Below are 72,089 nucleotides of genomic sequence, written 5' to 3'. Positions count from 1 at the left end.
CTTGTGCTATCTTTAGCTAATTTAAGCATTTGATTCATATCTTCAAGAAAGTCTTTGGCCATTTGAACCTTCTCTTTTTTGAGTCCCATTGTCATTGGGGCTCATGATTGAAATCCATACATCATCATGAATGGACTAAAACCTGTAGCTGAATGTTTGTCACTATTATATGCAAATTCTAATATGGGCAGATATTGTTCCCAATTAGTTTGTAGTTTACTCACATATATTCTTGAAGCATATCCTCAATGATCTGATTGACCCTTTCAGTTTGACCATCACTCTGTGGATGATCCGTGGTGCTCATATTCAATGAGGTTTCCAACCTCTTAAACATAGCCCTCTGAAAATGGCTGTTAAATTTGCTATCCCGATCACTAACAATACTGACTGGTAGCCCATACAGTCTATAGATATGCTCCACAAATAGCCTAGCTAGTTTTGGAGTTTTAACATCTTCACTAACAGGAATAAAATGAGCCATCTTGGTCAACCGATCCACAATTACCCACACAGAGTTGTGCCCCCTCTGTGCCCTAGGTAATCCTACAATGAAATCCATGGAGATGCTTTCCCATTTGCCAGATGGAACCTCCAATGGGTGTAGGAGACCTCCTACCTTAAGGCATTCAACCTTATTGACCTGACATTTTTGGCACTTCAATACATAATCTTGGACGTCCTTACCTATTCTAGGCCAAAAGAATTGTCTTTTCAGAAGCACATATGTCTTATGAATTCCCGGGTGTCCATCACTCGGACTATCATGACATTCAAAAAGGATTTGGCACCTAATGTCATTATCATCCGAGACACATACTCTACCCTTGTAGAGTAGGTAGCCATCTTCAATAGTATATTTTTTCCACTTGAGTCCTTTATCACCAACCTGTGATGTGTCGCCATTTTTATGCGACTCCTCAGTGAAAGCCTCTCGATTAGTTGGATCCCTATTTTTAATTGCTTTCCATATTTTAGAGAAGTGAGGATCAAACTCACATTTCCCCTTTAAGGACTTTAGGAAATCATTTTGAAATTGAGTAAAACTCAATTCATTAACAATTGGCATTCGGCTAAGAGAGTCTGCTACCACATTGAACTTCCCTTTCCTATATGTCAATTGTATACCAAACTCTTGCATTAACTCAGCCCATCTAGCTTTTCTACCTTTAAGCTCTAGCTGAGTACAAATCCACTTAATGCTCTCTTGATGAAAGATGATCTCAAATTTTGCACCATATAAGTAGTGCCTCCACTTTTTTAAAGCTTAGGCTATAGCATATAGTTCCTTCTTATATGCCGAGTAATTCCATTGGGCATGATCTAACTTTTTGCTTTCAAAAGCCACTGGTTGACCTTTTTGTATAAGTACCACCCCAACAGCAAAATCCCTGGCATCTGTCTCAACCATGAATGGTTCATTGGGATCCACTACTTTTAAGATAGGAGCTGCTGCTATAGCTACCTTTAAGTTTTCAAAACTTCTCTTTTGAGGTTCATCCCACATGAAGTTGCTTCCCTTCCCCTTAAGCTGGTCTATTATCGAAATAGCAATCCTAGCATAATCTTGAATGAATCTCCTATAGAATCGTGACAAACCTAAGAATATCTGTAATTCTTCTAGATTTGTAGGATGTGGCCATTCCAATATGGCCTTTACTTTATCAGGGTCCATACGAACCCCTTCTTGGGATATTATATGTCCCAAGTATTTCACTTCTTTTGCAAAGAATCCACATTTGGATTCTTTAGCAAAGAGTGAATTATCTCTAAGCAGTTGGAATACTTTTCGCAACTGTTCCAAATGCTTTTGCCTAGTTTTACTATAAATAAGGATATCGTCTAAAAATACTACAGTAAATTTCCCTAGATATGGCCTTAAGACACTATTCATAAGTGTCATGAAAGTTGCTGGAGCATTTGTAATCCAAATGGCATTACTTTAAATTGATAATGTCCATACTTAGTACAAAATGATGTCTTAGGGACATCCTCTTCCCTAATTCGTACTTGGTGATATCTTGATCTTAAATCAATTTTAGTAAAATATTTTTCCCCTTGCAATTGAATAGTACCATCCTTTTTCTTTACCAGTAAAACTAGTGCATACCAAGGTGAGCTACTTGGTTGGATTTGGCCCTTCCTAAGATATTTCGTTAACTGTCTTTTGACCTCATGTTCGTCCATTTGACTAAGCCTATACGGGGGTCTACAAATAGGGGTAGATCTAGGAATTAAATCTATTTTATGATCTACTTCTCTCTCAGGAGGTAAACCATCAGGTAAATCAAACGGAAAAACATCTTTAAATTCAAACATTAAATCATTGAAAGAAGATTTATACTTTTTAACATTATAAAAAACAACATTACTTCTTTCCGATGCAGAAGACATAAAATCACCAATAAAAGTAAGTCCACAAAGATATACCTCAAATTTTTCTTCTTGGTGTAGTAGTCATTCCAATTCCATCAAACGAATAAGAGGAGAGTTAGGCACATCATGTTCTCCTTGAATCTGGAAGACTCTACCCTCTTTTTCAAACATAATGGAGTTATTAAGATAACTCCTCTATAAGCTATGCCCAAGACTATACAGCCATTCTCGACCAAGCACTACATCTATTCAGTTGAGATGCATGATTTGGAAATCCAAGGCATCCTAATAGCCTTGAATATCCACCTCTACACCATGTATCATGGTGTCCCAAACTTTTTTCTCACTGCCCTTTGCTAAGGAGACCACATATTTATGGGAACTATGACTCTCAGGCAATTTTAATTTCTTAACTAATGAGTAGTTTAAGAAATTATGTGTTGCACTATCATCGACCATCACTCTTACTCTTTGCCCCTTAATTTTTCCATGCATCCTCATTAAATCATGAGGACCAAAGGTGGGCTGCCACATTGTCGATGATAGACACCACATGTGGGTGCTATCCTCATGATAGACCTCTACCTCAATGTACTTTTCAATACCATTAAGTGGCAACACTTGCATCGCATGTACTTGTCTTTGTGGAGGTCTATTTGGGGCTTTAGCTCCCACTGGTTTACTTTTAGGGAAGTTCCAAGCAGCATGGTCTTTGCCCAAACATTTGAAGCAAACAAATTCTTGCCTGGACCTTTCATAATCCTCTTTCTTCAAGAGAGGATAATTTTGTGTTTGAGGTTTCTTAGGTGGTGCCTGAGGAATCTCCTTCTTAGAGTGCCTCTTCCTTTTCAAATTGGGTTTTTATTGAACTTTGGAACAAAACTTTTTTGCTATGAAGTTCCAACTTTGAATTTCCCCGTCGTATCATCGTATATTTGGACATACTTAATAGCTTCCTCGAAGGTTTTAGGAGAATTTCTTTTCACCTCAACCTTATAAGGGTCTTTGAGAACTCTCACAAAACCCCTTATCTTTTGGAATTCATCAATTCCCTTTAGCTTAAGGACTGCCTCCCTATAGTTCGCTATGTACTCGACTAGAGTGTTTTTACCCATAGTGCTATTGTCCCAAGCCTCCCATGCTCTTTCTAATTCATTTTCCAATAAAAACTCTTTTAGGAAGGCTTGTTCAAACTCAGCCAATACCTAGGAATTCTATCACTCTCCCTGAGGCTCATCCACCATTTACAGGCTTTATTTCCAAGGGAAAGACTTGCTTCCACGACTTGATTTTTAGGAGGTGTATTTTTGCAAGAACGTATTAATTGCATCTTTATTATGCTCCTTTTCTTCCCCATTGAAAATTGGTAGTTTTAAGTCCTTAAGGATGTTCGAGGTTTCTCTACGTCGAGAGGCAACCTCTCAACTTGATTAGGAGGAATCAGTGATTTTTCACTAATAGATACTGATTGAGAATCAACCATCTTAGTTATAGCTTCAGCTAGGGTTTTTAGTGTTTCATTGATAACTCCTAGCTATGTTTCTATATTTTGCATTCGAGTCTCAAGTTTAGTGAATTACGTATATGGAATTCCATATTCCCCGTAATCAATATCCTCCATTTCCACATTATCCTCTTGAGTTTCAATTTATACCTCCTCATGTGTTTCCTCTCCAACTATTACTTTTCCCTTTCAAGCCCTTTCCTCTGCCTCCCTAATCATACCATCCCTTTCTAGAGTTGTCATTTTAAAGATGTATATTTTCTAGAAATTATAAAGCAAAGCGCTTTATGTCAAAGAGAAAAATGTGATGCCCACTTCCCTGGTATTTGTTCGAGGTGTTGGATTTGTCTTCAAAGTCGTCTCGCTTTCTTTGATTCACGGACTTGCCTTTCAATTCCACTCTTTCCCTTTTTTGGATCTGGAACTCCTTGGTCTTTTACTTGAAATCGGTGAGGCTAAAGGTTGGAGAACCTTAGGATCTTGAAAGAGAGAAAGCGGTAAAAAGGTCCTTAGATCCTTTGGAAAAAGAGGGGAGGTCTTAAACTGTGAAGAGGGGTAAAAAAAGAGGGATGACATGGGTTTTTTTCTAAAGGTCAAAAGACCTTAGATGATGTGGTGTTCAATGAATCTCCAGCAGGTCGACGAACAAACAAAGGCACCGATTTGCTTTCAATTGTCTATCGAAATCCGTAAGCTGCCCCTAGAGTTTAGACCTCTAAGAGCCTTAGTCATCAAAGGCTGCAGGACATACACCCTCTTTGGTCTCGGTCCCGTAGTGATGACAATGATTGCACGTAGCCTTGGAAATTGAAAAGCTTCAGACCCATAGCCTTCACAGGCTTGCAACACTCCTGAGTCCTGCAGCACAACTATGTTTGACAGTAGGCTAGTACTAGTGGCCTACTAGTACTACATGACAATGTGCAAGCGGTAGTATGCACAGTTCTCCAAAGATCATCGCCCCAGGCTACTGTAGCGCTGCTGCGCCATTGAATTGCTACTGCCATTGAACTGTGCCATTTTGCGAATCTACAGTGTACATTATAGATATAAACAATGCGTGCACGGCTCCAAGCATGAAGGTCTTTTCTTGATGCTCGTAGCCTTGTATTTCTTGATGTCATTACTCTCGTCCCCTTCGCTTTCACCTTCCCAAAACTCCCCTTTGCTCTGATACCACTGTAACATGACCTGAAAGGGCTCTCTTAGATTCTCCACCTAGCCACGATTCCAGAGTCCTCCTTGCGGCCTACCTACGTAAACTCTTACCCTTAGTTCCTTCTCTTTTTGTGGAGCCTCCCTCTAGAATCTCCCTTGAACCCATTGCTTGCCACTTGGAGCCCAATTGAGTGACACTTGGTCCATAATGGACCTTAGAACCTTATTGCCCTTTAGGCCTTAATATTGCACTCCCTATTGATGCAAGCATTGTCGAGCCCTTTGGTTTCCCACTTCACTGTAACCACACTAGACAAAGCCGGGATTATGGCTGACGTAACACTCAGAACATATGGATATCTGCTAAAATGTTCAATGAAGGGTAAGGATTTCTCAATCATATCAATATATGCCCCCAACTATGCTATAGATAGAAAGTTAATGTGGGAATCTCTTGATGTTGTAGAAGGCAAATTTATTCCCCTTGGTGACTTTAATATGGTAGAAAGAAAAAGGGATAGATGGCTTGAAGAGGGGCTGAATTAGCTTCCTGGGAGGAGCTCAAAGATTTACTACAATTGGTTGACACTAATATTGATGGAGATTATTCTTGGTGCAATGGTCAAGTAGGTGACTATAGAAGGGAGGCTAGACTTGATAGATGTTATGTCACCGTCCTTGCAATTTTCCAATCTACCGAACAGCCTCACTCCTCAACCTCTACACAGCCTTCTACTTCACAATCCACTCCATTAGTCACTCCTACCCCAATTGACCCATCCTCCTCTCCACTCCCAAACACATTACAACACACCACCTCCACTCACACACAAGTAGGGTTAGTTGACATCCCAATTGGAGAAGCCTTAGATGATTGACCCACTAACTATGCTCCCAATCAGGTCCAAAGAATATTGAGGCTAGCCCATTTTGAGGACATACAATTCCCTTCAGAGCATCCCACCAACGAATTGGAAAATTTTCCAATTGGTGGGTATGATCATTCAACAGAAGTCCTTCTCTCAAATCCCCAATGGTACCAAATCATCAGCCATGTGTGGCCATTCAAAGATATTACCAAGTTAAGTCTTTGGAAGGGGAAACTACAAAGTTTTGACGTCAAGGATGTTGATTACGGAAGTCTAGCCAATCCATTCGTGGTGCCAAGCCAATCCATGCGAGACTAGAGGCAGCTATTGTTGGGATATCTCAAGGTGTATGCCTCAGGCACACCTTATGTTTCTATGTGTGAGTGCTAGAGGCACAGTTAGGTGCCCACAAGCACAGTTAGGTGGTGGAGAGCCACATAGGATGATTGAGAGAATCTAGGAGCAGATTGAGGAGATGATTGTGGAGCTCTGAAGTCATCAGTGATGTCAGTGAGCTTGTATGAGGTGCCTACTTAACGACCTCACTTTTCTTCATTCTATAAGCAAGTATTATGATTTTGTGTCCACTCTACTCTTTCCTTTCAGTATTCCAACATGGTATCAGAGCCCTTTGATCCCCCTTGAGCCCATTTCTGCCACATCATTATCTTCTTCTTCATCTTCTTCTTCTCCATTTTCCTCTTTCTTCCCAAAATCTTTGAGAGCTTGGTTCTCCATCTACAGACGGCCATTGCCCAAACCCTCTGAACTGGAAACTCCTCTAGTATGGGCAAACTTCCACCTGCAAGCAATTGAAGAAAAAACGTCTGTGGTGGCTGCCATTCTCCAAAAAGTGAATTTCTTTTGTTGCTCAATACTCCCTGCCTGCTTTGCCATTGCCTGAGCCCTCTTAGGAGTAGATGGGCGACCTCAAGACTTTGTAGATCTATTCAATAAATTTTCTATCAAGATTTGCAAGACAATGCTCTCTTTCTCTGCAAATGGTGCTAAAAGAATTCTTGACTTCTTGGATTATGGTTGGGACATGATAACATCCAACCAAGTATACTATGGGGCTGTGCGCAACTCCATTAAACTGAAGTACATGATTGCCACTCAAAATTTCATATTAACATTTTACTATAAACGCAATAGAATGATTGGGAACCAATTGGTTCCAATGGATCAAGATTTAAACTCTTTTGGTCCTGAGAATGAAGCATTGGATATCACCATTAACAAGAATGACAATTTATTTGGAATTATATCACTCAGACAATGATAAACTTCACGCACCTCTTCACTTCCTGCTACTTTCGAACTGACAACCAAAGATATTTATCATTGAGAATGGGACATTAGAAAGAAGCTTTTATGCCAAGATACCACACTAAACTTTCCTCCCTCAGATGAGAATGAAGATGGTAACATCCCAAGTGATGTTGTAATCAAGCATAGGGAGAAGGAAAGGATCAGCAGAGGCCATAATCTCAGTGAGCCGGTCTGCGACAAAGAGAAGAGTGATACGTTGTTGAAAGAAGATCTTGCGGCTTAACATGACATGAACTGATATATATCGAGGAGTTTGAAGGGGCTGATTAGGTCGGATGGGTAGATTCCGAGGAAACATTGCACCTCCTTCATAGACACCTTTACACTTAGCTCAAAACACTCTACAAACTGTCATTGGACACAGAGGCCTATAACTTTCAGTAGAGACATGATATCAGAGATTCAAGACACAAAGAGATGCACCTTGAGCTGAGCTTCACGCTGATATAAGTTTCATTGAAAACAGACAGACGGTTGAAGAGATATGGGCAATTTACTGGAAGGGGGTAAAAACTATCATGAAAACAGACTGTCAAACACAGAGACTCATAACTTTTTATAGCAGTATCTGATTCAAGATCTGATCACATACAAACATGTGCCTTGAAGAGAGCTTTGCGCTGATATAAATTTCATTACAATAGGACTACCGAGCATAAAGTTATGAGCAAAACACTAACAGGGGGTCAAACTGTCATGAAAACTACCCTCCACCTAGGCTAATTTCGCCTGAGCAGGATGCTCCCTCAAGACTCCACCTTCATCAACGATCCACCCCTCATAGATTTTGCCTAGAAGAGGGGACGAAGTTTGCATGGTGGCTCGGGAAACAGAGGGACCATGTGTGCACAGTGAGCAGCCAAATAGAAAGAACTTTTAAGGCTTTGAAAGAAAGAAAGAAAAGGGAAGAGACACTCAAGAGAGAGAGAACCTGAAGTGACCTTCATTACAAATAGAGTGAGAATCCACTCCAACACTATAAACACAAGGGAGAAAAAGAGGTTTCATACATACAAGAGGGAGCGGAAGCTGCAAGACTACTCATAGAGAGAGAATAAACTAGAGAGAGATGGACTCAAGAGTCTACATAAGAGAATATCTACAAGAGGGAGAGAAGGCTCATGAAAGAGGCTTGGGGAGACTAGAGCTACAGCAACATGAGGCCTAATGGTGGAAGAGATTGATGAACAAGGGAGAGGAGGGCGCAACTCCTACTTAAGCTGCATTTTCCTGGCTTGCGTATTTGTGCTGTACATTTTTGCCAAAGTATCCCATGCTTCCTTTGGCGTACTTGCATCCTGAATATGCATAATCATAGAATCCGAAATACTGATAGAAAGCCAGTACATGACTTTTATGGCTCTCTCATGCCATCCTTTAAATGCCTGCATTTCCTATTGATTGGGAACATTAGGAAGAACTGGTTCTTCTTCATTTCCTATAATGAACTCCCAATAGCCTTTTCCCATAAGGAAATTCGTCATTCTAAACTTCCATGCCTGGAAGTTGCTCTTGTCAAGCATTTCAGTGACAATCTGTGAAAGAGAATCAGATGCCATTACAGAACACTGCAAAATATTCTGTTATTGCAAAAAACACAGTTTTTGCCTCACACGGGCAGATCTGCAAAACTGACGAAAGTGGTATTTGACCACACAGTCACTTCCTAGTGATGATTTTGCATCAACAGGCAACAAGGATGATTCTGCAACTCCCAATATCTCTGCACACAGGCATACGATGCAATTTCTACGGCAACTTTTCACCGACCTGCAGAGCAGCCTTTTTCTGAGTGCCTGCGAAGAACTTCCGCCTTCAAAACGGGCCTCGAAATGGCCTCGAATTAGAAAAATAAAGTCACCGCAGGCTTCACCCTCGCCCGCAGCATATACTACCCTCTCGCCACACCGCGAAGGGCATCTCAATTTGAGACAGTGCACTCTTGCACTTCCGGCTGTGCTACCTGCAGAGATTTGCTCCCAAACTCGAAAAAGGAAAGCAACACTGGTCCTCTTACCAAGACACCGTGAACTTGGTTTGCTTTCTTGAGCTCCTTACCACGAACCAGGCTCTGATACCATGTGAAGATAGTGGGAGAGAGGGAAGGAGTCTCACTTGCGGCTTTCTCACATACACAATGGGGGAATACACACAAAGGTGGAGGCTGAAAACTGTTTTCCTCTTCTTAGTTGTGAAAGCCAAAAGAACTCTAGTACAAAGAAATAGAAGAACCCTATATGTGGGTCTCAAACCAAACTCAGCTAACTAAGGTGGCATACTAACTGAGCCACGAACTAGAGTACGTAAGGATAGCTGTCATCCAGCTATTATTTGTGGGCGATGTACCAACCGCATCTGTAGCTAACAAGTCGGTGACATAAATGCACAACGAGTGGAGCTCGATATCTCAACACTAGTGTCCTTTGACCCTTAGATCTTGATGATCTAATTTCTCAATAGATCCATAGGCAAAAGTCCTATTGTTTGGGAATAGGAACACACATAGAGGCATTGGAAATTATTGGAGGATATTCCATCCAAACTTTCTCCATTGTGTTCCTCGAGAGTATAAGTGCCATTGATTTAAATAATCTCTAACCCATCAAAATTGTTGCATTTGTTGCTAGCTTGTAGTCCCATTTCACATCTAGTCAACAATAGACCTTCATACATACATATCCCTTATCAAAGCTGGGCCCAACACAAAGTACCAAGTAAGCTATCCTCTGTAAAACTTTAAATTGACATTAATCCTAGAATGCTACAAAATACAAGCAAACAAAGCAAAGCAAGAAGAAATTTCCATATTACCTAATGGCTTTTATGACGTGGCAAAAAAAGCACATTGCTCGCATCTACAAGCAAATATGCGATAAGACTTGAGCAAGGGTAATCAAGTGGGAAATGAAAAAATGATGGAAAATGTAAGCTCATTATGTAAACATCACCTCCAACATAACATGGATTGAAAAAACTAATTAGATCCTTTTACTTATTATCCACAATTGTTGCTATGCTTGGGCAACCAACTCTCTTAAATGAATGACTAGAACCCATGTTATTTCCCTTTGTAAACATGTAGCTTTAATTTCCTATGCTCAATCATGCATTGCCACAAAGAACTAAGTATGATACCTGTATGTAAAATTAAATTATTAGGCCTTCTAAATAGTAAAAGGGACAACATTTTAAAAGGTTCAGACATTCGACCCATCCACATGGTGATAATTTGTGATTTGTAGCATGGATTGAGGAGCTATAAAAAGCAAAAGAGTGTCATCTTTTATGCTCTATCTAATGACATTAATGAATTTTAAGTATAATATATATAACATAAAAGTAAATTATTTTGATCCAGTAGAAATTTGCTTAGTTTTCTTCAGTCACCATTTTAGCCTTCCTCAATTTTGTTTGCTTTGCCTTTTGGTAATCCTCAATTTTGGGGGGAAGGGGTTTGAAATGGTAGAGGTTTAGCACTATTGAAGATGAGAAATAAACTTTGATGTTTGTAAAAATCCCAGCATAATATTTCTCTTGCTTGGAGATCTCCAAAAGCTTCCTTTAAAGGCCCATTTGTCAATGTCAAGGAAATATATATTTAAATCTCTCACCATGCTATGGTCCAAGCTTTTTATAGCTCCTTGATCCAAGCTATAGATCATAAGTTATGGCCATGGGAAGGGGCCAGATATGTGAAACACAAAACGTTTTAAAAAGCTATTCTAGTAGGTTAGACATGTGAAACACAAAACGTTTTAAAACACTACTCATGATAGGCCTTGTAAATAGTAAAAGGGATAACATTTTTAAAGTGATGTGTATTTCACACATTTGACCCCCTCCCATGGGGCCATAAATTCTAATCTGTAGCTTGGGTTGAGGAGTTGTAAAAGCAAAAGTGTGTCTTTTTTATGATCTCCAAATAGATCTACTTCATATTGGATTTATGAAACACTTAAATTTTAAAAACGAGGTCTCTTTTATTGTTTCTAAGGCCTAGATGGTAGGCTTGAAAAAATCCCCTTCCCATCGCAATAACTTGTGCTAGTGATTATAGCCTAGATCACTATAACAAGGCAAATTGTATCATTTTTTATGTTCTACCCAATGGGTCTATTTAATTTCAAAAAAAGTATTTAAATCCATATAAATATGTGTTCATATTACAATTTCCATCTACGAAGGTGTTTACTATCCTTATACAAATGATGTACTACTAAGTTGTCAACATAATGGTTATGAGGTGTATAAAAAATTATAGTCAAAATTTGTTTTCTTTAGAATCTAACCTCTCAATTTAACCATGTAGATGTAGGTATAAAATTATAAATTGGTTGTAAATTTAGGATGCCAATACAATTGCTAAAAGTATTAGTAGCTTGTGAATCCTCTTTTAGGACTCATAGAACTTATATATTGGGAGAAAGCTAGACATCATGATACAACAAAAGCATGCCAGTATCACTTCTCCCTAGCTAATGTAGACCTAGATACTTTTCTCCTTTATCAATAAAATAATGCTTTTTGTAGCATTATCATTAAAATATAATAAATTTTTTGATGATCTATTTCAAAAAGTTCTATCATTGCACAATTTTCTTCACTTGCTTTCCTAGCTTTCTTGGTTTTATTAACTTACCTTTTTTACTCCCTCCTAGATCCTGCTTACTCCCTCACTTCTATATAATTTTAATATTAAAATAAAACAAGTTTAAACCCGATAAGTTCACTAACAATTATGTAAGATAGCACATGCAATCAACAGAAAGGGTATTATTTTCTTTTGGAGTTACACAAAATATACAAAATGTAGGGGTTGTAAGGGGTATATAAATATACCTTGAGTGATCACACATGCTACTACATGGTGAGCCCCTCAAGGGGTTTTCCCCTAATGTATTAACTTGTTTTCCCCTTCCAAAAAAACCCTCATGTATACTCTGATGTTACCATATGCAAGTCATTGTGAATCCCTCAAGAATTTATTTAAAACACATTCTTTTTTAATGTGTCATGATTGCAAAAAATTACCATGATATCTTTGAATTTGATTGTCATGAGGGCACACATCTTATTAAGGCTGCCTTTCCATTATGATTTGGACTATGCCCTAAAGTGAATGGTTTTGAAATGCTACTTAAAGGCTTGTGTGTCTCTCACCCTCCATCTTGATTAGCTCATCCCTTCAATGATCTTGAGAATTTAAGTGCATGTGGACCCTCCCTGCAATGCACTCACTATTAGCACTATATGTCGATGTGTTGGAGACTCCCTTGCAACCTTGAGAAAATCCAAGTGTGAAAGGCATCCTTAACTACATCTAAAAGCCATGCATATAATGAAAGGTACGACATAAAGTCCTTGACAATTTAACTATAAATGTAGTGAGAGAGAGAGAGAGAGAGAGAGAGAGAGAGAGAGAGAGAGAGAGTTTCTACATTTCTTATTCACCTAACATTGTATGTGCATTCTTTGTTTCATTTGCAGAGAGTGCATACTCTATGTAGTTTCAATGAGGGTGGACATTTTCAATTATGGTATTATATTGTATGTAGTCTTAACGGTGATCAGCGTGTCATGGGGAAGTTCACCAATGTGCCAAGGGCACTCCCTCCTTCACTCTCATGGTAAGGAGCAATGTGAAGGCTCATCATCCACTTGTTCATGCAAGCAGCTTCTAGATTGTTATGGTGTGACTCCACGAGAGGAAGAGGGAGGGAGCGGCAATCACAAAGGCACTGTGACAGGCAACAAGAGAACACTCAAGACAACTCATGGAAGAGAAAGAGAGCTTGTATTCCCATATATGTGCATACAACAATGAAGACCAAAGTCAAACCTTTTGCCTTTTATACATTTCACCTTTTGAAGGGAGCGCCAACTCTATTCTTTCTTACCTCTCTCTCTTTTTCTTATCAAGGCATTTGGGTCCATATGCCTCCAAGGTGGATTTCTATTATTTTCCTTTCATCCTCTCCCTATTCTCTACACATATCATTTTTAACCATGTGGCACATGCCCCTCTTCCTATACATGATCCATCTCTGGATTGGAAGCGGTGCATAATGTTAGACTTGACGGCATTCTTCATTATCTTGTGGTGGTCGAAGAGTCTTTGGAAGCTGTGGAAAATGGATTAAGAGGCAGCCAAAAGTGTGTGTCATACATGTTTTCGAGGGTCTAGAATTGGTGACCATGAAGAATTTTGATACGTAAGTATAGTGCATAACTTGGGGGAATTGGGGGCTGGTGTTGAGGTCAAAGACTATTTTTAAATGGAGGCATTAAAGTTTTTATTCCTTTGTGCGCTCATTTTTAGGGATGGACCATAGTAGCAAAATGATCAGCAGCTGGAAAAAGTGCATGGTTGCCACGAGATGGCTAGCTCAAGCACTACAGCAAAAGCGGTATTGAACTCCTCCATCTATGTGACCAGAGTATAAGAGGTTGCCACCTTTGGAAAACTGGGGGAGGTTGTAGACAATTTTAGGATCCAAGGCCTTCAGGTAAGATAAGTCATTCCACATCTAGCATCTTTGAACAGGCATGTAAGCAGGGTTGACTCGTTGGTCATGCCCCGCCAAAGCAATACGTCCTCCAAAACACCTCGTGCTTAAAAAATGGGAGCCTCCATTAGGTTGGACCACCGCTTTGCTGTCTATAGTTGGCACCTTGCCAATATTCAGGATGATGTAGCCACCGTGTGTATCCTGAGGGTTGGAGCTGCACCATTTGTGGAGGCTTTTTGTAGGATTTTGGTGAGGATGGAGACTTCATTAAATCCTTCCTCTTGAGTTGGAAACTTTGCAGCTTTCCCTGCCAGCTAATGACATCGGAGATGTCTTTAAACACCTGGAAGGACGTGATTGCCTAGTACCAAGTGTTGTGGTCAGGTGGGGGTTCCTGTGTTAAGGTGTCATCTTCTTCTATTGGATTCTTGTTCACCTCCTTGGTATCTTCTTTGTCATCGGGACCCTTAACATCCATGAAGAGCATGGGCTTTAAGGTCTAGTACCATGCCGATGTGCCTAGATCTTCTAAATCATTTGAACCAATAGACTCTTGTAGCGTCATGCCTTATGAGTGTATTGATATGCAAACAATGGCCTTTGGAATGCTCCAAGAGGCATTTGTGCAGCAAAGAAAATGTGGGCCAGCTTCGCCATGCTGGGTTCTGGGCTCTTAATGACTTGAGGGCGGGTTTGAAGGGTGCCCAAGGCTGGGCACTCTTTTGGACCAATAGGAAGCTTGAGTTTTGGCTTAGGGCGGGCACCTCTTTACACATACGTGGAGTCCACATCTTGCCCTCTCCATGGGCAGCCAAGCTTGGCTACCCAACGATAATGCTGATCTTTTCCAGCAGAGCCAGGTCGCTCTTCATCGAATTGAGCCAAGCTCGAATCGATTGCCAGGGTTCGCAGGTGCTTCTTCTCGAATGGACGGTACACAACGTCTTGAGCAACCCTCTCAAATCCGCCCGGAACAGCCGTCTGGCAGGGATTTCATGAAAAGGGCTCAGTTGCCACTTTCACAGCGCGTTTCTCACGGAAATTAGGACACAAGTTCGCTTCCACACGCCGAAGTTTCCCCCCCAGACCTGAACAACGAAGAGGAACGTGAAGGTCCCGAGTCTCATAACGCTCGGCCTATGTCGTTGCAGAAAGACCTACCTTATCAGATTCCTGGTCCTGCAGTAGCAATTCAGAGGGCTTTAGCTAAAACAGCTCGTCACTCTCTGGTAATGAACAGTGATAGAGGAGAGCAGTCAGCACCAAGAGGAGCCGTCCCAGACGATGCTGACTTTCGGTGCGGGCCTTGGCTAAAAGCCATGGACTACGTTAAGAAGGTAGATCAAATTTACCAGTGTACTGTTGTATCTCGCCCCCTGGATGGGTAACCTTACTTAATGCGTGTCATGAATGTGGACCTGGCTCAGGAAATAGGTGTCTCTGAGTGCATTGAGATTAAAGACAAGTCTCTCGTTCTGTATAGGGCAGGCTTCTTTTTCAGTATCCAGTATAAGCGCGATAAAGACATCTAGGATTGATAACCGGATACCCAAGGTAACTTCGAAACGTCATTTTCTTTTTTACTTATGTAGATGGAATTTGTGGAGCATTAAAGATGGCCTCTTTTTTATCTTCTCTCTGAAGAATTTCTTATTTGTGTTTGTTTGTTTCATATAGCTTGTAGCTGTCATTAAAACCTGCACACCAAATGGTTGTGGAGACGTGTTCGTGAATCTAAAGGTTGGTTTTCGGGTTTATATTTAACCGACCTTCGCTAGCTATTCTCCAGTGACAGAAGAACTGTTAGCAGTTTGTATGTCTCATTAACACCGAAATGCTCTGTTAGAGTGACCAGTAGTTAGTTTGCCCTTACGGCCTTTTTTGGTATGTGCTTTTGCCACTGGGCTCGCTATTGCAGGATCATTCTGATGCGATTGGAGGTACCATAAATAGACGGGTGATGACAGAGACGGAGTTTGGAAGACATGTAGAACCTGGAGCTGTCATTTTGTTACACCAGGTAATTTTATTTTTCTGGGTCTGTATACTTCTAAGGGGAGTTTTTTTAGCTGAAGACTAATCTACAGAAATAGACTGGACCTATGTCATGGTCTGTGATATAGCCCTAAGCCACTGTCTCTCTTACTAAGCATTATGCTGGATTTCTGAATAATTTCAATGGTTTACTAACTATGTAGCAGATTAGTTCTCGGAACACTTGAAAATAAGTGGTTGTCTTCTTTAGATTGACTGCAAAATGCACATATTCAGCAGCTTTTGATCACTGTTAGCTGTGCAAGGGACTCCATAACAGGGCTTCCCTGTTGCAGTTTGGCTACAGTCTAATCCACATTCAGGGCATCAAGGTGCATGTGACATTGTGCATCAATTGATCATTTTAGTGAGCTGTGGGTGTGTCAAGGTTTTCAGAAAAAGAGACAGGGCCAACGAAGGCTGCAAGTTTGGCCTAAGAATAATGTGACATCAAAAGGTCCTGTTTGTTTAGGAATTTACAAGAATTTTGACATAGATCGCCCTCATGGAAATCCATGAAATCTGAACTATTTGTCGCTTGGCCTTGCATCGCTCAATCTATACTGAGGGCCTGCATTTACTCATGGTCCTCACCTTTTTAAGCTAAGCTACGATAAAGCATACAAATGTCAAACATGACTGGAAAAGATAGATATACACCATGTACATTTTGGGTCTCTGTAGACAGTTTGTCATCTTGTGATATGAAAGTATGATAATTGGGGTGGAGCCTTTCTTATCTAGGGCTGAGGTAACAGAGGCTGCAGGCTGCTGCAGAGGACCCCTAATGGTTGGCTTGGATGAGGTCTGTTGCTGCTCCACAAGGTGCTCCAAGGTGGGCTGGACTGCACAAGGAGCATGTCATAGTAGCTAGTCCCTACTATGTGTGATGGAGTTTATGGTTTTCAATCTTATGAGTGACTATTGTGAGATTGAAACTGCACTATGTTGTGTTTTAAGAGGATGAGTTTGGGAATGTTCCTGGATTCATCTAGGTATATGTCCATGTGACACATGGCACCATTCTGTAGCATAATCGACCTCCCTTCTAAGTTCAAAAGCCCACCTGCATGTGCTGTAATACCGGTGTTCTGAACCCAAGTAAAAAATGTATTGAAACCACAACAATCCATTAACAATTAAAAATCAGGACCCCTGTGTCTTGCAAATTTGAAGATGCTTGTTGCCCTGAAATTCTACATTTTCCGAATTCCATGCACCCAGTGGTCATAATGAAAGAGAGAGCAAATAATGACGTTTTATGGTTGCACTGATGGAGAGATGGCCAGCATTGGCTATAAATGTGCTTCCTTTAGAATGTTCTGCTTCAAAGGCCATAACCCTATGTATTTCATGAATCCTGTCAACTGGTTTGTGTCTAACGGCTCCCTCCTTGACATGCATGATGTTTTTGCTGAAGAAATCATAGTCATAGAGCGTGTTCTAGTGTGTATTAGAAACTAGTTTTATGAGTCTTTGTGTGAGAGAGTGCCATGTGGCATATTGGGAGTTATCCCATATACATATGGTACTTGAGTGTGTTTCTCCACTCTATATGAGTGTTGTACCTTCACTTGTCACATCAATCAACTCAGTGGAGCTTTTGGTCATGTAAGTGATTTCATTTTGGTTCTTGCCTTTCCTTCCATTTCATTTCATTTCCAGTTCAAGTTATGCTTCCTTCCTTCTAGCTCCATTGTCTCCTTTCCTCCTTCCAGTTCCTTCATGTGGTATCAGAGCCATGTGCCCTTTGTAGCTTTCCCTTCCTTGGGCAAACCTTAGGAGTGAGGTAGCCCGGAAATGGAAGCTATCTTCTCCCAAAGGGCAGCCCTTCCCTCTCTTCCCTTAGCCTCTCCATGTGCTGCTGATTCGTGGAGCTGTTACTGCTGATTTGTGGAGCTGCTGTTCGTGGAGCTGCTGCCTCGGAAATCCTGCCTCCTATTGCTGTTGATTCCGCCTCCTGCCGCTGCTCATTCTGCCTCCTACTGCTGCTGATCTTTCTCTCTTTCCTTGGATCTTAGTGGATGAAAAAACAGCCCTTTCACTCTTTTTTCTGATGAAAAAGCAAGCAAGGTGTATGAATGTGAAAAAGTTGGAGATTTTCTGTTTGTTTGTTTCCTTTGGGTATCAGAGCCTTGTTGAGATCCAGATTTTTCAAAGCTTGTTGAAGGATTTGTGGTTTGCATTTGAGCTAAGCATGGCTCCAAAAAAGGCTACACAACAACAGCTTGATGAGTTGAAAGAGAAAATGAGCTCTAATATGTTAAAGATATAAGAGATGTTTGAACAGTTGATGGAAGCAAAGGTACAAGGTGAATCCTCTACAAATAGACTTGATGAATGGTTGGAACAAGAAAAGGAGTTGCAGAAATGGAGAGCACTTGAGTAAACTGTTGAAGTTGAGATGAATATTGCTAGTATGAGTATGAGAATGTGAGTATTGGTTCTCAAAATCCACAAGGCTTTTGCCAAGTTGTTTTGGTTGAGTGTTCTTGACTCAAGGCTAAGCTTTGTGTGAAGTTTGAGGTTGGAATTGGGCACCTTAGCCTATCATAGAACAGCATTTCTATCAAAGTTTGGGGATAATTGGAGCTATCCATGTGAAGTTATGCTCATTTTTCTGCTACAGGCTGCTAGTGAAGAACTGTTTATAACTTTTGTTCTACAAAGAGTTTTGAGGAATGTTTGCGGGGACAGAATAGAGCTCATTGAGGAGATTCTTGGACCAACCTTTCAGCTTCTAAGATATTTAGTGTTGGGGTAAAGGCACATTGCCACCCCTTTATTAAAGATATGACACCTATGACTGTCTTAAGACAGTCATAGGGGGAAAAACCTAATCCTAATAAAACCTATGAGTTTGTGGTGTGGCTCATCACTTCACACCCGCACATTTTGGAGTCTTCTCTCTCTCACTCTCTCCCTCTTGTACTTCTCCCACTCACCTTCCCCCTTCAACTGGTATCAGAGCCAGCCTCACTCCCTTCCTACCCCTGCCTACCCCTCGTCTACCCACTTCTCCCCCTACCTCTTTGCCCTAGTGGCCAGCAGGGCTGCAGCGAGGCAGCGCAACAGCAGCGCAGGGCAGCGCAGCAGGCAGCACGGGTCAGCGGGACAGCAGGGCAGCAGCCAGCGTGCATCGCGGGCCAGCGGGACAGCAGGGCGGCAGCGCTGCGAGGCAGCGCATCGCGCCATTTCGCGCGCCGTACAACAGTACGGACGTATGTCGTCCGTACATCCGTACGAACAGACGTAGGCCGTACAGCCGTACGGACAGCCTTCTACCGTACAGTACGGATCGCCGTACGGACTGTGACAGGGAGTTGCTTCCGGATTTTTTTTTTCAACAGGGAGGTGCATTTTCTGGTTTGGATCTGCGTCTATTCTCCTTCGTCAAGATCTGCAGCAAGGGAAGTACATTTTTTCGGAAATCTTTTTTTCTGAACCCTGCAAAAGTACAGCAGGTACATCAGCTTTTTTTTGGGAGAAAAAGCGAGGAGATTTGGATTTTTCCCGAGGTGCACTGAATTGCGTGAAGTACAGCAAGTACTTTTACCCGAGGTGCATTGCATTGCATGAAGTACAGCAAGTACTTTTCTTTTATTTCCCTCCTGCTTGGAGGAGGACTTGTGCACAGATATCGTGATTTATGCATCTGACAGAGGATATATGCTTTTACTGGGTTTGAATCTCAGTTTACGGGTGAGCAGATCATAGGGCTTTTGCCCAGCAGTTGATGCTTTGTATGCCTTGAGGTAGTGTGGTGCCAGAGTGCACACATTTGTCTCGATTTCCGCAGTGTGGAGGTGACATTTTCTTGCAGGTCACATTTCTTGTGCAACACTCAGAGAACCTCAGTTGAGCCACGCTTGGCCAGGGCGCATCGAGTTTACTCGGTCCCTAACTGTCCATCGTTGACAGTGCTCAAAAGGTTCCTCATTGAGTGTTTGTACGTTGGGATCTGTGTATGTCATTTCTACACAGGGCAGTATTTGCATTACACTGTTAGTTGATTTTGTCAGAGATATTTGCACATTGTATGCCTTATCCCTCATTGTTGAGGTTGTTTTCACTTGGTACAAGTGTCAGATCAAGGGGCTTTTGCCAAGATTTTGCTTGAGAGCACTTGGGTTACTGTCAGAGATCTTCAGATGCATTTTATTCCCTTGGCAGAAGGGTAATTGCTTGGGATTTATCCCATTTTCTGTTGCAGGTTTTGTGACAGGCTGAAGTGTCTGGAGCTCTTTTTTTTTCAGTGAACAAAACAGTGTATGCCAAGTGGTTTATGCATATTAAATCAGTGCAATACCTCATCTGAGGTGGGAGAAGTGATCAGGACAGCAGTGTTTTTTTTTTTTGTGCTTTGTCAGCTGTTGATGCACTGTTAAAGCACTTGTGGAGCAGCTGCAGCATTCTGCAATTACTGTTTTTATGCCTATTTGAGCACGGTACAGTGTGTCAGAAGGTACAGTAATTGGAGAGAAATTTTCTGTTTTGCTGCAGATTTTCTGACACTGAAAGAGCATTCATCCTTTGAAGGATCGTAATTGCAAGTCAAAAAAGCATATGGGTCATCATCATTATTGGCTGTAGTATCTGAACTACCCACTGAAAAAACTGAAGTGCAAGTCAAAAAGGCAAAGTGCTCTTCAACCAAGTTGGCTGCAACATCTCCTCCATCATGGCAATGTGGACCTGATGCATCTAATACAGCCATACCGGAATCCCTTTTCTTTTCTTTGGCTATGCGCTTCTTGCACTCTCCAATATAATGACCTGGCTTTTTGCAGTAATGACAGATGCCCTTCTTTTTCTGCTTGTTTGTATCACCCTGTGCGAACTTCCACCTGCAAGCAATTGAAGAAAAAACGTCTGTGGTGGCTGCCATTCCCCAAACAGCGCATTTTTTGCCATTTCTTCTATTGCTCAATACTCCCTGCCTGCTCTGCCATTGCCTGAGCCCTCTTAGGAGTAGATGGGCGACCTCAAGACAAAGATTTTGAGCCATTTTTCAGCTCATTTGGTTCAGTAACGAGGGAGAAATCGTCAAAACTCAGGTTCAGCCTATAGCAACTCTCCCGGGCAAAAGTGCACACCATTTCGTCCAACCTCTGTGTTGGACCCTCTCTGGTATATGAGCTTTCTTTTGCTTTAGAAAGCCCTCTTTTCCTTGCTTTGAAGAGTGAGCTACAAGCCCTCCAAGTTCAGCCTTTTAGTTTTGACAGTTTTGGACAAGTTTTTGAAGATGAAAAAAAAACAGCACTATTGTGAGTGCTCCTGGCTCTTGATAGAGTAGGTTTTTTCTGAGAAATCAGAATTTCATTCAGTCTTTTTTGACTTACAGGGAGTCAGGTACTTTCCTTATCTGATATGGCATCAGGGGGAAGTGAATCATCAATTCTGAACATAAAGAAGTTGGAAGGGGCACACAATTATGCATTATGGGCAGAACAGTGTTTGAATGTACTTCTGCTTAAGAAGATTTCTAAGCCCATAAGGGTAAAGGGTGTCAAGCCATCTGACATGGCAGATGATGATTGGGAAGAGCTTGATTTGTCCGCAAGGGCAGCTATCATGCTTACTATTTCTGATACTCTTGTGTTCAATGTTCAGGCTGAAAAGACCTCTTATGGCCTATGGCAGAGGCTAGCAGAGTTATATGCCCAAAAGAGTTCAGCCAGTAAGGTTTATTGGTTGAAGAAGCTGGTTGATCTTCGCATGAAGGAAGGTACAGCTATGACCTCACACTTGAGTGAGTTCAATGCCATCTTTACACAGCTTATTGCACAGGGATTGAACCTTGATGAGGAGTTCAAGGCTACTTTCTTGTTGTGTACCCTCCCTGAGAGTTGGGACACTTTTAAGACCACCCTGTCTAATTCGAATGTCACTCTTATGTATGCTGATGTAGAGAGCTCTCTCCTTATGGAGGAGATGAGCAGGAAGAATAATGCGAGCAGCAAGTCTTCAAATGCCTTGCAGGTACAGGATAGAGACAGGACTCAGCAGAAGGGGAGATCTGCTAGTAAGTCCAAATCCCGCAGTCAGTCCCGTGGCAAAAAGGATATTGAATGCTTTTATTGTGGCAAGAAGGGACATGTGAAGTCTAAGTGCTTCAAGTTCATACGGGATCAGAAAGCCAAGAAGGTTGAAACAAAGGATGCAGGCAGTGGAAGCAAAGGCAAAGGCAAGGCCAAGGCAGATGACTTGGATGTAGTGAATGTTGCAGCAGAGGATAGTGACAGTGACATACATGATGTTTTATGCTCTTCTGCTGTAATTGCACATACTTTGGTTATTGATGGCCATGACATGCACACCTGGCTCTTGGATTCAGGTGCTTCTTTTCATGTTACTCCTCATAGGGAGTGGTTTACTTTTTATACAGGTACTCATGGAGTTGTTCATCTTGGGAACAACTATGCATGTCAGATTGCAGGGATTGGCAGTATACAGATAGTATTCCCTGATGGACGGTCATTTATGCTTGATGGTGTTCGCCATGTGCCGCAAATCAAGAAAAATCTGATTAGCACTGGCTTGTTGGATGACAGTGGTTACCACACCACATTTGGGGATTCCAAATGGGTGATTACTGATGGCCAGGGTGTAGTGGCTTAGGGTTTTAAGAGTGATACCTTGTACCCTCTTTATGTTTCCAGTGCGGGTAATCATGTTGTTGCCATAACCGAGCTGCCAAAGGTTTCATTGTGGCATAGCCGGTTGGGACACATGTCTGTTAAAGGAATGCAAGAACCGTCACGTTTGGGTTATCTGCCGTCTCTTTCTTTTTCAGATTTGCCTACTTGTGATCATTGCATATTTGGCAAGCATTCTGTGACTCCTCATAAGAGGAGAACTCCCCAGAATAGAGCACCGCTTGATCTAGTGCACACTGATTTGTGTGAAATGCCACAGTTATCACTAGGGGGTGCAAAGTATTTTATTACTTTTATTGATGATGCCACACGCAAAGTGTGGGTCTATTTCTTGAAGCATAAAAGCGATGCCTTAGATGCTTTCAAGAAGTTTGTCGCTCAGGTTGAGAATCGGACAGGTCGTAGGCTGAAATGCCTCAGATCCGATAATGGGGGTGAGTATGTGTCACATGCTTTTGTACAGTTTTGTGAAGCTAAGGGCATTAAACAGGAACTCACAGCCCCTCATAATGCATCTCAAAATGGTGTAAGTGAGCGGATGAATCGAACTATTCAGGAGAAGGTTCGATGTATGTTGTCTTATGCTGCATTACCCCATGGCTTTTGGGCAGAAGCCGTGCAAACAGCAGTTCACATTATTAACAGGTCGCCAAACAAGGCTTTGGAGTTGAAAGTGCCAGAGGAGGTGTGGTCTGGCAAGCCACCTTCATATAAGCACTTATGTGTGTTTGGCTGCGAGTGCTTTGCTCATATACGCAAAGAACTGCGCACCAAACTGGAGCCAAAGTCTTTCAGATGCATCTTCATGGGTTATGGTGACGAAGGTGAAATGGGGTACAGGTTATGGGATCCCGTTAAACGGAAGATTATACGCAGCAATGATGTCATCTTTAAAGAGGATAGTGTACACAAGGAACCCGTGCAACCTGTGGAATACAGGAGGGTTATTTATGATGATGTTGGACAGCAAAGAATGCCCATTTATATGCAGCAGCAGGCTGCTGCAGATAACCCTGTTCAAGAGGGTATACAGGCTGAAAATCAGCCAGATAATTTTGCCAATGATGCACCACTGAATATGCCAGCAAATGGGGCTGTAGAACAGCCAAATATGGTGGTACAGCCACCCGTCATGCATGACGAACAGGCTGGACAGCAGCCTAATCCGGAACATTTTGTTAGGAGGAGCACCCGTGTACAATGGCCTCCTGCCATGTTTGTTCCAGGAGCCAATAATGTGGCTGATTTTATTATGCTGACAGATTGTGGTGAGCCTTCCAGCTTCAAGGAAGCTATGGGAAGAACAGAGAAAAGGAAGTGGGAGAAAGCCATGCAATCTGAAATGGACTCCCTACTTCAAAATGATACATGAGACTTGGTGCAGCTACCTGCAGGAAGAAAGGTTTTGCCATGCAAGTGGGTTTACAAAGTCAAAGTGGATTCAAATGCTTTACCGAGATATAAGGCCAGATTGGTTGCCAAGGGATTTAAGCAGGAGAAGGGCATTGATTTTGATGAAATCTTTTCCCCTGTAGTCAAGATGACTACTTTGAGAGCAGTGTTAGCTCTAGTTGCTCATGAGGACATGGATTTATGTCAGATGGATGTGAAGACTGCTTTTCTTCACGGAGATCTCCATGATGAGATCTATATGAGCCAGCCAGAGGGATATGCTGTTAAAGGGAAAGAGCAGCTTGTGTGTAAGCTCAAGAGGAGCTTGTATGGACTCAAGCAGGCACCAAGAGAATGGTACAAGAAGTTTGATGCCTTCATGCAGTCCCAAGGGTATCATAGGTGTGAGACCGATCATTGCTTGTACACCAAAAGGGCAAAGGATGGCAGTTTGATGCTACTCATTCTATATGTGGATGACATGCTGATTGCCAGTAAATCTCAGCAGGAGATTAGTACTTTGAAGAAACAACTGCATAAGTCTTTTGACATGAAAGACTTGGGTGATGCAAATCATATTCTTGGCATGCGGATTACTCGTGACAGGTCCAAGGGACTTTTGTTTCTGTCACAGAAGGAGTACATTGACAAAGTACTGCAGAGATTTAAAATGGAGGGGGGGAAGTCTATTAGTACCCCGATGCCTCCACATTTAAAACTCAGCAGTAAGGACAGCCCCAGATCAGATGATGATAAGGCTGAAATGGCCAAAGTTCCGTATGCATCTGCAGTTGGTTCTTTGATGTATGCCATGGTTGCCACTCGTCCGGATATTGCTTTTGCGGTGGGAGTCATCAGCAGGTATATGGCAAATCCAGGCAAGCGGCACTGGGAAGCAGTGAAAGGTGTCTTGAGGTATCTCAAGGGTACCAAAGACTTGTGCATATGCTATGGCAGGCAAGATGCATTGGTGCATGGTTTTACAGATTCAGACTATGCAGGGAATGCAGATAACCGGAAGTCTACTACCGGTTATATTTTCACATTTGCAGGAGGTGCTATATCATGGGTGTCTCGGTTGCAGAAATGTGTTGCACTGTCAACTACTGAAGCTGAATATGTTGCAGCCACTGAGGCTTGCAAGGAAGCAATATGGCTTACTCGGCTGGTGGGAGATTTGGGCATTACAGGAGATATGCCAGTTTTGCATTGTGATAGTCAGAGTGCTATCATGTTGGCAAAGAATCCGGTCTTTCATCAGAAGACCAAGCACATAGAAGTGAAATATCATTTCATCAGGGAGGTACTGGAAGACAAGCGACTTGAGCTTGTGAAAGTGCATACTGATGATAATCCTGCAGATTTGCTCACTAAGAGCTTGCCTACAGAGCGGTTTGCACATTGCCGCCACATCATGGGATTAGGATGAGACCACTCTTATTTTTAGGTCTTGTATACAGTAACTGTATATTGCTGTAATTTTTATTCTTTTCTCCCCTTTAGGCACATTGGCCACCCCTTTAGGCACATTGCCACCCCTTTATTAAAGATATGACACCTATGACTGTCTTAAGACAGTCATAGGGGGAAAAACCTAATCCAAATAAAACCTATGAGTTTGTGGTGTGGCTCATCACTTCACACCCGCACATTTTGGAGTCTTCTCTCTCTCACTCTCTCCCTCTTGTACTTCTCCCACTCACCTTCCCCCTTCAATTTAGATCAGAAAGTTCATCATTTTTCCAACCGCTTCTAAGTGCCATATCCTTTGTGGGAGCCTCCCCCCCCCCCCTTCTTGCTACTTAGTGGGAGGCAATGCACCCATTCACTGTTTTTCCTCATGAAAAATTGAACTTTATAGCAAGCAAGGTGGTTGAATGTGGAAAAAATGGCCCTAGGCTATAGAGAAACGATAGAGAAACCATAGGGTTTGCAGTGGAGCGATCAGAAAATAGACAATACTCAGATACAACTGAAGAACGGAACTCAGAAAACATAGTGCCTGTCGGTAATATGAAAAACTGAATACAAGAACCTCAAGCCGTCGTGTCTGAAGGACCGTGGCTGAGGTGAATCTGTAGAGAGACAATAGAAAAGATAGCAGCAGAGGGAGCGTAACGCAGTCCTCCGTGTAGCTCAATGATGACGAGGATGATGGGAGCTGGAGCTGCCCTAGGAAATGGCTGAAACCAGCATGCTCTGAGGAAGGAACCTTCAGGCTATCTGGAATAGCAATATGATGAAGAAAAGGAGCTGATCTGGGGCAGAAGGAGCTGATCTGTAGCAGAGGAGCAGAAGGGGACAGATCTGGAGTAGGATGGGACAGATCTGGAGCAGAAGGAGCTGAGCTGAAGTAGAGGAGCAGAAGGAGACAGATCTGGAGGAGAAGGAGCTGAACTGAAGTAGAGGAGCAGATCTGAGCAGAGGAGCAGAAGTTGGGACAGATCTGGAGGAGAGGATGGAGCAGCCAGGAGGCAGGAAGGAGAGGCAGAAGAGGAGGCAGCAGAGGAGGCAGAAGTAGAGAGGAGAGGTAGATGGAGCAGGCGGGCCTGCAGCAAAAGATGGAGGAGCAGCTGCAGGTCCTGTCCTGTTATAGGAAATGTGGGGGCAGAAGCCTTTTATAGGCTAGACCTAGCTGGTCGGCCAGCTGGTCGGTGGGCCTGCCAGTTGGTCGGTGGGCCTGCCAGCTGGTCGGCCAACTGGTCGGCCAGTTCTGGTCGGCCAGACCAGCTGGTCTTTCTGGCCACTTGGTTGGCTGAGAGAGCTGGCCTTTGAGCTATTTGATTGCCCCGTAAATTGGGGATTGCTCAGTTGCTGAATACCCCCTCTCAATTGCCAATTTTGAGGGGCAAACATTGTGTGCTGGGAGCTTTGTGTAGGGATGTCGATGGTGGTGCTGGCTATTCCTGTGAAATGCCCAATAGAAGATCACAAGAGGAGTGCCCTTGCAAGGGAATTGTTCACTTCCTCAAGTGTCGTAGTTACACGTATGATACCAGATAGAAATAAGAACACTGTGAAGCTTGAGAGAATAAGCCACCCCCTCTCACCGCCGAAAGGTGGAGGAAAGTGCAAAGAGAAAGAACAAATTTGTCATAGCAGTACTGATAATCCAGAGAGGTCGGAGCTGAACAGTGAGCTAGTGTGTGTCCGATCTTGGACCTTGGGAGAGAGGAGTCTATCCCCGCCTCCATGCAGGTAGAAGATTCGAAACAACAGACATCTAGACACATGTGACCAGAAAGGGTTTCTCCTAGGGAGAACTTGTAGATCCTGGAAGTCGATGCCGACGGAGGTAGGGATGGTAGTAGAAGATGGAGGAGGGAGGGATGGTAGTAGAAGATGGAGGTAAGAAAGGGAGGGAGGGATGGCAGTAGAAGATGGAGTTCTGAAAGGGAGACAGGGATGGGAGTAGAAGATGGAGTTCTGAAAGGGAGGGAGGGATGGGAGTAGAAGATGAAGTTCTCTCCCTTAGTGCGCAGCGGAATGAAGAGGAAACTGATATGTTCATAGGAGTGATGCTCCCTGTACCTATGGCCTCCATGAAGAAGCAGGATCTTTAGATCACCTGAGATCTGGGGTCTTTAGATCACCATGGCTCTGATACCATATAGAGAAACGATAGAGAAACCATAGGGTTTGCAGTGGAGCGATCAGAAAATAGACAATACTCAGATACAACTGAAGAACGGAACTCAGAAAACATAGTGCCTGTCGGTAATATGAAAAACTGAATACAAGAACCTCAAGCCGTCGTGTCTGAAGGACCGTGGCTGAGGTGAATCTGTAGAGAGACAATAGAAAAGATAGCAGCAGAGGGAGCGTAACGCAGTCCTCCGTGTAGCTCAATGATGACGAGGATGATGGGAGCTGGAGCTGCCCTAGGAAATGGCTGAAACCAGCATGCTCTGAGGAAGGAACCTTCAGGCTATCTGGAATAGCAATATGATGAAGAAAAGGAGCTGATCTGGGGCAGAAGGAGCTGATCTGTAGCAGAGGAGCAGAAGGGGACAGATCTGGAGTAGGATGGGACAGATCTGGAGCAGAAGGAGCTGAGTTGAAGTAGAGGAGCAGAAGGAGACAGATCTGGAGGAGAAGGAGCTGAACTGAAGTAGAGGAGCAGATCTGAGCAGAGGAGCAGAAGTTGGGACAGATCTGGAGGAGAGGATGGAGCAGCCAGGAGGCAGGAAGGAGAGGCAGAAGAGGAGGCAGCAGAGGAGGCAGAAGTAGAGAGGAGAGGTAGATGGAGCAGGCGGGCCTGCAGCAAAAGATGGAGGAGCAGCTGCAGGTCCTGTCCTGTTATAGGAAATGTGGGGGCAGAAGCCTTTTATAGGCTAGACCTAGCTGGTCGGCCAGCTGGTTGGTAGGTCTGCCAGCTGGTCGGCCAGCTGGTCGGTGGGCCTGCCAGTTGGTCGGTGGGCCTGCCAGCTGGTCGGCCAACTGGTCGGCCAGACCAGCTGGTCTTTCTGGCCACTTGGTTGGCTGAGAGAGCTGGCCTTTGAGCTATTTGATTGCCCCGTAAATTGGGGATTGCTCAGTTGCTGAATATAGGCTTGTCAAACCGGCAAGTGAAGTGGCTGGCCAGCAGGTGAGCTGGCTAAGCCAGGCTGACTTGCCACATGACAGACCTGCCACCATCACCCAACTGCCTTATGTAGTCAGCTTGCCATTGCTGCATGTCAGCGATCGTATGTTGGCTAGGTCATCATGCTGGGTTTTCACATCAATGATCGGCCTGTTTTGTGGCTGAATAGACAGCATCCATACCTCAGCCTATCTATCTGACTGATAGAGGCTGAAACTGATGCCTTATGCATTTATCCACCTCCTATGTATTGTTCATTGCTTCTCCTAATTTGGGGGCATTTGAGGTGAGCATCTAATCTAAGTGGATGACGAGAGGGTGGAGCATTGATTCTCCAACACCCCTCCTCAATATTCAAACTCTAGATTATTGCTGAGATTTGTATCATGATGTTGTGACCTTTGTGATCTGGAGAGCATGTGTGCTAGACTTAAGATCTTCAAATGATGTACAAGAATCCTCCAAGGTGCACATGTATCATTTGGGGAGTCTCTCCTTTCTAGTTTGGAGGTGTTCGTAGAGGCGGTGTTGGGGCTCATGGAACCTTAGCCATTTCTTGTGGTTCTTCCCCCTTTTCTTCTTGTTTGTGTTTGGTATTTGTGATTGCCAGCATGTCCATCGGGGCTTCAACTTCTCAGGTGTCCTCTCTTGAAACACCTCGTCTTTGTTGACTAATATCTTCTCGGTGGTTGGGTTGTAAAGTCGTAACCTTTTAACTCTATACTTTTCCATTCAAGCTTGGTTTGGAATGTCGTGAAACACTTAAAACCAAAAACCCTTCAAATGCTTAACAAAAGGCTTTTTACCTAAACAGGCATGTGGGGAGTTTTTGCCTTTATTATTGAACTCCCTTTGAGTAGATGCATTGCAGTATGGATAGCTCAGGTCAAAAACGTTTGGGAAGTCCCTTGCTATCTAGCATTGAGCTCGTCATGTCAAATATGGATCCATTCTCCCACTTTGCCATTCTGTGATAGAGTGAGAACCATCGTAAGTTGATGCTTGATCCCTCTTGAGGTGAGAACATATTGAACTCTGTTGAAAGGAATTCACCTCCCTATTTGTCTTTTAGCTTATTCCTAGTTGCATTTCTCATTGTGGCCAGCCACCTTGTTCACCCTTTTTCGCAAAAAGTACACTCAGGTCTTCCTATTGAAGTCTCCAATGACGGCCAGAAAATACGTTGTCCCCAAGTGACTTGTGGACATCTACCAATCCTTTCTTCCACATGTCACACATGTTTGTGTGTAAATTCCCATATCTTCATGCCAGAACTTGCTACAGCCTATGTTGGCTTGAATTTTTAATTTAGTAATCTTGTAGAGATCTCATTTTAACACTCCTCTAGCAACCTGCATTTTGACACTCCTCTTTACCAAGGATACTCACTTCAAACCCCTATTTTGATGTTCCTTTATTCCTTGGCAATACTAAAATGTTGTTCAAGATGCAAAATTGAGAGCCTTGAAACCTCTCAACATGATGTCGTCAAGTGTTGCTCAAGTGCATGTGAAAACAAATGGAATAACCATAAACTCATTGTAACAGAGGGTTACTTTTTGCTTAGGCTAAAAGTTAGTAGAAAGGCCTTTATTGGCTTGTAAGTGTTTTCTTCTTTTTTAGGGGATACCATAAGTTGCCACGTGGCATCCTAGGAGGTAATCCCATAAGCAATACTGCTTTGTACTACCCTGGGCCATACCTATATAAGGGCTCTAGTTGTACTTGGCAAGACAATTCATGACTTGTACTTCATTACTGAAATAGAACTTACAGCAAGAGTTCAATACTCAGCTGAATTTTAAAAAGGATTGATTTCCTCTTGTCCTTGTGCAGCCCCTCACAAGTCTTTGGTGCAGGTCCAGCCCATGACCTTCTACCCCTACCTTTTTCCTAAAACATAAGGTACTACTCTATTCTAACCTTCCTGCATATTCTACCAAATTTGGGTGTGTTTACTATCAGTTAGGAGCAGTCCTGTTGCATTGGTATCAGAGCACTTTTCGTGGGAATTGGTGGGAAATTCTTTGTCCAATCACTTTGAAATTTGGAGCATCTACTCTTGAGCCTAGAGCCTACCTCTCTGCAAAAATTCAGCGCCAGAAGTGCTCTCTGTTGTGAGCTGCCACATGGCAGGCTCTGAGAAACCTTGATTTTCGAAATGCTCAGAATTTGGGGCTTCTTACATTAGTGGAAAGCCCTTGCTTCCCTGATCATTTCTATGCGCGAGATTCCTAAAAGGAAGGAGGATTGAGTCAACATTGACGTTTTTTTCTCTCTGGCGCAAGAAAGTGAAGGAAGCGACGATCTGCTGTTTTCCTGCACCAAATTAGGACATTCTTGGCTTGTTCTGTTCGCCCTAACCTCATAAGGCTGCTCCCTAAGTCTTGTGGTGATCTGAGACTATTTGGAGGAGCTATGAGCAAATTCGACTGGCTGGAACAGAAGAAATGCTGCGAAAATTCAGATTTATAACTCCATTTTGGGTCAGCCTTAGTGCATATGGTTGCCCAGCTCCATGGATGCAGCTGATAAAGTTTGATAGTGATCTGATTTTTTGTTACTGAGAAACTCGAAATTCAGTTGCAACAGCTAGCGCAGGACAGTTATTTGCCAAATGTTCTAGCAATTTCTTGCAATCCAGGTGCAATGTTATGATTTTCTACTTCTGATTGGCTCTATGGTTCATTCTTAGCATAAGGATCGCCTCATCAAGTGGGAAATTTTAAGTTTTTTTTCTGAAAAATTTGACCAACGAAATTAGGGCAAAACTAGCATTTGGGGCTTTTGGTACTGGTTTTTGATCAGGGCTTAAGACGGTGCATTTACTCTTGATTCGAGTCATTAAAGATGCCTGTAAAGAGGTCTACAGGTCAAGCTAGTAAGCAGACAATGGGTATCCTTGATTCCATCTCAGAGAAGAAAGCAATTGATGATTTGACTGTAGTTTCTGAACCCAATGATCCTCATGTTGGCAATGTTCAAGGGGATTTGGCAGCAACTCCTCAAGTACAAACATCCCTTAACCAAGAGCAGATCATAAAGAATTGTATGGACCCAATGCTACAGATATTCAAGGAGCTAACTAATGAGATTAAGACCAATAATCAGAGGATTGACCAAAGGTTGCAGAACATGTCTGCCACTTTTAATAAAAGGTTGGACCAGTTCAAGAGAAGCCAAATTTATGATGGGAAGAGACCTGTGGATCCCCAAATTGATGGAGACTCAGGTTCAGATGATGATGATGATCATCCTATACATGTAACTAAACCGGTTGGTTTTATGGCTTCTGCCCGAAGGACCTATCACTCTAGTGGAGTTACAGCTCATATGGATAAGGATTCAGCACATGGTAAGACTCCTAATAATAACAGTTCAGCAGCTGAAGAGTTGTGTCAAAAATTCCATGAATATAAGGTGCTACCAGCAGACCTTAGGGCAGCAATGACATTCCAGCAATATATACAAACAATTAAATCTATTGAACCAAAAGGACCTGTTCATCAAGACAAAGATATGAAAGACAAGATTATACTTCCAAAGTTCAAAGGTGATTCTACATATCCTGAGGAATTGGAGGAATGGCTCAGCAAGATAGTTGACTACTTTCTTCTATATCCAAAGGGTGATCAAGGTAAAATCAGATTTGCTGTTCTTCATCTGGAAGATTATGCCCACTCTTGGTGGAGGCATCTACAGCAAGAAGGGTTAACTTTTAATGCTTGGGATGAATTCAAGGCTGAAATGCTTAAAACTTTTATATCTCCTTTTACTAGGGATCAATATATTTGTAAGTGGTATGATCTTACTCAGCAAGGATCAGTGAAAAATTATATCAAACAATTTTGGAAATTAGCTCTGTTTGTTCATGGTATTGATGAAAGAGTTAGAATGCTCAAGTTCATCCATGGTCTGCACCCTAGTATTGCTTCAGATGTTGCAGCTCAAAAGTCCAATTCTCTTAAAGAGGCCATGCAGTTGGCAGAGCTTTATGAACCCAAATACAATGGGAAGGAGAAGACTTTGTGTATTGGTCACTTTGGAACTAAGCCTATGGTCAAAGGGGTTTCCAATGATGAAAGCAAACTTCCTGCACCTGCTACAACTTCTTCTATTTCTAGGTTCCCCAGAGTGTATGGCAGTGGCATGGGACAACCTAAGGCTTACAAGGCTACAGATGTAAAGTCATCCTTTAAACCCATTCCAAAGGATGATCTGAGTGATAAAAGAAACAAGTTGGCTAAGCAGTTATCTCAAGCAATTGTTGATGACAGGAAGAAGAATAATTTGTGCTACCTTTGTGGTGAGAAGTGGACCCCTGAACATAGGAATGTGTGCAAAGCAAAAACAGAAGCAAAGTTGAGCTTGATTCTAGAGATTGATGAGGATTTATCTCCTAATACATCTGCAGCAGAATCTGAATTTCAGAAGGCCTTGATGATGGTGAGGATCATAGTTCCAAAAAGGGGACCACCTTTCCCTTTGATCCAGGTGGGTTATCCATGTTTGACACCATGCTTAGGGATGATAGTTTACCAAGGTGCTCAAATAGATCTAGACAATGGAACATTGAAGTTGTTGAAGATTATGAGGATGAGATCAGAAATTCTGATGAAAATGATGCTGTTGATGATGATGAAGTGTATTGGGATACACAATCAGTTGTGTACAGCATATCTCCTGATGTTTTTATGGGCTGCAAGGACTCTCAAACCCTTAGGTTAAAAGGAACAATCAAGAACAAACCAATCCACATTTTGGTTGACAGTGGTAGCACTCATAACTTCATTAATTCAAAGACACTTCAAACAGTGAGGTTATGCCCATCCACTTTGGATCATGGGATCAAAGTTGAGGTGGCTAATGGTCAGCATTCCCACAGTAAGCAATATTAACACCCCATCCATCTCTTGATCCCCTGTTATCCATGGCTGCAGTAGTCCACTCGGTCCCACAGGAGGGAGATGAACATAAAACTGCCTTCAGGACAGAACGTGGGCTTTATCAATTTAAAGTGATGGCATTTAGTCTAACCAATGCACCTGCAACTTTTCAGGCCCTAATGAACAAGGTATTGCAGCCTTTCCTCTATAAATTTGTGTTGGTATTCTTTGATGATATATTGATCTACAGCAAAACGAAAGAAGAGCATTTATTGCATGTCCAGCAAGTATTGGAAGTATTGAGGACACACCAGTTGTATGCCAAATCAAGTAAATGCACTTTTATGGCTAAAAGAAGTGGAAAATTTGGGCCATATTGTCAGCAGTACTGGCATTAAGGTGGATCCCAGCAAGGTGAAGTGTGTAAAGGATTGGCCTATGCCTCAAAATATCACCCAGCTGAGAGGGTTCCTTGGTCTAGCATCATTTTATAAAAGGTTTATAAGGCATTTTGCCAAATTGGCAGCTCCTCTCACTGATCTCCTAAAAAAGAATGCATTCCAATGGTCTGACAGTGCCAATAAGAGCTTTGAAATATTAAAGGAGGCATTAACTTCAGCGCCTATCTTGGTATGTCCTGATTTCTCTCAACCTTTTATAATTGAGGCTGATGCTAGTGGAAGGGGCATTGGAGCTGTCCTAAAAGTCGGAAATTGGATGACAAGGAGTCAAGTTTCCACATTTATGACCAAGAGATGTTGGCAATACTTCATGCAATCAAAAAGTGGCACCACTACATTTATGGCAGCCATTTCAAGGTCAAGATTGATCATAAGACTCTCATATATTTTCTATCTCAGTCTTCTCTATCACCCAAGCAAAGGATATGGCTATCCATTGTGCAAAACTATGACTTTGACATAGATTACAAGATGGGCAAAGAAAATATTGTGGCAGATTCTCTTTCCAGGATATGGGCTTGTACTTTATCATCTATTACTGAGGTTTATAAAGATTGGATCCATGGCATTCAAGAAGAGTATCTCAATGATCCTCAAGCAGCTGCTATGTTCCAAGACTTGCAAGATCCTGACTGTCAGCAATATCTCAATTTCAAGCTGCACAATGGGCTCTTGTGGTATAATGATAGAATATTTCTTACTGAAAATTCCTCCTATAAGCTGCTAATCTTACAGGAATTTCACTCATCTCCTATGGCTGGGCATATAGGCCTCAACAAGACGTATGATAAGGTAAAATAGAGTTTTTACTGGAAGGGACTTTGGAAGGATGTTCTTGCTTATGTTCAAAGCTGTAAGCCCTGTCAACAAAACAGGGAGTTGAATTTGAGGCCAGCTGGTCTACTACAACCTCTACCTATACCTCAAGGTAAATGGACACATATCAGCATGGACTTTATTACAGGCCTACCTAGTGACCTCTAAGGGTTGGAACAGTATCTTTGTGGTTGTTGATAGACTTACCAAAGCTGCCCACTTCATTCCTACTAAGACCCAATTTACAGCTTCCAAGGTGGCTAAGCAATTCATGGAGAATGTGTTTAAATTACATGGACTCCCTCAGGAAATTGTGAGTGATCGTGATGCTAAGTTCATGGGGCATTTTTGGCAAGAGCTTTTCAGTTCTATGGGAACACTTCTTACCCCAAGTACAGCAGATCACCCTCAAACTGATGGGCAAACAGAGAGGGTTAACCGCTGGTTGGAAGAGTATCTAAGGCATTTTTGCTTTGATACCCAAGCATCGTGGAATCAATGGTTGCATCTAGCTGAATTTTGTTATAATACCACCAAGCATACTTCAATTGGTATGAGCCCTTTTGAAGCCATGTTTGGCTGTAAAGCTCATGTCCCATCAACCATTATTGATCAAGCATTGACAAGCCAGCAAGCCAAGGATGATTTGGCTCACATGACTGCTCTATTACAGCAATGTAAAGATAGTATGGTAAGGGCCCAAGCAAGGATGAAGGATTATGCTGATGAGCATAGGAGAGAGCTTCATTTTGAAGAAGGGGATTATGTATTTATCAGATTACATAAGTCTAGGCATGCGTCCTTGAAAGGTAATACCAATGTTAAACTTGCTCATAGGTATTATGGACCTTACAAGGTTTTGAGGAAAGTTTGGGAATTTGCTTATGAGTTGGAGCTTCCACCGTCCTCTAGAATACACAAAGTATTCCATGTATCGCTGCTCAAGAAGTATTTGGGACCTAAGGAGCAAGTTATGGAAGAGCTTGAAGGGTTAGGAAGGGGGAAGAAGAGCAAGAGGGAGAGAGTGTGAGAGAGAGAGAGAGACTCAAATGTGCGGGTGTGAAGTGATGAGCCACACCACAAACTCATTAGTTTTATTAGGATTAGGTTTTACCCTATGACTGTCTTAAGACAGTCATAGGTGTCCTATCTTTAATAAAGGGGTGGCAATGTGCCTTTACCCCAACAACCTCCCACCTAAAGGCCAATGTGCCTAAAGGGGAGAAAAGAATAAAAAATTACAGCAATATACAGTTACTGTATACAAGACCATAAAATAAGAATGGTCTTATCCTAATCCCATGATGTGGCGGCAATGTGCAAACCGCTCTGTAGGCAAGCTCTTAGTGAGCAAATCTGCAGGATTATCATCAGTGTGCACTTTCACAAGCTCGAGTCGCTTGTCTTCCAGTACCTCCCTGATGAAATGATATTTCACATCAATGTGCTTGGTCTTTTGATGAAAGACGGGATTCTTTGCCAACATGATAGCACTCTGACTATCACAATGCAAAACTGGCATATCTCCTGTAATGCCCAAATCTCCCACCAGCCGAGTAAGCCATATTGCTTCCTTGCAAGCCTCAGTGGCTGCAACATATTCAGCTTCAGTGGTTGACAGTGCAATGCATTTCTGCAACCGAGACACCCATGATATAGCACCTCCTGCAAATGTGAAAATATAACCGGTAGTAGACTTCCGGTTATCTGCATTCCCTGCATAGTCTGAATCTGTAAAACCATGCACCAATGCATCCTGCCTACCATAGCATATGCACAAGTCTTTGGTACCCTTGAGATACCTCAAGACACCTTTCACTGCCTAACAAAATGTTCCGGATTAGGCTGCTGTCCAGCCTGTTCGTCATGCATGACGGGTGGCTGTACCACCATATCTGGCTGTTCTACAGCCCCATCTGCTGGCATATCCAGTGGTGCATCATTGGCAAAATTATCTGGCTGATTTTCAGTCTGTATACCCTCTTGAACAGGGTTATCTGCAGCAGGCTGCTGCTGCATATAAATGGGCATTCTTTGCTGTCCAACATCAGTGATCCCGAATCAGAAGATGTCCCCCTGAGCCACGAGCTGAGCTACTGGCACGAACTCCCAATCAGATCCAAACCAGCCTGGTGTCCCATACCACCAGGTGGCGCTGTGAAGCCCTGGATCTGCCACTGGGCCTTGGGCTACGCTAAGATGCAGGCGCGCGTCCGCGACACAATCACCACCCAACCGTGACATCTACGGGATGTGATCCCGAATCAGAAGATGTCCCCCCGAGCCACGAGCTGAGCTACCGGCACGAACTCCCAATCAGATCCAAACCAGCCTGGTGTCCCATACCACCAGGTGGCGCTGTGAAGCTCTGGATCTGTCACTGGGCCTTGGGCTACGCTAAGATGCAGGCGCGCGTCCGCGACACAATCCAGGATCAGACCTAGCACCTGGGAACGAGACTTGCTCCCAACTGCACACTGAGAACTGAACCCCCTGGGCCTCTTTTATAGACTCGGGCCCCGGCGCCAAAAATAGCGAAGACCTATAAATAGTTCGTACCCTTGCCACTCAACCCGAGAATCAAGCCTGCCTAGCTCTAAGCCTCCCCAGGCTAACCTGAGCTAGTTCTGTGTACCTAGTACACGTCAGATACCGATCCGTGCACATGACATCTGAGGTGGGAGAAGTGATCAGTACAGCAGTATTTACAGCAGTGTTTTGTGCTTTGTCAGCTGATGATGCACTGTTAAAGCACTTGTGGAGCATCTGCAGCATTCTGAAATTACTGTTTTTTATGCCTATTTGAGCACGGTACAGTGTGTCAGAAGGTACAGTAACTAGAGAGAAATTTTTCTGTTGTGCTGCAGGTTTTCTGACAGTAAAAACAGCAGAATTTTCTGGCTCCTGGCTCTTGATAGAGCAGGTTTTTTCTGAGAAATCAGAATTTTATTCAGTCTTTTTTGACTTACAGGGAGTCAGGTACTTTCCTTATCTGATATGGCATCAGGGGGAAGTGAATCATCAATTCTGAACATAAAGAAGTTGGAAGGGGCACACAATTATGCATTATGGGCAGAACAGTGTTTGAATGTACTTCTGCTTAAGAAGATTTCTAAGCCCATAAGGGTAAAGGGTGTCAAGCCATCTGACATGGCAGATGATGACTGGGAAGAGCTTGATTTGTCTAAAAGGGCAGCTATCATGCTTACTATTTCTGATACTCTTGTGTTCAATGTTCAGGCTGAAAAGACCTCTTATGGCCTATGGCAGAGGCTAGAAGAGTTGTATGCCCAAAAGAGCTCAGCCAGTAAGGTTTATTGGTTGAAGAAGCTGGTTGATCTTCGCATGAAGGAAGGTACAGCTATGACCTCACACTTGAGTGAGTTCAATGCCATCTTTACACAGCTTATTGCACAGGGATTGAACCTTGATGAGGAGTTCAAGGCTACTTTCTTGTTGTGTACCCTCCCTGAGAGTTGGGACACTTTTAAGACCACCCTGTCTAATTCGAATGTCGCTCTTATGTATGCTGATGTAGAGAGCTCTCTCCTTATGGAGAAGATGAGCAGGAAGAATAATGCGAGCAGCAAGTCTTCAAATGCCTTGCAGGTACAGGATAGAGGCAGGACTCAGCAGAAGGGCAGATCTGCTGGTAAGTCCAAATCCCGCAGTCAGTCCCGTGGCAAAAAGGATATTGAATGCTTTTATTGTGGCAAGAAGGGACATGTGAAGTCTAAGTGCTTCAAGTTCATACGGGATTAGAAAGCCAAGAAGGCTGAAACAAAGGATGCAGGCAGTGGAAGCAAAGGCAAAGGCAAAGGCAAGGCCAAGGCAGATGACTTGGATGCAGTGAATGTTGCAGTAGAGGATAGTGACAGTGACATACATGATGTTTTATGCTCTTCTGCTGTAATAGCACACACTTTGGTTATTGATGGCCATGACATGCACACCTGGCTCTTGGACTCAGGTGCTTCTTTTCATGTTACTCCTCATAGGGAGTGGTTTACTTCCTACACAGGTACTTATGGAGTTGTTCATCTTGGGAACAACTATGCATGTCAGATTGCAGGGATTGGCAGTATACAGATAGTATTCCCTGATGGACGCATATTTATGCTTGATGGTGTCCGCCATGTGCCGCAAATCAAGAAAAATCTGATTAGCACTGGCTTGTTGGATGACAGTGGGTTATGGTGACGAAGGTGAAATGGGGTACAGGTTATGGGATCCCGCTAAACGGAAGATTATACGCAGCAATGATGTCATCTTTAAAGAGGATAGTGTACACAAGGAACCCGTGCAACCTGTGGAATACAGGAGGGTTATTCTGCAGCGACAGCCGTACAGCCTGTACGGCTGTACCGTCTGCGTCTGTACCTGCTGCTGCTCCGTACAGCAGCTGCGCCTGCACCTGCAGCCACCGTACGGCCTGCGTCAGCAGCCGTACAGGCCACGTCAGCAGACCGTACAGTTTTTTCTGCAGACTGCACATCCGGTTTGCAGATTCGGGGAGGCACCGGGACTCGTGGTCTTCCAGATTCCAGCATCCTTTCTGTCAGATTTATCTGGGACGGTTTTCTTCTACTCCATCTCCCTCCGTGCTCCGTTTCAGTTATTTATTTCTCTCAGCCTGTAATCGAGTCAGTATTCAGCCATGTCTGATGCTCCGAATCCCGAGTTCACTATGGGAGAGCAGGAATTAGATTACACTCCAGTAGGAGAGGATGATCAGGGTCTCTATGACGACCTGATCACTAAGAAAGCCTTCAGTGAGTTCACGACTGCTCTGGATAGTAAATTTGAGCAGATCAACGCTAATCAATCGGCGTTAACACAGCAACTCCAAGGGATACAAGCAAGTTTGACTCTTCTGGCTAGCACGGTTCAGGCACTCACGCATGTGGATGCCATGGCTTCCGTGCTAGGCCCGAATATCACTCCGGATCCCTTTCCAGGTGACCAGAAATCAAGAACAAAGGAGGTGGTTGACACTTGGTTGCACAAGTGGCAAGTACACTTCCAATTTCACCCCTACCCAGATGAGAAAAAGATTCAGCTAGCAGCAGGGTTTATGTCAGGTAAAGCCTTGCTTTGGTGGAAAGAACTTCAGCCTAAGCCTGACACTTGGACAGAATTTGAGGGTATCTTCAGGAAGGAGTTCCTGAAGAAGGAAGATGACTATGATATCGTCGGCAAGCTCAAGGCCCTCGATATGTCAAAATTGAATTTAACTTTTGAAGTTTATCTTCAACGATTTAGGGATCTGCAAACCAGGGCCACTAAAATGGATCCTGTAACCTTGTTAGGTTTTTTCGTGGATGATTTGCCAGACTCCTATAAGTTACAGATTAAGAATAACAAGTGCACAACATTGCAGGAGGCCATGACATATGCACGCATATATCATGACACCATGGCTGGTACCAAGGCAACCACAGTTACCGAGACCAGCGGAAAGAACAAACGCAAGTTCTTTCAGCATGCGACTGGTATTGGGGAGACGAAATCTACGGACAACGCCTCCAGGAAAAACTTAACTCCTGCGAAGAATGGTAAGGCCCGTTTCCTTCGCACTCTACAGCTCAAGAAAGAGGGCCGGTGTTTTTATTGCGAGGAGCGGGGCCACACGAAGAATGAGTGTCCTAAGCGGAAGAACCAGAAATTGGTGCTAGGACCCAAGCTCCAGGCAGGTCCACGAACCGCAGCCAAGGGAGCCAACCAGGTTACGATGACATGTATTTCAGTAAATGTCATTACCTGCCCCTTTTCTTGTAATTGTACCTTTAATACTTCGTTGTTTGGTTCCCATGATCTTTTCCGAGTTTATGGAGAAGTAAGGGACCAACAGGTTCACATTCTCTTTGATCCGGGCAGCTCTCACAATTTTGTTAATTACAAATTTGTGCAGAAGATGGGGCTGTCCACAGTACCTAGCGACCACACCTACGAGGTGCAGCTTCCAGCTGGAAAGCAGTTTTGGGATCGCAAGGTTGAAGCGCTTCCCATCCGGATTCAAGCCTACACGGGAGCTCTCACATGTTATGTTATGCATTTAGAGCATGTAGACTTGCTGATCGGGATAGAGTGGTTTAAAACCCACAATATCCAGATTGGATGGACGCAGCATACACTTTCCTTTGTAGACAAAGGCACCCAATTTTGTATTCAGTGTGATAAGATTATCCCTTCTCAGGGGCCTATTGTATCTGCGATGCAGCTTCGGAATATATTAAACCATTCTCATTATGATGTCTATCAGTGTGTTTTGATTCCACTATCTTCATTTATTATTTCGGTAATTAACAAAAATGAATTAAGTGTGTTTGAACACCGAGAATTGAGAATGTTGTTAGATAATTTTAAGGACGTATTCCCAGCTCAACTGCCGGAAGGTTTACCTCCAGAAAGGGCAGTAGATCATCGCATAGACTTAGTCCCAGGGGCTCAACCTATTAGTGTACCACCGTATAGGATGAGCCAGGTAGAGGAGGATGAGTTAGCTATCCAGCTTCAGGATTACCTGAATATGGGCTATATCCGCCCAAGTAAATCACCTTGGGGTGCACCTGTCCTCTTAAGAAAGAAGAAGGATTCTTCCTGGAGAATGTGTATAGATTATAAACGACTAAATAAAGTTACAATTAAGAACCGCTATCCTTTACCTCGTTCTGATGATTTGATAGACCGTTTGGCCGGAGCGAAGTATTTCACTAAGATTGATTTGCGTACGGGTTATCATCAAATCCGTATCTATGCTAAACACATAGATAGGACCGCATTCCGGACTAGGTATGGTCATTACGAGTTCCTCGTATTACCTTTTGGTTTGACCAATGCTCCTGCTACTTTTCAGCAGATGATGAACGATTTGTTCAGAGATTATCTGGGCAAATTTCTTGTCGTGTTCTTAGATGATATCTTGGTATATAGTAAAACGCTTGAGGATCATATAGGACACCTTCGGGTTGTCTTACTTGTTCTAAGACAGCATAAGCTTTATGCCAAGATGAGTAAATGTGACTTCTTTATGAAGGAGATCATTTACTTAGGACACAAGATTTCTTCTGAAGGTATTAGCATTGATCTGGATCGTATCCAGAAGGTCTTAGAATGGCCTATCCCTCAGACTGTGAAACAACTTCGTTCTTTCCTAGGATTTACGGTATTTCTTCGGAAGTCGGTGCGTGATTATTCACATATCACGACACCCTTGACCAACATATTGAAAGGTCGTGGACGCAGGTCTACTCAGCCGATCCCTTGGAATGATGCAATGAACAAGGCTTTTGAAACCTTGAAGTTTTCTATCAAGGAAGCACCCGTTCTTGCATTACCCGATCCTACCCGGCCTTATGTTTTAGAGGCCGATGCGAGTGATTATGCGATTGGGGCAGCTTTATTTCAAGAGGGCAGACCTGTAGCTTTCGAGAGTAAAAAGCTAGACGACACCCAGTATCGTTGGCCCACACTTGAGAAGGAACTTTATGCAGTAGTGTATGCTCTCAAGGTTTGGAGACACTACTTGTATGGTTCAAAGTTCCTTGTATTGACTGATCACCAGTCAATTAAGTATGTGTGTGAGGGATCAGAATTGAGAGGAAGGAAAGCTAGGTGGGCAGAGTTAATGCAGGATTTTGATTTCGAAATACGTTATCGTAAGGGTTCGTTGAATAGTGTGGCGGATGCCTTAAGTCGAGTTCAGTTTGTAAATGCTTTGTCATTTACGGAAATATCCTCAGACCTATTTCAATCCTTGAGAGGGCTATACGCAACTGATAGTCATTTCAGTTCTTATTGGCAGAGAGTCCAGGATGGGAGCTCCATGGTTGACCAGGACTCAGGGATTGTGCCACCTAGGATACAGGCGGCGGGAGGTCAGTGGATGATTAGGAATGGCTTGCTGTTCCGGAATGAAAAGATTTGTGTACCTGATGTTCTGGACCTAAAATCCAAGATTCTCTGGGAGTGTCATGATGCTCCTAGTGCGGGACATCCAGGTATACATAGGACTCTGTCTCTTGTGAAGCATACCTTTTATTGGCCTAAGATGCGTGCATTTATAGAGAACTATGTGGTAGGTTGCCGAGTTTGTCAGGTTCCTAAGGCTGAACGCCTTAGGAGCGCGGGCTTATTACAGCCATTACAAATTCCAGATAATAAATGGGAAAGTATTTCCATGGATTTTATTACTGGTTTACCTCGAACGCGCAAGGGTCATGACTCTATTTGGGTCATAGTCGACCGGTTGACAAAAATGGCTAGATTCTTACCTACACGAACAACTATTTCAGCTGTTCAGTTGGCTCACGAGTTTGTGGACCACTTGTTCAAGCTGTATGGTTTGCCATCTGACATAGTCAGTGACAGGGACTCAAAGTTTACAAGTAACTTCTGGACACTTGTATTTGAGAAGTTGGAAACTACTCTAAGTATGAGTTCCTCAGATCATGCACAATCTGATGGCAGTACAGAAAAGGTCAACCAGTTGGTTGAAGACATGCTTCGGGCATATGTATGTTGGGGTAAAGGCACATTGCCTACCCTTATATTAAAGAATTAAAGTTAGGACACCTATGACTGTCTTAAGACAGTCATAGGGTAAACCTAATCCTAATAAAACTTAAGTGAGTTTGTGGTGTGGCTCACTCATCACTTCACACCCGCACTAGTGTGTCTCTCTCTCACTCTCACTCTCTGGCTCCCTTTCCACCTCTCTTCCCCCTCTCAACTGGTATCAGAGCCTCCCCTCCCAAGCTTCCTCTCCCTCGCTTACTACCCTCTCCGTACGGACGTACGGACAGTGCCGTACGACCGTACGTCGTCCGTACAGTCGTACGGACGGACTGCGACAGCATCAGGGCGGCGCAGCAGTCAACGGCGCGGAGGCGACGGCGCGGGAGCAGACCAGGGCGACAGCGCGGTGCAGTTCAGGGCGCAGGCGGCGCATTTTGCAGCTAGGGCGGCGCTTTTGCGCAGGCGGCGCATTTTGCAGATAGCTGCAGCTCGTGGTATCCAGCACTGTGTGGGCTGTGTCGAGGGCAGCTCCAGGGCGGCCTGCATCAGGCAGCTGTACAGAGCGGCGCACCTACTCCAAGGACTGTCGTACAGTCGTACGGATTTCCGTACAGCTGTACGGACGACGCCGCCACAACCACAGGCAGTTATACAGATTTTTTTTCGATCTGTGTGCAGCAGGGAGGTACATATTCTTGGGATCTGTGTCCAAAGATCTTTTTTTAAATCAAACTTCTTGTACCATTCTCTTGGCGCCTGCTTGAGTCCATACAAGCTCCTTTTGAGCTTACACACAAGCTGCTCTTTCCCTTTAACAGCATATCCCTCTGGCTGACTCATATAGATCTCATCATGGAGATCTCCGTGAAGAAAAGCTGTCTTCACATCCATCTGACATAAATCCATGTCAGCATGAGCAACAAGAGCCAACACTGCTCTCAAAGTAGTCATCTTGACTACAGGGGAAAAGATTTCATCAAAGTCAATGCCCTTCTCCTGCTTAAATCCCTTGGCAACCAATCTGGCCTTATACCTCGGTAAAGCATTTGAATCCACTTTGACTTTGTAAACCCACTTGCATGGCAAAACTTTTCTGCCTGCAGGTAACTGCACCAAGTCCCATGTATCATTCTGAAGTAGAGAGTCCATTTCTGACTGCATGGCTTTCTCCCACTTCTTTTTCTCTGTTCTTCCCATAGCTTCCTTGAAGCTGGAAGGCTCACCACAATCTGTTAGCATGATAAAATCAGCCACATTATTGGCTCCTGGAACAAACCTGGCAGGAGGCCGTTGTGCACGGGTGCTCCTCCTAACAAACTGTTCCGGATTAGGCTGCTGTACAGCCTGTTCTTCATGCATAACAGGTGGCTGTACCACCGTATCTGGCTGTTCTACAGCCCCATCTGTTGGCACATCCAGTGGTGCATTATTGGCAAAATTTTCTGGCTGATTTTCAGCCTGTATACCCTCTTGAACAGGGTGATCTGCAGCAAGCTGCTGCTGCATATAAATAGGCATTCTTTGCTGTCCAACATCATCATAAATAACCCGCCTGTATTCCACAGGTTGCACGGGTTCCTTGTGTACACAATCTTCTTTAAAGATGACATCATTGCTGCGTATAATTTTCCGTTTAACGGGATCCCATAATCTGTACCCCATTTCACCTTCATCACCATATCCCATAAAGATGCATCTGATAGACTTTGGATCCAGTTTGGTGCGGAGATCTTTGCGTACATGAGCAAAGCACTCGCAGCCAAATACCCGTAAGTGCTTATATGAGGGTGGCTTGCCAGACCACACCTCCTCTGGCACCTTCAATTCCAAAGCCTTATTTGGTGACCTGTTAATAATGTGAACTGCTGTTTGCACGGCTTCTGCCCAAAAGCCATGGGGTAATGCAGCATAAGACAACATACATCGAACCTTCTCCTGAATAGTTCGATTCATCCGCTCACTTGCACCATTTTGAGATGCATTATGAGGGGCTGTGAGTTCCTGTTTGATGCCCTTAGCTTGGCAAAACTGCACAAAAGCATGTGACACATACTCACCCCCATTATCGGATCTGAGGCATTTCAGCCTACGACCTGTCCGATTTTCAACCTGAGCGACAAACCTCTTGAAAGCATCTAGGGCATCTCCCTTATGCTTCAAGAAATAGACCCACACCTTACGTGTGGCATCATCAATGAAAGTAATAAAATATTTGGCACCCCCTAGTGATAACTGTGGCATCTCACACAAATCAGTGTGCACTAGATCAAGTGGTGCTCTATTCTGGGGAGTTCTCCTCTTATGAGGAGTCACAGAATGCTTGCCAAAAATACAATGATCACAAGTAGGCAAATCTGAAAATGAAAGAGACGGCAGATAACCCAAACGTGACAGTTCTTGCATTCCTTTAACAGACATGTGTCCCAACCGGCTATGCCACAATGAAACCTTTGGCAGCTCGGTTATGGCAACAACATGATTACCCACACTGGAAACATAAAGAGGGTACAAGGTATCACTCTTAAAACCCTCAGCCACTACTGTCTGGCCACCAGTAATCACCCATTTGGAATCCCCAAATGTGGTGTGGTAACCACTGTCATCTAATAAGCCAGTGCTAATCAGATTTTTCTTGATTTCCGGCACATGGCGAACACCATCAAGCATAAATGACTGTCCATCAGGAAATACTATCTGTATACTGCCAATCCCTGCAATCTGACATGCATAGTTGTTCCCAAGATGAACAACTCCATGAGTACCTGTGTAGGAAGTAAACCACTCCCTGTGAGGTGTAACATGAAAAGAGGCACCTGAATCCAAGAGCCAGGTGTGCATGTCATGGCCATCAATAACTAAAGCATGTGCTATTACAGCAGAAGAGCATAAAACATCATGTATGTCACTGTCACTGTCCTCTGCTGCAACATTCACTGCATCCAATTCAACTAGCGTGGCCTTGCCTTTGCCTTTGCTTGCATTTCCTGCATCCTGTGTTTCAGCCTTCTTGGCTTTCTGATCCCGTATGAACTTGAAGCACTTCGACTTCACATGTCCCTTCTTGCCACAATAAAAGCATTCAATGTCCTTTTTGCCACGGGACTGACTGCGGGATTTGGACTTACTAGCAGATTTCCCCTTCTGCTGAGTCCTGCCTCTATCCTGTACCTGCAAAGCATTTGAAGACTTGCTGCCCGCATTATTCTTCCTGCTCATCTCCTCCATAAGGAGAGAGCTCTCTACATCAGCATACATAAGAGTAGCATTTGAATTAGACAGGGTGGTCTTGAAAGTGTCCCAACTCTCAGGGAGGGTACACAACAAGAAAGTGGCCTTGAACTCCTCATCAAGATTCAACCCCTGTGCAATCAGCTGTGTAAAGATAGCATTGAACTCACTCAAGTGTGAGGTCATAGCTGTACCTTCCTTCATGCGAAGATCGACCAGCTTCTTCAGCCAATAAACCTTACTGGCTGAGCTCTTTTGGGCATACAATTCCTCTAGTCTCTGCCATAGACCATAAGAGGTCTTTTCAGCCTGTACATTGAACACAAGAGTGTCTGAAATAGTGAGCATAATAGCTGCCCTCGCAGACAAATCAAGCTCTTCCCAATCATCAGCTGCCATATCAGATGGCTTGACACCCTTTACCCTTATGGGCTTAGCAATCTTCTTTAACAGAAGAACATTCAAGCACTGTTCTGCCCATAATGCATAGTTATGTGCTCCTTCCAGTTTCTTTATGTTCAGAATTGAAGAATCACCTCCTCCTGATGCCATATCAGATGAGGAAAGTACCTGACTCCCTGGAAGTAAAAAGACTGAATAATAAAGTTCTGATTTCTCAGAAAAGCCTGCTCTATTCAAGAGCCAGTAGCACTCTCAAAAGTGCTGTTTTTACTGTCAGTAAAATCTGCAGCAAAACAGTAAATGTCCCTGCAAGTACTGTACCTTCTGACAAACTGTTCTGAGCTCAAAGAGGCATAAAAAGAAACAGTAATTTCAGACTGCTGCTGCTGCTCAAAAAGAGCTTAACAGTGCATAATTATCTGACAAAACCACTCAGACTGCTGTAAACACTGCTGTACTGACTGTACTGATCACTTCTCCCACCTCAGATGAGGTATGTCACTGTCTCAAATTGCAGAAAATACTTGACTGACACCCCAAAAACAGTAAATGACTCTTCAGCCTGTCACACAAAACCTGCAACAGGAAATGGGATAAATCCCAAGCAATCACCCTTATACCAAGGGGAGAAAATGCATCTGAAGATCTCTGTCGGTAACCCAAGTGCAATCAAACAAAGTCTGGGCAAAAGCCCCTTGATCTGACACCTGAATCAAGTGGAGAACACCTCAACAATGAGGTAGCAAGCAATATGAAAATCTCTCTGACTCTTGTACCTGACAATGTGCAAAGCATAGACTGCCTTTGTGTACTCAGTAACAACACAAACCACAAAGTACAAACACCCAGAAGAAAATCTTTTGAGCACTGTCAACGATGGGCAGTTAGGGACCGAGTAAACTCGATGCGCCCTGACCAAGCGTGGCTCAACTGAGATTTTCAGAGTGTGTACAAAGAATGTGACCTGCAACAAATGTCACCAAATGCACTGCGGAAATAAAGCAAATGTGTGCTCCCTGGCTACACACCTGGCTACACACTGCCTCAAGGCATAGACTGCAAACACATCTAGGCAAAAGCCCTTTGATAATTTCACCCAAAACTGAGAATTTCACTCAGTAAAAGCATAGAAGCTCCGGCTGTCCTGCTGTACTTGTGTCCTTGGACAGCCCCAGATCGCATGATGATAAGGCTGAAATGGCCAAGGTTCCGTATGCATCTGCAGTTGGATCTTTGATGTATGCCATGGTTGCCACTCGTCCGGATATTGCTTTTGCGGTGGGAGTCATCAGCAGGTATATGGCAAATCCAGGCAAGCGGCATTGGGAAGCAGTGAAAGGTGTCTTGAGGTATCTCAAAGGTACCAAAGACTTGTGCATATGCTATGGTAGGCAGGATGCATTGGTGCATGGTTTTACAGATTCAGACTATGCAGGGAATGCAGATAACCGGAAGTCTACTACCGGTTATATTTTTACATTTGCAGGAGGTGCTATATCATGGGTGTCTCGGTTGCAGAAATGTGTTGCACTATCAACCACAGAAGCTGAATATGTTGCAGCCAGTGAGGCTTGCAAGGAAGCAATATGGCTTACTCGGCTGGTGGGAGATTTGGGCATTACAGGAGATATGCCAGTTTTGCATTGTGATAGTCAGAGTGCTATCATGTTGGCAAAGAATCCGGTCTTTCATCAGAAGACCAAGCACATAGAAGTGAAATATCATTTTATCAGGGAGGTACTGGAAGACAAGCGTCTTGAGCTTGTGAAAGTACATACTGATGATAATCCTGCAGATTTGCTCACTAAGAGCTTGCCTACAGAGCGGTTTGCACATTGCCGCCACATCATGGGATTAGGATGAGACCATTCTTACTTTATGGTCTTGTATACAGTAACTGTATATTGCTGTATTTTTATTCTTTTCTCCCCTTTAGGCACATTGGCCTTTAGGTGGGAGGTTGTTGGGGTAAAGGCACATTGCCTACCCTTATATTAAAGAATTAAAGTTAGGACACCTATGATTGTCTTAAGACAGTCATAGGGTAAACCTAATCCTAATAAAACTTAAGTGAGTTTGTGGTGTGGCTCACTCATCACTTCACACCCGCACTAGTGTGTCTCTCTCTCACTCTCACTCTCTGGCTCCCTTTCCACCTCTCTTCCCCCTCTCAATGTATCTAAGAGACAGTCTTCATGGGAAGATTATCTACCCATGATTGAATTTGCTTACAACAGTGCAAAGCATTCTAGTACAGGTTATAGTCCTTTTATGCTTATGTACGGGTTTCAACCTAAGTCACCAGTTATGGTTGGATTAAAAGGGATTCAAAATGATGCTGCTAAGAACTTCTTACAAGACATGCAGGAAATGTTGCAGTTTGCCAAGGAGTCTATTAGAAGTGCCCAAGATCGGGACAGATTTTATGCTAATAGACATCGTTCTCCTAGAGAGTTCTCTGAAGGAACGATGGTATATTTGAGAATTCCTAAGGAATCCAAGAGCCTAAGTACTGGTTTGGTTCCGAAATTATCCCCCAGATACTGTGGCCCATTCAAGGTCATTAAAAGAATTGGACCAGTTGCATATCGACTAGAATTGCCTCCTGATGTTAAAGTACATCCCGTCTTTCATGTCAGTAGACTGAAAGAAGTATTGGGTGCAGATGATCAAATTGTTTCTCCTCATGAGATTATAGAAGTTACAGATTTAACTTTTATTCCTCACGAACCTGAATCTATTCTTGAATTCCGTGAAAGACAGATTCGAAATCGTACTATCACAGAATACAAGATTAAGTGGAAGGATCGTGTTGAGGAGGATGCAACATGGGAGACATTACAAAACCTCCAAAGAACATTTCCGGATTTTTTACCGAACTCAGGAGTGAGTTCTTAGAGGAGGGGGAGTATGTCATGTGCACGGATCGGTATCTAACGTGTACTAGGTACACAGAACTAGCTCAGGTTAGCCTGGGGAGGCTTAGAGCTAGGCAGGCTTGATTCTCGGGTTGAGTGGCAAGGGTACGAACTATTTATAGGTCTTCGCTATTTTTGGCGCCGGGGCCCGAGTCTATAAAAGAGGCCCAGGGGGTTCAGTTCTCAGTGTGCAGTTGGGAGCAAGTCTCGTTCCCAGGTGCTAGGTCTGATCCTGGATTGTGTCGCGGACGCGCGCCTGCATCTTAGCGTAGCCCAAGGCCCAGTGGCAGATCCAGGGCTTCACAGCGCCACCTGGTGGTATGGGACACCAGGCTGGTTTGGATTTGATTGGGAGTTCGTGCCAGTAGCTCAGCTCGTGGCTCGGGGGGGCATCTTCTGATTCGGGATCACATCCCGTAGATGTCACGGTTGGGTGGTGAGCAGCCTGCTCAGTTCTGATGTTGTGTGTGGTTATCTTGCAGATCAGGGGTTTCAGGAGTGCTGGGACGTGTCATCAGATGAGGTATTGCACTGATTTAATATGCATAAACCACTTGGCATACACTGTTTTGTTCACCAAAAAAAATAAATCAGACACTTCAGCCTGTCACAAACCTGCAACAGAAAATGGGATAAATCCCAAGCAATCACCCTTATGCCAAGGGGATAAAAGGCATCTGAAGATCTCTGACAGTCACCCAAGTGTTCTCAAGCAAAATCTGGGCAAAAGCCCCTTGATCTGACACTTGTACCAAGTGAAAACAACCTCAACAATGAGGGATAAGGCATACAATGTGCAAATCTCTCTGACAAAATCAACTAACAGTGTAATGCAAATACTGCCCTGTGTAGAAAAGGCATACACAGATCCCAACGTACAAACACTCAATGAGGAACCTTTTGAGCACTGTCAACGATGGACAGTTAGGGACCGAGTAAACTCGATGCGCCCTGGCCAAGCGTGGCTCAACTGAGGTTCTCTGAGTGTTGCACAAGAAATGTGACCTGCATGAAAATGTCACCTCCACACTGCGGAAATCGAGGCAAATGTGTGCTCTCTGGCACCACACTACCTCAAGGCATACAAAGCATCAACTGCCAGGCAAAAGCCCTATGATCTGCTCACCCGTAAACTGAGATTCAAACCCAGTAAAAGCATAAAAGTCCTTTGCAAAATCAAGGCATTTCTTTCACGAAAACAGATAACTGTGCAATCAACCACACACTGTGGTTCTGTTCATCTCAAGCACGAGGGAGATGAAGGTACTTGCTGTACTTTCAAGAAAACACAGTTTTGAGAACTGAAAGATGATCCTGAATGAAGAGCAGAGTGCTCTTTCTCCTTCTCTTTCTTCCCCAAAAAAAAGATGTACCTGCTGTACTTTTGTACCTGTGTACCTGTGCAGGGTACAAATGTACCTGCTGTGCTTTTGAAGAAAATCGGAATTTTCTTCTTCTTCCTCGAATGCCACCTAGGCCTGCGTGCCTAGATGCCTAACGCTGCTTCCTGCAGATAAAAGGGAACACCTCCTTGTCGCAGTTACCAAGGGACAGTACGGCGACGTCCGTACTGTACGTACGCCTGTACGGAGTCCGTACGACGGTACGGCCGGCCGTACGGCCGTACACCTGCGCGCCGCCTGGACGAAGCCCGAAGGCTGTAGCAGCTAGCAGCTGCTGTGCAGCTGCTGGCGCGGCTCGGCGCCGCCCTGCTGCAGCTTGCCCTGCGCTCCTGCCCGCTGCCTGCTCTGCCTCGTTGCAGCCCCGCTGGCCCGCGATGCGCTGCCTGCTGCTGCTGCTGCTGCTGCTTTGCTCGCGCGCGCTGCTGAGGGTGCTGAGGGCTCAAGGCCCGAGGGGCTAGGGAGTGGAGAAGGAGGATAGGAGAGGCTGGCTCTGATACCAGTTGAAGGGTTAGGAAGGGGGAAGAAGAGCAAGAGGGAGAGAGTGTGAGAGAGAGAGAGAGACTCAAATGTGCGGGTGTGAAGTGATGAGCCACACCACAAACTCATTAGTTTTATTAGGATTAGGTTTTACCCTATGACTGTCTTAAGACAGTCATAGGTGTCCTATCTTTAATAAAGGGGTGGCAATGTGCCTTTACCCCAACAGAGCTACCTCCCATGGATGAAGAGGGCCAAATTGAGTATATACCTGAGAAGATCCTTGGATTTAGAGATCATGTGTTGAGGAACAAGTCCTACATGGAATATCTTATCAAATGGACAGGTCTACCTGATGAGGAGTCTTCTTGGCAGCCATCTACAATTGTGGAGCAGTACCCTCAATTGCTTAGCTGAATTCTATGGCCAAAATTGAGTCTTTATGAGCAGATTTGATTTTCTCTTGCTATATAGCATATATGGACATGCTGCAGCCAGCATTCACTATCCTTTCTCAGATCAGCATGTCTCTCACTGGATTATATGATCAGATCTGTTATATTGGACAGCATAGCTCTTCCACCCAATTGCTTGATTTATTGGGAATATAATATGATCCATTTATAGATCAGCATGCCTAAGGGAGGTATTTGACTGAGAAACTTCATTGTCAGTTGATATGACCAGAATTGAGCTGTTCAGGTTTACAAGGAGCATTGTATGTCCAGGTTACAGCCTTTTCAAATTTGAGGACAAATTTCTATTTGAGGAGGGAGGATTGTAACAGAGGGTTACTTTTTACTTAGGCTAAAAGTTAGTAGAAAGGCCTTTATTGGCTTGTAAGTGTTTTCTTCTTTTTTAGGGGATACCATAAGTTGCCACGTGGCATCCTATGAGGTAATCCCATAAGCAATACTGCTTTGTACTACCCTGGGCCATACCTATATAAGGGCTCTAGTTGTACTTGGCAAGACAATTCATGACTTGTACTTCATTACTGAAATAGAACTTACAGCAAGAGTTCAATACTCAGCTGAATTCTAAAAAGGATTGATTTCCTCCTGTCCTTGTGCAGCCCCTCACAAGTCTCTGTTGCAGGTCCAGCCCATGACCTTCTACCCCTACCTTTTTCCTAAAACATAAGGTACTACTCTATTCTAACCTTCCTGCATATTCTACCAAATTTGGGTGTGTTTACTATCAGTTAGGAGCAGTTTTGGTGCACTCATGCCTTGCATTCTCGGTTCAAAATAGCCTTAGGATGTCCCCATTGCAAATCTTGTGATAATGCTCTTGAAATTTATCTGTGGGAACACCTATGCACCATTCATAGTTAATCTTTGGCATGAGCAAACATGACTGATGGTCATTGTGTTCAAAGGATCTATAGCTTTGTTGTGCCATCATTTAGAAAGATTGGAGTGTAGAGATATATTGGCATACTTTTGATGCAGCTAAAGACCTTGACCTCTGGGACATAAGCTGTACTTACGATGTCATTCCAACAAATCGAATGACAAATCATGACAAATCATGACATCTAGGGCATAGTCAAATAAGCTATACCTAGGAAATGGCTGCCTCATAGTTCCGAGGTTGTGCAGTGGCTAGAAGAGCACGGGCGTCTCAATTCAAGTTTTCAGAGGGTTGAAAATTTTCTCCATACATGGCAATAAATGTAGATTGGCTGATGCATGTGACTTGTAAGATGTGGTTTCCTTTCAAAGTACAATGTAGTCTTGAGCCATATGTGGTTTTTTGACAGTTGGAATCAAATAAAATTGCAACACAGTTGCCAATCCCAGAAATTGCTTCTATCCTGCTCATCCTTGATCTCTTTAAGACCACGAGCATCGGAGCTTATGTTGCTATGGATGGAAATATTTGAGGGACGGATCAATCCCTTAATTATTTAAGATTAAAATGTTGGAGCAACTCATGTTTTTGAAGTTGTTGGCAATCTTTTGCTACATGGCTGAGCTGATGTCAGTAGTAATAAAAGTTTGCCTTGTTGTACTTTTATGTCTAAATGTAGAGAGACCAAGCTAGCCTTCTTACTTTCTTTTGATTCTTCTTTTCGTTAGGGTTGCTAGTTACTACCTCCCCTATCTTCTCGCTTGGAGACGAAGAACTCTATCCTTGGTTTCACTAAGGTTTCAGATGCACCGAAGCCTTCACAATGAGAAATCCTCTTCTATTTGTATGGAAGGCTTTCACCCTCCATTCTTCGTTTACGTAAGAACACATGTACAAACAGCTTCCCCAAAGCAAAGGAGAATACATACCTTGGAAACTCAGCTTGAAAGTTGAATGTTGCTTGCTGTTGCAGGCTGCAGCACAGGTACCTCCCGGAAGTACAATGTAATGGAGTGCATCGGTGTAGTTCTGAACTCATGCTCCCTTTGGTGACCTCAAAAATGTCCACCTTTATCCTTTGTGGTACTTGCCTTGTCCTCAGATCCACTGACTGAGCAACATCTGCCATCTTATGTTGTAATGCTTTGAGTGTAAGTGCCCACTTTCTTGTTGAGGGAGGTTTTAAAGAGTAGGTTGATCTGCAAGGGTTCTTGGATTGATGATGTCGTGTCCTGGCTTAGGAGTTTTTGGTACAAGTGGCAGCTTGTCATGTGGTTAGGGCATATATGCTATGCAACTGTCACGGCTCACACTGGATGCTCACCTCCAATGTACCTCATCTGAACATGTACTGTGCACGTTGTTTGCATTTTAGTGAAAAAACATTTCTGTACAAATGTGGACCCTAGGCATGAAAAAATTAAGGGCATTGGAACGAAGTGTCATGCTTGTGCGCCAGCTCTAAGTTTTCAACTTCCAAGGTTGAAGTGTTATTTTGGGGAATATTGATGAATTAGGGGATTTCTCCTCTTAAGATCAATCTTAAGGTGGAAGTGAGTAATTATAAGGCTATTTTTGTGGCATGACGTTGAACCACTTTCTAGCACTGGTGTGGAAACAGATTTTGCCTTATCACATTCAGAAAGCTTAGGTGGCTGAGAATCGGTACATTTATCCTGTTTTCAAATCTTCTATGCTGGTTATTTTACTCATTGAATAAATTTTGAGACAGCTTGCTTATTTGACACACTACTTGTAGAGCAGGTAGCTTAAGATTTTCGTAAGTAAGGTTGTGATGAATTCAGTTAGATGCTCATTGGAATGTAAAGTCACTTATCCCAGTTGAGCTCTGACAACTTTTGAACTATGCTGTGATTTATATCACTGTTAGGTGGCTGTCTTCAGTCCTACACCATTTGCACACTATTTGAACATCACAATTAACAATGTGGAGCAGGTAGCTTTCGATTGTCCATGTGAAGCTTCGATAAATGGTTTTACTGCTTGTTATAATTTGAACTCAATACAATGGATGCTCTGATGAATTTGTAAAATATGCAGGTATTTGGAAAAGGAATACAGTTTCCTAAAGAACAACCTTCAGGTGCAGCCACTTCAACATCCAAAATTGGTTTCTCACGTGTTGTCTTCTGATAGTAGAGATTGAGCTATATTTGTCAATTGGGGTGTTTCTTGGACATTTTGAACACTAGTGAAACCATTGTGGTCACACTCAAGGTGCATTTCCATTAGTTGATTACACTTTACTCCAAAACACGTGATCGATTTGAAGCAAATGCATTGACAGATGTTTATCAATTTTTCTGGTTAACAACTGACAATTCAAAGATATACTTAAAATGTGACAGAAGGACGTCACAGGGATAGTCTGGATGGTGATTCGTTCCAATTTGAGCAAAGGATGGAAGCATTGGGTGCACAAAGAATGCCTGCAAATCAAACAAACTCAAGACCCAGCCAAATTATAAAGAATTTCGGGGCAGATGATGACATAAAAATTTTGGATGTGCGAAACGGTCATGCTTGTACTGCAGAGGATGCTCAGCAGATAAATGGTGGACATGACAGAGAGGTTCTCATGTCCTATCAAATGATAGTCATACAGATGGAGAGGTTTTGCACTACATGCATTCATCTAATACTGGGCAGGGTAATCTGTGCTCTGAAGCGAACCTTCTATATGTAGACCCGGATGCCAGAAATTGGAGGACCAATATTTGTTCAGCCCCGATCCAAATGATGGCTATGATCAGCTACTTGATGATACCGACTTATTTCAGTGTTTACAAGTAAGGTCTTCTGTATTGTGAATGCCAATAATTAACACATTAAAGTGCCTTTGGAAGGCTGAAAATGACTCATTGGGCCTCGTAGGGTGGGTGGCAGGTGGTAGAAATACTGTGCCATGACCTGTTGTAGTGGCAGATATTACTTGTGAAAGGCTGTAAATGACACCTGGGCCTACCAAGGTAGCTGGCAGGTGGTAGAAATGCTGTGCGACTACCTCTTGTAGTAGCAGAGTCAAATTAAACTCATTAAATGGATTTGTATATTGTAAGTAGATTTTCAAATGGTTTTTGGCAGAGAGCGAGATTGCATAAGAAGACAACAAGGTGAATGATATTTAATCATTCATAAGGCTTGCCCAAGATTAAAAAAAGCAAACAAAAAGGAATCCACTAGAAATGGTGCAGGAGATAAAGGGGAAAGAGGGAGAGAGAGAGAGAAGGAGAGGGGAGGGAGGGGGGGAGGGATTAAAGATGGAGATGGTGTGTAGGAAGACCTCAGAAGATAAAGAAGGGGAGAGAGAGAGAGAAAGAGAGAAAGTCAACCACTTTAAAGTTTGCATTCAAGTCCAATGAAGAAGAGAAGCCACATATCAACATATTGTCGAATAGGCTAAAAAATAGCTTGAATATGGTGAAATGAATAGTTGCACCTAATAGGAAGTAAATCTGATCTGCTTAATAGTGCAAAATAGATGTGATTTTCTCGATGCTTGGTACTTCACTTGTAGGTGAGCTTGTGATTTAGATTATCCAATCATCTTGAGATTTGGAGCATCACTTTAAGAATTCACAATAGTTTCAATATTTTGCTTGCGTCAATTCTCACCAAAATGTAGCTTTAGGCCGTAACTTTCACAACATTTTCTTAGGGCTTTGATGTAGAACTTGCGATCATATTGATGTAGAAGTTTGGTAGATCTAAAAAATTTAAAATTTGACTCTCTAATAGTTGTCAACATGTGGCATTAAAGATTGGAACAACTTTGATTGACCAAATTTTGTATAGAGGTGTGTCATAGGCTCAGAATTACTTGCTTCAAATCTTAGTTGAAAATGATAAGAGATTTTCACAATTTTCCATGATTAGATGCTTTGATACTAATGCAACAAGACTAAATCTATTTCTTGCTAGTTGTATCTAAACTGACCATTAACTAAACTATTCCTTGACTAATCTCCAAGTAATGAATAGTAATTGACCCTAAACTGAATTGGAAAATGCACAATTAGCAAAGGGGAGCTTGCCTAGGATAGCATTTTAGGGAAAACAACAAGAAATAAGGTTAAAGGTTGGAGGTGAGTGCAGATCATGGGAAGGGGACTTTACAATAGGGATTGTGAGGGGTTGCACAAGGATAGGAAGTATTGAGTTCCTTCTTTGAATTCATTTTGATCAAGTACTTAGTTGTGAGTCACATTAATGACATATGAATGATCAAATGTATGTAGTACAAGTATATTACAATAGTCCTATTTATAGTTCCAGCGGTGGCTATAATTTGCCAGATTGATTATGGCATAAATCCACAAGTGCTACATGGAAACTTCTTAGCAGCCTACTAAAAGACTACTAACTAGCTAGGTAGATAGCTAACTAACTAGCTCGTTTGATATAGGTCTTATAGAAACTCTTTTGTGAACACCTCACAAAATTCAGCCCAAGCCTTGGGAGCAAAATTCTTTGCCTTCATCTCTTATCCCACGATGTGAAGGCTACCCCACGATGTGAAAGCCTTCCCTTGTAAATACATTTTAACAAGGGTTGGATGAATATTTTCAAGATAGTCAATGATGGTGAAGTGAGCTCCCCTCGTGTTTAACCAGGTACGCACATATTTTGGAGTCCTCTCTTATTGCTCAGCTGAGTGTATCTCATGAGAAAAGGAGGGCATACCATAGTGTTTCTTATGGGCTTCTTGAGTTTGTTGCAAAACTAACATCCACTATTGTGTAGTTTGCATTTGGGTGAACTAACTTTGAAGAAAATTCACATCAATTTGAACCACTGGCATCTTTGGTGGAGCAAAGGTCCAACATCTTGATTGGGAGTTCCATTCCAAGATTTGGCTCCATGATAGAGAAAGAGGAGATGTAAGAAAGTGGGCTTGAAAAGAAACTTCTCTCTCTTGAAAAGAGAACCATAATTGCTTGAGGTTGGTGAGGAGAAAGCAAGGTAGAGCGATAGCAAATTAGTTAGGATCGAAGTAGAGGTGGACTCATTGGTGTGGGAAGGAGGCTAAAGTAGAGATTGGATGGGATGTATAAAGTGTGAAAAGTATATGAGCCTAGAACATACCCAGACCCCTCCTAGGAACACTTGCATGTAGCCCAACACCATTGGCTTCCATTGCAAGAAGCAAATAGGCCATGAACAGCCCTAATATGACACAAAACACCCCCTAGCACATGTGCAAGGTCTTGGCTCAGCCTCCAGACAGCCAAACCTACTCCAGGATGGTTGGATCCACCACAAGGATCTGCTATCAATCACAAGGGCTTGGCTATCCATATGCAAAAGTATGCCCCTAACCTTATCCTACCCTATCCTGACAAGGGTGGGCACACCACAATAAAGTCTCACTCTCTTATCTAACCATGGTACATTAGGATAAGGTTTGATGCACCTACTTTGCAGTGCCCTTACTATTTTATGTGCTAACTATTTAAATACTCCCTACTTGGCCTCTAACCACTTCTGCCGCGACTACTATATCTGCCTCTATGCTCTACCTTTACTCCCTCTCTTCCTAAGCTCTGCCTCTAATCAATCCCCCTTTAAGCTCAACCAACGACTTAGCCTACTTCTACGCGATGGCATCGACTCAGGTGCTTGACCTTTTCTCTCTCTCTTTTCGATTGCCCTCGATATCCCCATGCTCTTTCTCCTACACAGTAATGACTCATTGTTTGAAGTTGGCAAGCATTTCCGCTTTATATCGATTATGGGTAGATGTTTTCTTTGAATGTAGTTCCGCGTGATTGTCTTTGGGTTCTCGGCTATGGTGACTTTGATTACTAGTGTTGCATTTTGCTTCAATTGTGTGCACGTAGCATTACAGTAGTGCAGGTCTCACTTACATACTTGCTTGAAGACTTACCTACCTATAGTTGATCGTCGCTTGTTGCTACGTAGTTATGATTGGCGTGGATATATGTAGTTGGCTTTACTTATCTTCTGCCGCTTCCCCGTCTCCTGGTACTGGCGTTGTTGTGGGGGTTAAAGGTCACTGTGCCTTTACCCCGGTTATGTACAATACTCAAATGCATATATAAATGAATGAAAAAGAAGATTAGGGTGTTCTGCACCGACTAAAACTTGTGTGGCTCTCTGTTTCTCTCTCTCCCTCTTCCGTTCTTGCTTCCGTTGAGAGCACTCTTAACTGGTATCAGACCCCGGGTGATCTAGCTGAGCGTGCCTGAATGCTTGGAAGCTCAGCAGCTCTGTGGGAGGAAGGAGAAGCTCTGTGGAAGCTTTGTGGGTGACTTTACTTGCATCCGAGTGTGGAGAGACTTTGGAGGAACCTTTGGAAAAGTCACTTTGGCTTTGTGAAGTGGTTTAGAGAGCCTATTAAGTGTTTTCAAAGAGAAAGTCGTTTTTAAAGCTTTTCCCTGTTCCGTTCGACGACAGAGACTCCATATTGACTTGTAGAGGCAACTATTGCTTGCTTTTGGTGTCCACTTCACTTCAGGAGCTTGGAAACACCTTCATTCTTGAATTTGGGATCATTTCATTGGATTTCTGACTCACTGTGTCAGTTCCTACGTTTTTCTACCCGGGTGTTGGAATGCAAGTTTGGAGCAACCATTTGCAGATGTGTCAGTTCCGGTGGACTCAGGAGGTCCTAAAACTTCTATGTTGCTCATCATTCGCACTCCGGTGGAGTTTACAAACAGTTCTATTTTCAAAAACGTTTTTCAGTCCGTGTGTTGGACCCAGTGATTGAGACCACGGTTTTCAAAACCGTCTGTCCCATTGTGTTTCGGACGCCCAAAAACCCTTATTTGTCAGTTCTTGCGCGATTCGATGGAGTATTTTCAGAGTTATAGATCTCTGTGTATTCGATTTCGTCTCTCTATTATGCATTTTTCTCTCTAAGGTTTTGAAACCTTAGATTTATGCCACATGGAAGTGGATAAGTGTTGACTCCTATTTCTCACTCATCGGTTGGGATTTTGGAGTTTCGGCAGAAGAGAGATACTTGAATGAATTCAATATTATTTTCAGCCAGCTTCAGGCTCAGAAGATGAATTTTGATGTGGAGGCTCAGAAGATGAATTTTGATGGGGAGACTAAGGCAATATTTCTCTTATGTTCATTGCCATCCTCATGGGATACCTTTCCTACAGCTATAAGTAACTCTGCACCTAGTGGAGTATTGAAATTTGATGATGTTGTGGGTAGCTTGTTGGCTGAGGAGATTAGACGAAAGTCTATGGACGGCAACAAGCATAATGCAGCCTTACATGTGCAAAGGGACAGATCACAGTTCAGGGGGAAGTCCCAAGAAAGAGGGAAGTCTCGTAGCAAATCTAGGGCACTGAACATTGAGTATTACCACTATGGCAAGAAGGGCCAGGCCATATGAAAAAGGATTGCTATAAGCTGAAAAGAGAGGAAAATGATAAGAAAAAGAATGCAAATTGGGGTGCAAATCAGAAGGCAGAGAGTCCAAGGAAGGACAAAGGAAAAGTGAAGATCGAAGAGATCAATGCAGTCACACATGATAGTGACAATGACGTTCTCTTCATGTCTAGTTTATTTGTAGAGTTGCTTACCACTTCAGATGATGCATATTCCCAGGATTGGATTTTGGATTCTGGTGCTTCATTCCATGTTACTCCCCATAGGGAATGGTTCTCCACTTATGACAGTGGAAAGACAGGTTGGAAAGACAGGTTGTGTGCATCTTGGAAATGACTATGCATGTGACATAGTGGGAGTAGGTGACAAAGTTTTCTTTTGCAAATGGTTCTGCATTTATTTTGAAACATGTGAGACATGTGCCTAAGTTGACCAAGAGTCTTATTTCAGTGGGTCAACTAGGTGATGCTGGTTTTCACACCACTTTTGGCTTTCAGAGTTGGAAAATTCAGAAGGGCTCTATGCTTTTGGCCTGGGGTGCCAAGTGTGGGACTTCGTATTCCTTACATGTATCAGGGGTATTTGATCATGTTGTTGCAATAACCGAGCAGCCAAGCACTTCTTTGTGGCATTGCAGGTTGGGGCACATGAGCTAGAATGGAATGAAACTCTTATGCCATTTGGGTTATGTATCGTATTTGAGTTTCTCTGATTTTGAACTTTGTGAGCATTATCGCTATGGAAAGTAGACTAAATCAGCCCATAAAAGAAGGGGAAAGAAAGAGTTTGAAAAGCTTGATTTGGTGCATTCAGACGTATGTGGTCCCATGCCTACACAGTCATTAGGCGGGGCTGAATACTATGTGACATTCATTGATGATGCAACTAGGAAAGTGTGGGCTTATGCTATAGCTCGGAAGAGTGATGCGTTTCAGGAATTTCAGAAATGGCTGGCCTTGGTTGAGAATCAGTCAGGTAGAACGCTTAAATGCCTATGGACTGACAATGGTGGAGAGTATCTCTCTCATGACTTTCAGCATTTCTGTGATACACGTGGGATTAAGAGGGAGCTCACATCCCCTTGTACTCCAAAGGAAAATCTAGTTGCAGAAAAGATGAACCGTACCATTCAAGAAAGGTTGTAATGCATGCTTTCCAATGCAAGTCTTTCTGGTGGTTTTTGGGTTGAGGCAATGAAGACTGCAGTGCATGTGATCAATAGATCACCTAGTAAGAGTTTGGATGGTGGTATTCCTGAAGAGGCATGGAGTGCAAGAAGCCCTCTTACTCTCATTTGCATATATTTAGGTGTGAGGCATATGCACATGTGCCAAAAGAGCTTCAAAAGAAGCTAGATCCTAAGTCTAGGAAATGCATCTTTTTGGGTTATGGTGAAAGTGGAGAGATGGGCTATCGTCTCTGGGATCTAGAAGTAAAGAAGATCATATGCAGCCATGATGTAGTCTTCAATGAGAAGAAGATGCATAAGGTACCCATGAGGGATGTTGAAATGAGGAGAATCACTTTCCAGGATGTGAATCCACCTGCATATGTTGATAGACAGCAAGCTGTCCATGCACCAAATGTGCAAGAAATGGTACCACCAAATACTCCCACAGGTATATAATCAAGGGTAGATGATGGATCATCTATTGGTGGAAATGATGAGCCAAATGTGGCTGATATGCATGTGAAGATAGTGGGAGAGAGGGAAGGAGTCTCACTTGAGGCTTTCTCACAATCACAATGGGGGAATACACACAAAGGTGGAGGCTGAAAACAGTTTTCCTCTTCTTAGTTGTGAAAGCCAAAAGAACTCTCGTACAAAGAAAATAGAAGAACCCTATATGTGGGTCTCAAACCAAACTCAACTAACTAAGGTGGCATACTAACTGAGCCACAAACTAGAGTAGATAAGGATAGCTGTCATCCAACTATTATTAGTGGGCGGTGTACCAACCGCATCTCCAGCTAACAAGTCGGTGACATAAATGCACAATAGTCACCCTGGCATATCGCGAGTGGATCTCGATATCTCAACACTCCCCCTCGAGCTCAATCCCAATTCCTGCACACCAAGCAGGTCTCTGAACTTGCGTAGCTTCTCTGCGCCCAATGCCTTCGTGAATATGTCAGCTACCTGATCCTTTGTGCTGACATAAACTAGATCAATAAGACATAGTAAAACCTTCTCCCACACATAGTGATAATGCACCTCAATGTGCTTTGTTCTAGCATGAAAGACTGGGTTCTTTGCCAAGTGTATACTGCTCATGTTGTCACAATAAATGACAACCGGCCCATCTGTAGACTGATGCATATCATAGAGTAGCTTATGCAACCAAGCTACCTCACATGCAACCATTGCTGCACCCCTGTACTCAGCCTCTGTGCTCGACAAGGCAACTGTAGGCTGTTTCTTGTAGCTCCAAGTGACTGCAGCACTCCCAAAAGAGAACACATACCCACTGGTAGATCGTCTATCAGAAATACTACCAGCCCAGCATCAGTGTATCCATGCAACTGTATCTGAACCCTAGCCTCATAAAATAGTCCATATTGCAATGTGGACTTCACATACCTGAGTATGCATCTAGCCGCATCCAAATGCGGTTTCCTTGGAGCCTGCATAAACTGACTTACCAACCCAATAGCATAGCTCAAATCTGGCCTGGTAATAGTCATGTAAATCAAACTTCCTACTATGCGTCTGTACATAGTAGGGTCTTCCAGAAGCTCACCTGCATCTACGCTCAGCTTCACATTCTGCTCCAAAGGAACTGAAATAGGCTTACAGCCTGTCATCCCATATTTGGACAGCATGTCCAGTCCATACTGCCTCTGCAAGAGCTGTATCCCACTTGGTGATCTAATCACCTCAATGCCCAAGAAATAACGCAGCTCTCCCAAATCCTTCATCTCAAACTTCTGCCTCAATAGCATTTTCACATGAAGGATATCTTCATCACTATCACCTGTGATAATCAAATCATCAACATAAATGACCAGCAGCATAATCCCTTTCTCTGTTTTTCTCACATAGAGTGAGAAATCTGACTTGGAAATCTGAAAGCCAATAGTGACAAGATACTGTCCTATCTTGTCAGACCATGCTCTAGGTGCTTGCTTCAAGCCATACAAGGCTTTCTTCAACCTGCAAACAAACTCAGGATGAGTAGCATGAACATAACCTGCTGGCTACTCCATAAAGACCTCTTCTTGCAAATCACCATGCAAGAAGGCATTCTTTACATCCATTTGATGTAAAGACCATCCCTTTGATGCAGCCATAGCAATGGCTGCTCTTACGGTTGCCATCCTTGCAACCAGGCTGAAAGTTTCTTCATAATCAATGCCATATGTCTGTGCATACCCCTTGACAACTAATCTTGCCTTGTATCTATTCACAGAACCATCTGCATTGTGTTTGATCTTATAAACCCACTTACAGCCAATTGCATTCTTGTCTTTAGGCAAAGGCACCAATTCCCATGTAGCATTTGCATCCAAGGCATCCATTTCTTCATCCATGGCTTTCTCCCATTTTTCATTTCCCATGGCTTGCTCAAAAGAAGTAGGTTCTGGTTCCTATATCACTTTGACCATATAGGCATAGTGAATGGCTGTAAATCCATCATATTTCAGCCTATCCACAGGATACCTGACCCTGGTAGACCTGCGCAAAATAGGCTCACTTCCAGGTGCTCTCAAAACATCCCTGGTCTTCCTTACTCCAGGTGTAACAACAGAAGGAATACCCAACTCATCATCAATGCTCTGTTATGAGCCACTGGATTCAACATCCACACAAGAGTGACTTGCATTCACATCAAACATGGGCTGATCTACCTTCTCTTTTCCTTTTCGTGATACCTGCGTACCACTCTCTGCATTGCTATGAGGGGATTCTCCTGATCTCAATCTGCCTGTCCATGGTGAAGTATGTGAACCACTGGTAGAGGACACTCCAAGTCCACTGATATTTTGTGATTGCTGCTGTGCATTCTGTGCAGCATTACCATTTTGTGCATCTACATCAATCATCACATTTACTGGTTTATACCAGCTGCTCATCTCATAAAAAACAACATCTCTGCTCACTGTGAACTTACGTGTAGAAGGGTTATAGCATCTATACCCTTTCTGCTGCCCTTTCTGCTGCAGAGAATAACCAATAAAGATGCACTTCTCAGCTTTTGGATCCAACTTGGACCTCAACTCATCTGGCACATGGACATAGGCAATGCAACCAAAAATCTTCAAATGAGAAATATCTGGTTTCCTACCAGTATACATCTCCTCTGGCGTCATGCCATGTATTGCTGCAGTGGGAGTCCTGTTCATTATATAGACTGCTGTAGCAACTGCTTCAGCCCAATAATAATCTGGTAGATCTTTTTCATTTAGCATAGCCCGAGATACCTCTCCAATATGCAAGTTTTTTCTTTCTGCAATTCCATTTTGCTGTGGGGTATGACTGCATGAATATTGCTGCTTTATACCATGCTCCTGCAAGAACCTTGCAAACTCATTTGAGAGGTACTCTCCCCCTCCATCTGACCTTAGGCATTTTATTTGCAGGCCTGTTTCTTTTTCAACCATAGCTTTGAAAGCTTTGAAGTGCCGAAAGACTTCACTTTTCTTTTTCATAAAATACACCCACAGTTTTGTGCTGAAGTCATCAATAAATGTGACAGCCTCCAATAGATGCAGCTTTTGTAGTCCACACATCAGAGTGGATTAATTCCAATGGCTTTTTACTCTCTTGAACATGCCTAGGAAAAGGTTTCCTTGCCTGTTTCCCAAATTGACAGGCTTCACAAACCTTGTGCATTTCTGCAACCTTGAATTTAGGCAATCCTGCAACAATATTTTGGGCTTGCATTGATTTAAGTCGCTGTATATTAACATGACCAATGCGTTTGTGCCAGATATCAATATCTGCAACTACACCGGTCCCATGTGCAAACATTGCTGCACTCAATTCAGGCATGTCTGCATCCAACGTAAACATCCTGCCCTTCTTCTTTCCTTTTGCTATCAAGCAACCATTATTTTTCATATCCTCAACAAAGCATCCATGAGGATTAAATCTGACCTGCAAGCCCTGCTCAACCATCTGACCAACAGAAACCAGGTTCTTGGTGATGTTCGGGACATGAAATACATCAGACAAATATTTCTTTTTCCCATCCTGCATAGACAAAGGAATTTTGCCAATCTGCACAATAGGATGTGCAGTATCATCACCAGTCTCCACAAATTCTGGCTTTTCCATTTTCCTTGCATCTTGCATCCATTCTGCATAACCTGTCATGTGGTTTGACGCACCTGAGTCAACATACCACACATCATTTTGTTCTTCTGTACTTGTCACAGAATTGGTCATATGCTGCACCATAAATAGATGCTCATTTTTGTCATCACCCTGCCTGCTAGAAGATGCATAATTGCCTTGCTACAATTTTCCATTCATAATGTCATTCTGCTTTTTGTAGCAGTCCTTAGCCATATGACCCATTTTGCCACAATAGTAGCATTCAACATTGCTGTTTGCATTTTGGCTTCTCTGCCATCCACCACGGCCTCTTTGGCTCCCCCTGCCTCTAGAGTTACCACGTCCTCCTGCATAGGACTTGTTTTTTTGCATTTGCTGCATATTCTGATTTCTACCACGGCCTGCAGATTGGCCTCCTCTACCTCTGCCTCTACCTCTGCCAGCATTTGAGTATAAGACAGTTTCTTTTGAAGTTCCTTGTGAAGAAGATGCACCACCATTTCTCTGCTCTTTAGAAATTAGAAGAGCAATCAGCTCCTCAAAATCAGGAAGTTTTTCACGGACGGCAATGGATATCCGGAACTGTGCATAATCCTTTCCTAGACCATTCAAGGTCACAGAAACCAAATCATCATCATCCACTGGCGACCCAATGGAAGCAAGTGCATCTGCAATTTTCTTCACTTTCATGTGGTAGTCATTTATGCTCAAATTTTCTCTCTGCACATTGTGCAACTCCTGTTTGAGTTGGATTTTCCTGGCTTGCGTATTTGTGCTATACATTTTTGCCAAAGTATCCCATGCCTCCTTTGGCGTACTTGCATCCTGAATATGCACAATCATGGAGTCCGAAATAATGATAGACAGCCAGTACATAACTTTCCTGGCTCTCTCATGCCATCCTTTGAATGCCTGCATTTCCTGTTGACTGGGAACATTAGGAAGAATAGGTTCTTCTTCATTTCCTGTAATGAATTCCCAATAGCCTTTTCCCATCAAGAAATTCGTCATTCTAAACTTCCATGCCTAGAAGTTGTTCTTGTCAAGCTTTTCAGTGACAATCTGTGAAAGAGAATCAGATGCCATTATAGAACACTGCAAAATATTCTGTCACTGCAAAAAACACAGCTTTTGCCTCACATGGGCAGATCTGCAAAACTGACGAAAGTGGTATTTCACCACACAGTCACTTCCTAGTGACGATTTTGCATCAACAGGCAACAAGCATGAATCTGCAACTCCCAATATCTTTGCACACAGGCATACGATGCAATTTATGCGGCACGTTTCCACCGACTAGCGGCGCAGTGTCGCACAGCAAAAAACAGGGCCTTTTTCTGAGTGCCTGCGAAGAACTTCCGCCTTCAAAACGGCCCCCGAAACGCTCTCGCCACACCGCGAAGGGCGTCTCAATCTGAAACAGTGCACTCCTGCACTTTTGGCTGTGCTACCTGCAGAGATTTGCTCCCAAACTCAAAATAGGAAAGCAACACTGGTCCTCTTACTAGGACACCACGAACTTGGCTTGCTTTCTTGAGCTCCTTACCATGAACAAGGCTCTGATACCATGTGAAGATAGTGGGAGAGAGGGAAGGAGTCTCACTTGAGGCTTTCTCACAATCACAATGGGGGAATACACACAAAGGTGGAGGCTGAAAACAATTTTCCTCTTCTTAGTTGTGAAAGCCAAAAGAACTCTCGTACAAAGAAAATAGAATAACCCTATGTGTGGGTCTCAAACCAAACTCAACTAACTAAGGTGGCATACTAACTGAGCCACAAACTAGAGTAGATAAGGATAGCTGTTATCCAACTATTATTAGTGGGCGGTGTACCAACCGCATCTCCAGCTAACAAGTCGGTGACATAAATGCACAATAGTCACCCTTGCATATCGCGAGTGGAGCTCGATATCTCAACAATGCAGGTGGGACAACAAGCTGAAATGCCCTTGAGAAGATCATCTAGAATGTCTAGACCGCTTGATAGATTTGTTTTAGGGGTAGACTATGTAATGCTTACTGATTGTGGGAGCCTTCTTGCTAGAGAGAGGCTATGATGCACGAGGATCAATGCAAGTGGGAGTATCCTATATGCAATCAGAGATGAGTTCACTTATGAAGAATAAGACTTGGGACTTGGTTTCTTTGCTACATGGAAAGAAAGCATTGCCATGTAAATGGGTCTACAAGATGAAGGTCATAGGTGATGATCTGCCTAGGTACAAGGCCCGTTTGGTTGCTAAAGGGTTCAAGCAAGAGAAGGGTGTGGACTTTGATTAGATATTCTCTTCGGTTGTGAAGATGACCACACTTAGATGCATGCTTGGACTAGTGGCAGCAAAGGATATTGAGCTTATGTAGATGGATGTCAAGACAACTTTCTTGCATGGGGATTTGCATGAGGAAATTTACATGGTGCAGCCGGAAGGCTTTGAAGAAAAGGGCAAAGAGCATTTAGTTTGTAAGCTGAAGAAGTCTCTATGGTCTTAATCAAGTGCCTAGAGAATGGTATCAAAAGTTTGATGCTTTCATTCGGTCCCAGGGTTTTAGAAGGAGTGAAATTGATCACTGCCTCTACACTAAAAGGGCTAAGGATAATAGCTTGATAATCTTGGTACTATTTGTGGATGATATGCTATTGGCTAGCAAGAATACTTATGAGCTAGAAGCATTAAAGGCCAAGTCTTGGAAATATTTGATGATAGTACATATCTCTTCTTGACTAATTACTTAATCCCTCCTAATAATCTCATTTTCCTAAATTTTTAGAGTTTATAATGGTATGATAAACTGTGTGCAAGTTATTTAGTTACTAACTTTTGATCAGTCACTATATAATATGGCAATAATTTTCCTATTAACCTTTATTCTTTGTTTCATTAATTTATGTGTCTATCATGCTTCACCTTCTTCAAATTCTTTTAAGAATTTATCTAACTTCTATAACACTTTTCCTTACTTCTCAGTTATTTTCCTAACCATTATTTTACTTTTATTTTCTAATTTTATTTTTGCCTCCTATATGGAAGGCTAGCTAATTAATGTTTTACTTCCTGGATGGAAAGCTAGAAAATATTTTAATTTATTTTAAATCTTTAATTTTGCCTCCTTTATGGAAGGCTAGTCAATTAATTCTCTCTCTAACTCTTTTTTTGCCTCCTCTATGGAAGGCTAGTAAGCCTCTCCTTTTTTTCACAGTGAATTAACCCCTTGTCTCTAAGTGGACCCTTTTTATCTCCCACCTTAAATATTCTAAACTGTTAACTTTTCCCTTTTAATTAATTTATTTTTTCTTAAACTTATATCTCTTAAATTCTGCCTTTGTTTTTGCATCTTATATGGGTGACTAGCTAACTAATGTTGTGCCTCCTTGATGGAAGGCTGGGAAATACTTTAATTTTTGATCTTTCTTAATTCTGATTTTGTGTCATTTACCCCCCCTTTTTTTATATATTTCACCTAAAAGGTTCTAAAACCGTAACTTTTTCCTTTTAATTAGTTTATTTAGTTAACGTATATTAGCCTAGGTATTTGTGTATTTGCATGCTATTATTTGTGACAGCAATAACAAGCGTGGAAGGATCGCTTGGCTACCTGTCACCCATTCAATGATCATTTAAGTTCTAACTTTGATTATCGTCTGGTTGGTTGGCAGGTATAGTTCCTTCCTCCTCAAATAATTGACAGCAAGGACTCCCAATTAGCCTTTGGTCAATAGCCTTTGGTCAAACTACTAGCATACATTTCTTTCAATAGTTAACTATTGCCCTTAATCTAATCTAACTTATTTCTTTGTGCATATTATTCTTCTAATCATCTCCTCTTGTGCAGACTCAATGAATTCCTTCTCTGATTAAGTTGGGATACTCTGCAACTAATGTCAATTTACCTATTTCTCCTATTGGCACTCAATGCATCCTTTCCTGTTTCAAGGGACATGATTTCCACAAAAAGCTTTTAGATTTTGAAAAAAGCGCCTCTCTTGAAAATACCCCCTCTTCCTTCACCATTGCATCTGTTAATGATTGGATTTCTTTGTTAGTTGTCCTAAAAACGCGATCAGATAGATTTTTTGGAAGCATTCAATAAACTCATTTCTTCTCTTCCTAGGATAGACTGCCAAGATTCATGTGAACTCAATTTCTATTTCTCAACCCTATCTTCTATTGTTAACAAACTCTTTCAATTAAATAGTTTCCCTCATATCCCTTTAGAAATAAGAAATGCTCCTGACATTGTTAACCCTCTTGTTGACTTTGATCTTTTGGATAATGATGAAAAAGAGGCACTTGCATCTCTGACTTCCCAACCACTCACTGCTTCTTCTCAAAAAGGTAGTTCCCAAGCCTTTTCTGGTGCCATTCCTCTCCTCCCACCTCGTCAACTTGAGTTGAACTCAATTCGTTTGGAGCATAAATTCTGGGGCTTTGAGGCTATTAATCATAGAGCCCCATTCTCTATCACCTCCCTTGCTTTAATTTGTAGTTTCCCCTCTGAGTTTGTTGATTATTGTAAATCAATTGCTATTCAAGCTAAACACCTTCTTTCTAATAATTTTTACTTTGAGCTTAGATAGATTAAACTCTCAGATATTGACTCTTTAAATTGTTCTAGTTCTGCTCTCATTGCTAGAACCAAAGGACCAATCAATCATGATAAAGTCCATGAACCCAAAAAGTTTCTCAAAAATTGTTGGAACACCTTTAGGCAGTCAGTGCAAAAAAACTAATCCCAATTCCTCATGCTCTGCCTCCATCATTTGGTTTGATCATCTCCTTTGGTACGTCTTCAAAAACCTCCCCCACTTTTTTTCATTCTCATCTGAACTAGCTCTTCTTTATGCATTTATTGGTTGGGTTGCTTCCTTCCCTTCTGAGATCCGTACAACACTCCTGGTATACTTCTGGTTCCATGAATATATGCTAGAGGTAGCCCGAAACCTTGCCTTGAATACCCCCAAATCCTCTCTACTCCCTCATCATCTCAACACACCAATTTCCAACACAAGCAAAGCAATTCTCAAGCCTACCAAGTGCAAAGAATCTAAAAGTATCTCCATTACCCCTAGCTCTATGGCATCTTCCTCCAAGAAGCCAAGGGTATTTCATGGGTCTGAAGAATTCAGCGACATGACCAAATCACTTGACTTCAACTCAAAGCATGATCAGGTTAGATTTCTTACTAAAAAACCTAATGGTTTACTAGTCCTTAACAAAAAGAAAGTAAGAAGTAAAAGATTTATCCATCTTCTCTTTGTTAATAAATTGTTTGATTTTATTATACCATAAAAAGTATTTTTAGAAGTCTTTGAAAGATTCTACATTGACAAAACATTGTCTACTTTCAATGCTGGAAATACTCTAAAAACTTGTTGTGTTTACTATATAAACCCTTTGACACTTTCTCTAATTATGAATCTGACCCCCTTTCTTGCATTTGCTCTACATCAAAAAGATTTAAACTATTTTTGTATGAAGCTACATGGTTTTGTTCTTGTCATTGCTCTTATTTCATGAGCTTAAATTCACGCCCTTATTTGCGTCTCTAGTTCGGGGCTCTTCATGGTCGTTTAGGTCCTCCGTCATCCGACAACGACTTGTTCCTGTCATGCAACCTCAGTTGCACTTCAGTTTTTGTTGTCTTGCCTCTTATGCTTCTACCACCTCGATGTTCTTCTTACACCACAATTTTGTTTGAGTTAGCCTTATCTACTTATCCAATGAATGGCTTCAATGTAGACAAAATGGTGGCTTTGTCTATCACTACCATGGCTCCCATTCTCTAGCTCTCCACCTTCTAGTCAAGCATTGGCGGTACTTGCATAGCAACATTGTAGCTAACACTCACCTACACTATTCGAAGCGCTTGCTCCTCCAAGCCACTTTAAGCTAACCTTTGTTTCACAAGCCTCGCAAGCTTTTGTCGCCACACGACACTTTTTGCTCCACGTACCTTGTTTGCATAGCTTCTTGTTTGTTGCAGCTTTGACCAGTCTCCCTTGCAACTCCCTCGCAACTCTTCAGTATCCAATAGCATATATTAAACCATCTCCCTGCACTGTTGCACTCTTTTTGCATGGTGTGCTCAATCCTCAAGGATGTTATGTCACCTATTGTTTCGTGCAGTTGCTCGCTTTATTCTTCCTTAGCCTGACTCTTTAGCTGTTATAAATTATCTTCACATAATCTTATGCTATTCTATGGTTTATATATATGGACCATAATGTATATTCCTTAATCTTTGTTATACCTTTCTTGGTTTTTGGAACTCTTAATGTTTACATGTTTTCTTTACTTTTTCTTTAATTAATATGTATTTTTGCTTATATGTTTCTAGAGCTGCACTTTATATATATATATATATATATATTCACTTATTCTATTTTCATTAGTGGATATATATATATGTTCCTTTATTTATGTACTTATATGTTATTATTCTTCCTATATCTTTGAATTATAATTTTGCAACTAGAAAGCTGGGAGTACGAGAAGGAGCAATCAAAGTCCTACGAAAGGAAGTCAAGAGCCTGAGT

The 72,089-nt window shown here is 42.7% G+C and overlaps 1 protein-coding gene across 1 annotated transcript; it reads left to right on the top strand.

Moving 5' to 3' along the window:
* The first annotated feature begins 14,551 nt into the window (after positions 1-14,551).
* Positions 14,552-55,940, top strand: LOC147900444 (uncharacterized). Its single transcript, XM_087376652.1, is given in 10 exon segments — positions 14,552-14,776; positions 14,900-15,085; positions 15,237-15,302; positions 15,426-15,488; positions 15,667-15,768; positions 54,774-54,839; positions 54,944-55,013; positions 55,252-55,409; positions 55,472-55,636; positions 55,639-55,940. Coding segments are annotated over 10 exon segments (1,176 nt in total). The 3' UTR covers positions 55,714-55,940.
* Positions 55,941-72,089: the final 16,149 nt, after the last annotated feature.

This window comes from Dipteris shenzhenensis, chromosome 7 (assembly GCF_047967505.1).
Source record: "Dipteris shenzhenensis isolate YYH24624 ecotype China chromosome 7, Dip_SZ_1.0, whole genome shotgun sequence".
In the NCBI taxonomy this organism is placed as follows: Eukaryota; Viridiplantae; Streptophyta; class Polypodiopsida; order Gleicheniales; family Dipteridaceae; genus Dipteris; species Dipteris shenzhenensis.
This window is presented reverse-complemented; position numbering and strand designations above follow the sequence as displayed.